This window comes from Hemitrygon akajei, unplaced genomic scaffold (genome assembly GCF_048418815.1).
Source record: "Hemitrygon akajei unplaced genomic scaffold, sHemAka1.3 Scf000071, whole genome shotgun sequence".
Taxonomy (NCBI): domain Eukaryota; kingdom Metazoa; phylum Chordata; class Chondrichthyes; order Myliobatiformes; family Dasyatidae; genus Hemitrygon; species Hemitrygon akajei.
This window is the reverse complement of record NW_027331957.1, coordinates 2,836,561-2,908,649: the sequence shown is the minus strand read 5'-3', so window position 1 is coordinate 2,908,649 and position 72,089 is coordinate 2,836,561. Positions and strand designations below refer to the sequence as shown.

Sequence of the window (72,089 nt, the reverse complement as noted above, 5' to 3'; positions counted from 1 at the left end):
TTAGTGTGTGTGTGTGTGTGTGTGTGTGTGTGTGTGTGTGTGTGTGTGTGTGTGTGTGTGTGTGTGTTTGAGTGAGTGTATGTGTGTGTGTGTGTGTGTGTGTGTGAGTCTGTGTGTATGTGTGTGTGTGTGTGTGACTGTATGTGTGTGTGAGTGTGTGTGTCTGTATGTGTGTGTGTGTGAGTCTGTGTGTGTGTATGTGTCTGTGTGTGTGTGAGAGTGTATGTGTGTGTGTGTGTGTGTGTGTGTGTGAGAGAGAGAGAATGTGTGTGTGTGTGTGTGTGACTGAGAGAGAATGTGTGTGTGTGTGTGTGACTGAGAGAGAGAGAGAGATAGAGATGAGAGGGAGAGGGAGGGAGAGAGAGATCAGAGATCAGAGACGGAACCCAGCCCCGTGGGACATTTCGGATATCACTGTCGGTGTGAAACGTTCTACAGTACTGACTCAGTAGAAACCAACAGGACAATGTTTTGATTGAAGGTAATGACATCGCTTCTCCTAATCCGTTTGGTCAGTAATTAATTCGTTAACTTGAACATTTCAGAGCTCCTTCGTGCCATTGAATTCCCTCCCGGTCCGAACCCCGCTGTGAACGCTCCCTGGTTCTGACGAATCGGAGACAACACTTTCTGCGATGTTGAAACCGGACGGAGTTCAGTGCGGTCCCGGGTGAGCGGTGTGCTCACCATGTACAGAGATTTCAGTCTAAGCTGCTACCTCCGAGGCTATTTGTTTATACAGTGTCCGTCGGGCATTACAGATACACTGGTCCGATTGAGCTGGAATAAGCGTACATGGCCGCATTTCTGGTGCGCGCACCCTCTGCGGACCGGGGTTTGTCCGACAGCGGGGGGAGACGGAGCTGGGGGCAAATGGAGGAAACACAGACAGGAATATCAAAGGCAGCGCTAACCGTCTCTCGCGGACGCGGGTAGTTTCTGTCTGAACTTCCGCGTAGGTCAAACAATTTCCCTCCTTGCAGTTCCATCACAACCAATGGGGCGGAGGTTCTGTGTTTAATTCAGCGAATCCCAGTCCGAGGATTTGATCCATCTCGGGTTCTGGGAGGTTCTGAGCTCCACCCTGTGTGAGAACGAGGCTTCCCAGCTCAGGACGAGTTTCAGCTGAAACATCCCTCACCTGTCCCGGTTCAGGGAGTCGCCTTTCTGCTGAACTCAAACAAACACGTTCGGCAGTTTGCCCCCACAGGATTTCTGGAGGGCCGCAGTTATATATTTTCCGAGAGCTTCGCGATTCCGGAGAGTTTTTGACGTTGGTAACATTAAAAAATTATTAATTTCCATTCGCGCAGCTGTCGCAACAAGAAACCTGTGGCCCACGGTTGACATCAATTCACAAGGAACGGTTGTTGATCCACATCCCGTCAGACACGTTCGTGGAGATTCTCCCTGTTAAAAGTCACCTATTGCGTTCGGCACGAAGTTTGCTGAGGGAGCGGGTGATGGACAGATTACAAATGGGCCTGGAGGGACTGACACACGGAGGAGTGCAAACACCCTGGGGACTGGGGTGTACATCACTCATAGAAGATGTTGGTTTTACAGTTCATGTTGGAAAATATCTCCCGGCAGAAGTTTAGATTGACTTCCGGGAGAGAGGAGAGCGAGGTGAAAGTCAGGATGGTAAGGAGGGATGGTTGAGGATGGTGAGGAGGGATGGTTGAGGATGGTAAGGAGCGATGTTTGAGGCTGGTGAGGAGGGATGGTTGAGGATGGTGAGGAGGGATGGTTGAGGATGGTGAGGAGGGATTGTTGAGGATGGTGAGGAGGGATGGTTGAGGATGGTGAGGAGGGATGGTTGAGGATGGTGAGGAGGGATTGTTGAGGATGGTGAGGAGGGATGGTTGAGGATTGTGAGGAGGGATGGTTGAGGATGGTGAGGAGGGATGGTTGAGGATGGTGAGGAGGGATTGTTGAGGATGGTGAGGAGGGATGGTTGAGGATGGTGAGGAGGGATGGTTGAGGATGGTGAGGAGGGATTGTTGAGGATGGTGAGGAGGAATGGTTGAGGATGGTGAGGAGGGATGGTTGAGGATGGTGAGGAGGGATGGTTGAGGATGGTGAGGAGGGATTGTTGAGGATGGTGAGGAGGGATGGTTGAGGATGGTGAGGAGGGATGGTTGAGGATGGTAAGGAGTGATGGTTGAGGATGGTGAGGAGGGATGGTTGAGGATGGTGAGGAGGGATTGTTGAGGATGGTGAGGAGGGATGGTTGAGGATGGTGAGAAGGGATGGTTGAGGATGGTGAGGAGGGATGGTTGAGGATGGTGAGGGGGGATGGTTGAGGATGGTGAGAAGGGATGGTTGAGGATGGTGAGGAGGGATGGTTGAGGATGGTGAGGAGGGATGGTTGAGGATGGTGAGGAGGGATAGTTGAGGATGGTGAGGAGGGATGGTTGAGGATGGTGAGGAGGGATTGTTGAGGATGGTGAGGAGGGATTGTTGAGGATGGTGAGGAGGAATGGTTGAGGATGGTGAGGAGGGATTGTTGAGGATGGTGAGGAGGGATGGTTGAGGATGGTGAGGAGGGATTGTTGAGGATGGTGAGGAGGGATGGTTGAGGTTGGTGAGGAGGGGTGGTTGAGGATGGTGAGGAGGGATTGTTGAGGATGGTAAGGGGGGATTGTTGAGGATGGTGAGGAGGAATGGTTGAAGATGGTAAGGAGGGATGGCTGAGGATGGTGAGGAGGGATGGTTGAGGATGGTGAGGATTGAATGAACTGCGAGTGGAGTGAGCGGATAATGAGCTTTAGGCTCATTTAGGTTGGGAGACTGTAGGTCTGACACGGTGGTCAGCAGCACAGGAGCGCCGCAAGGAACCGTACTCTCTCCGGTCCTGTTCACCCTGTACACATCAGACTTCCAATATAACTCGGAGTCCTGCCATGTGCAGAAGTTCGCTGATGACACGGCCATAGTGGGGTGTGTCAGGAATGGACAGGAGGAGGAGTATAGGAAACTGATACAGGACTTTGTGATATGGTGCAACTCAAACTACCTGCGTCTCAATATCACCAAGGCCAAGGAGATGGTGGTGGACTTTAGGAGATCTAGGCCTCATATGGAGCCAGTGATCATTAATGGAGAATGTGTGGAGCAGGTTAAGACCTACAAGTATCTGGGAGTACAGTTAGACGAGAAGCTGGACTGGACTGCCAACACAGATGCCTTGTGCAGGAAGGCACAGAGTCGACTGTACTTCCTTAGAAGGTTGGCGTCATTCAATGTCTGCAGTGAGATGCTGAAGATGTTCTATAGGTCAGTTGTTGAGAGCGCCCTCTTCTTTGTGGTGGCGTGTTGGGGAGGAAGCATTAAGAAGAAGGACGCCTCACGTCTTAATAAGCTGGTAAGGAAGGCGGGCTCTGTCGTGGGCAAAGTACTGGAGAGTTTAACATCGGTAGCTGAGCGAAGGGCGCTGAGTAGGCTACGGTCAATTATGGAAAACCCTGAACATCCTCTACATAGCACCATCCAGAGACAGAGAAGCAGTTTCAGCGACAGGTTATTATCGATGCAATGCTCCTCAGACAGGATGAAGAGGTCAATACTCCCCAATGCCATTAGGCTTTACAATTCAACTGCCAGGACTTAAGAACTTTTTTTTTAAAGCTATTATTAATGCTTTTTGAGTTAGTGATTTAGATGCATATCATATTATTACTGAGATAAGTATTGTATGTAATTAGTTTTTGCTACAACAAGTGTATGGGACATTGGAAAAAAGGTTGAATTTCCCCATGGGGATTAATAAAGTATCTATCTATCTATCTATCTATCTACGTATTCGACGACGTTGGATGGTCGGGCGGCAAATGTACCGAGCACAAAATGGCCGCCACCCAGGATGAGGTGGACGGCAAAAAGGTCGGAGCGAAGGCAGATGGAGCTGCGGGTATCAGGAGTGACGGGACTGGGAGAGTTGGCCAGTGATTCACTCAATCGTGGTGGAAAGGGGAATGGGGTGGTGAGGTTGTGGGAAATGGCGAAGTTGCCGCCCGCTGAGGATAAGATGTATCACGAATAAGGGAATGGGAGAGAGAGCTCTGAGTGACGGGATAGCGAGGTTGTGTGTGTCTCACGCCATGCTGAATGCAAACTGTGGAACGCGCGTGGAGAAAGTTTGCTCTGAGGAGAAGCTGGCAAACTTATCCCGTCTCCAACCCCCATCCCGAGTTTTTGCGCCCTCTCAGACTGCAGGGTCGGTCAGGTTCAGGCTGTGGTATGGGAACGGTGTTGTCAATGGGCCAGCAAATGCAGGAGTGGGGTCGGAATTGCTGGAGAAATGAAGACGAGGCCTACGGGTGCGAGCTGGTCAGCATCGAGCCTCGTTAACTTTTGTAGGGGAACAAGGTGTGGTGAAAGTGGGGGGGTGAGTTCAGAGATAGGGCAGCAATGCTTGATAAGGTAAGGGGGGGGCAGGTGGAGAAAGGGTAACTAGAACCATCTTTACCCTTTTGCCTTCCCTGTCTCCTTCGCCATACCTCTTCCTGCCCCTCTATCTCTCCCTCAGCGCTCTTGCTCTAAGCTTTCGAAATAATCTTTGCTCAGCACTCCTCTCTCATTTGAACGTCTTTTCACCCCTTCCTGTACTCTCGCCTCTCTACTCCCTTTTCTTCCCCTTCCATGTTATTTCTCCTAAACTTCCATCAGCCCTCTCCTCCCCCCAAAACCCCCACCTGTCCCCACTCCCCATGTTCCGGCCTAACGCCCTAATTTCCCTCCTGTCACTCAGCTCTGTGAACGGCCAGAACTCTGAACCTACCAGTCCTTCCAAGTGAGGTAACACGTCACCTGCGAATCGGCTTGTGGTTATCTCTTGTATCCTGTCGTCCAGATGTGCCCTCCTCTGTATTGCCGAGATTAGTCTTAAATGTCATGCGGGAGACAATAAAAAACAATTTGCAACTTTATTTATTCAGCATGACGACACCGTCTATAAAAGTGAAGCAAAGCGACATCAACTTCATAGACCATATACCGATTATAGAGAAAGAGTTGTTTTCTGCCTGAGGCACATTAGGTTGGATTAATCCGCCGGGCCTGACAAGGTGTTCCCTAATACTCCGTGCGAGGCAAGTGCAGAAATTTCCTGGTCATAAGGGGGGAGGGGGCGTTGAGACTGCACCCAAATGCAGAACGCAGACACTGAAGTACTAGGAACAGGGTGGGACAAAGCTAAAGGACCGGGCAGGTCGGAGTTCTCGGAGTTCGTGGAGTTCCTGGAGATCCTGGGGTTCTTGGAGTTCCTGGGGTTCCTGGAGGCTTGGGAATCTTAGAGGCTTGGGTAACACGAGGCTGGAGTCCTAGGTTTTTTGGGGATTTTGGAAACTTGGGTTTCTGGAGTTCCTGGAGATTTGGAACCTTAGAGACCTGGAGTGCTTGGAATCTATGGTTGCTCGAGGCTAGAGTCTTGGGTTTACTGGAGAATTGGAGTTCTTGGGTTCCTAGATCTAGCCTCCTCGGCGGGCTACAGAACTCCTGGGCAGGACGCGGGACTCCTGGGCAGGAAGCGGGACACAACCCGACGGAGGTAAGGAACAGGAAGGGACAAAATGGGACATTGGAAAAAATGTTGAATTTCCCCATGGGGATGAATACAGTATCTATCTATCTATCTATCTATCTATCTAAACCAACTGCAGGGCAACCAAAACCGGCCTGGCTTATCCGACGGAAGCGAGGGGCAGGAAAGGAGCTTGGTCAGAGGTGGATTCAAGAGTTGAGGCGTCCGGTAACCTCGGCGGGCTACGGAACAGCCAAATCCATAACTCACTGAAAGAACTCGCCTTTCACCGGCGGGTTACTCCAAGTGGAGTCTGACGGTACGACCCCGCATCTACACTCAATCCCAGAGCCACTTACATTCACAGCCAGCAAGATGAGCATCAGGTGAAAATGTTCGAGTCCAACCGAACCAAGATGAGCATGAGGGGCAAATGCTTGAGTCCGAGCCGAAACGAGGGACAGTCGGAGTACCCGGAGTCCGCGGACCGGACCGTGAACCGGAATGCAGACTTCAAACCGGACCATGACATTCCAGGTCCCTATCACGGATATTTACATCATCCTTAAAGACAGGTGAGCTACCAGGGAATTGTAGAATTCTCAATGTTGTTCCCCCGTTCAAGCAAGAATCTAAATATAACCCAGGAAATTTGAGGCCTGAAATCAGTAATGGGAAAGTAATTGGAAGGTATTCTGAGAGACGGGATATATACGTATCTCAACAGCCATGGACTAAATAAGGATACTCAGCATGGACTCTTGAGTAGTAAGCCATGTCCAATCAATCTTATCGGATTTTTCCGAAAGGATGTCTGGAAGGTTGATGAAGGCCAGGCAGTGGATGTTGTTCATAAGGACGTTGCAAGGTATTTGACATGGCAGGTTCGTCACGAAAGTTCATTTGCTCGGCATAGAATACTATTCTGATCTTCAGGAGAGCCAAGTTTGTCCCTTGCAATTATTTTGTCCTTATCATATCTGTAGAATTCCCAAGGGATCCTCCTTCATATTATCTGCTGGGCTAACCTGATTCCAGTTTTTTAGCTCTGTTGATTTTTTTCGTTAGTGTTCTCTTTCATTCCCAACACTTCATAAGTGCCCCATTTCCCCCCTTTCCGAAACCTGCGGTTAAACTCATTTTTTCTTAACCCGTACCTCCATATCTTTTGACACCAAGGTTCTCTGAACGTGTTACAATTCCCTTTTATTCTGACAGGGACGCGCATGCTTTTCACTTTTGAAGGCCTCCCATTTATCAGGCACACCTTCGGCTGAAAAAAGTTCTGTCCAAATCCAAACTTCCCAGATCTTTTGTGATACCATCAAAATCGTACTTTCTAACGTTCAGGATCTCAACCCGCAGACCAGCGTTAATGTTTCCATATTTACATTGAAATTCATTATATTAGGATCACTCGATGTAAAGCGTTAACTTTCAGAAAGTGATTTCACCATCCCTGTCTTACTCCCCAATAGGAGTTCAAGTGTGGCACGTTCTCTCTCCGAGACTTATCTGTACTGTTTAAGAAAACTTTCCTGGACACATTTGACAAACTGTACCTCATCTAGTCATTTTAAAGTATGGGAGTCTCCGTCACTATATAGAAAGTTAAAATCATCTTCCATTAAATCCTCATCTTCTTGTAACATTCTGCGATATCTGCACAATATTTTTCCTCTGAACTTCTAGGACGGCTGGGCTCTGAAATATCGCTCATTAGTGTTTTCATACCACTGTATTTTTCTCAGTTCCGCTCTGCAATCCTCACTACACGGGACCTGACCGAACACTGCTTTGACCTTTTCCCTCACAGTAAGGTCATCCATCCCCCTTTAATCGCGTCTAAAACAAGAGAAGCCCGGAGTACTGGGCTGCCAGTTCTGGCCCACCTGCATCGCTGGTGGAAACAACATCACCATTCCGTGCATTGGCCCTTGCACTGGGCTCATCTGGCTTTGATGAAAGCAGTGGGGAGACCAAGTCAACGGGACTCGGCAGGCTAACAGATCGGCACGGAGACCGGCAACGCTGCAGAGTAAAACACCCGGTGCAGGATACGGAGACGAGAACATGTGTGCCGTGGCGTATGGGTAATCGTGTAAGATAGACCATCGATATAGAGAACCGGAACTGTGCGTGATAAAGCGCCAATTGTGCGATACCGTGACAGGGAAACATAATCTCAGCGTGGATTTGTTCGGTGGCGTGATCAGCCAGGATTAACATCTTTGGGAATTGAATAAGTAGTGTTGATCCATCAATTCTAACCAGACCTCCATGTGTCCGCCCTATTCTATCACCTCACCCTCCTCATCACCTTCATCCATCCCTCCCACTTTGTTACCTCTCTCTGCCACCCGTCTCTCCTGAACGCCACTCTCATTCACCCCTCCTCTTCTCACAACCCCCTCCAAAGCCCAGTTTCATCCCTCCGCCACCCCTTTCTCAATTATCGCTCCCTTGTGCTCACCCCTTCGTCCTTCTCCCACTCCTTCTCTTCTGCCTCACGCCCCGCCCTCTCCTCTACAGCCTTGTCGCCCAAATCTGTCAGCGCCCCCCCCCCACCTTCTCCGAACAATCGGGTCACCCATCACTGCTCTTTATCCATCTCTTTCATCTCTCTCTATCGATTCGCAAAACTCTCACCTTTCATAGCTGACCCTCGCTCACACCCATTCAAACACGCCTGCTCGAGCACACACCTCCTTCCTCATCCCTCTCTCACAGAACCCTCCTCAATATTCTGCATCCCTTCTCCCCCTCTCTCAACTCCTATCCTTCACACACCAACATTCCTATTCCCTCCTTGCTTTCCCCGTCTTTCACCTCTCTTCTCCCTCACTCCCTCTCACTCACCCCTTCGCTCTCTCCCCATTTCCTTCCACCATTCCTTCCCGATCGCTCTCCTCAATCCCTCCCCATCTCTCGCTCCCTTCTTACCCCAACTCTCCTGACCTCTCCCCCGCTCCCCAATTCTTCCGCTCCCCTGTCTCGTCCTATTTCCCCTCTCTCACTCTCCCACACAGTCTACCTTTATTGTCTCTCCTTTTCACGCCCTCTCCCCTCTCCCGCTTGCTCCCACTGCCCCTCAACCTCACTATTCTGTTCTGTCTCACCTAGTTCTGTGCTTCTCTCTCTCACACGCTCCCCTATCCCTCACGCTATCTGTTCACCATAACCCTCTCTCTGCTCACCGCCCAGCCCTCTCTACTTCACACTCCATCTCAAACACTTCCCTTCATCCTGCCCCACTCCTCGTCCATCCCGCTCTCTACCTCTCCCTCTCACTCACTCTCACACTTCCTCCTATACTACATGCCCTCTGCATCCTTCACCCTCATAACTGACTTTCCAAATAATTACCCCTTCTGCATCACGACACCACACTCTCAAGCTGCCGCTTACCGTCCCTTCCACAACTCGTTGCTTACCTTCAGACTCGCCTTACTCCTCAGCCACATGTCACCGCCCACACAATCACTCTCACTTCACTCTTTTCCTTCACTCTCACGGTAAAATTTCGCTGAGAACCGTCCCATCAACTTCTCACGCACTCACCTTCCCCCTCACTCTCACTTGCCTCTCACGGGCGTCCTCACCATCACTCCCCCTCACCTTCCTCCTGGCCCTCTCCCTCACTCTACACAAACTCTAAACCTCACCCTCAAACTCACGCTCACAATTACTCACCGTCTCCCTCAAAGTCACTCTCACACCCATTTTCCCATCCCCCATATTCACCCTCTCCTTCCCTCACCATGAACCTCAGCCTAACCCTGACCCTCAATCTCCCGCTTACTCTGACACCCGCTCCCACCTCCTCATCAGGAGCATTTAACAGGTAAATGGCAATTGTAACTGGGAAAGCTGTGTGTTCCATACGCTAGATAATGTTTTTTTTTAATATTAAGGAACGTTGTTGTTCAGATACAATGGTCTTATTTATCTAAAAGGAAAAGTGAAAAATATTTCAAAGCAACTGCAGACGATTGGAGTTTGATATAAATTAGACCCTCGGTACAAATGATCGCTCCCACAACAGAAATGATTAGTTACAATATTAAAGCGACTTAGTTCACATCTAAATGTAAATGTGTTGTGGAACTGATTAGACATGATTTCAGTTGGAAAGACGCTCCCTGTTCTGGGAAATGTGCCCGGACACGCAGTTGCTCACACACAGACACTGAGCTCCGATTTCACGGAACAACAACCCGTACCTGACTAATCAATCAGTCATCTGTCCTCCTCCCTCCCTTCATTTCCAGTCACCATGAAAGCCATCGGACTCAAACATCGACTTGTTCGCTTCCATGCATGAATGCTGCTCGACCTACTGAATTCTTGCTGGATTTTGTGCATTGACATGGTTAGGAAATTTCCCCGAGAGGGATCTTGAGGGCCAGAGAGCGGGGCGAGTTGAAAGGCACGACTTGAAAACGTCAACAATGTCACAATATTCCCGGGAAATTGAGATCAGAATAACTCGCTGCTGATATCCATTTGATATTTTTATTTCCAAGCAACCCATTTCTGTGCTTTGTCTCAGTGATCAACCAATTATCAACTCTGTTTTCAAACCCTTTCGACGGTAAAGATGTTTCTGTTCCTACAATTTCCTGTTCACACGGTTGATATTCTCCATCTGTTATGCTATGATGAAAAACAGTGTCTGCAGAGAGGGTTAAGCATTTCAAAGCAAAAGCTTCACAGCCAGAGCCTGATCGGTTTTCAAAATGTCTTATTTCAGATGGCTACATCTGGATGCATTCTGAGTGATTGTGTGTGTTTATAATTTCTCACAACTCCAATGCAAGCAAAGTTTTCGATTACACTCAAGGACCAGATGATCGATAAACGTGGGGTGAACAGTTGCATGGAGCTGGGCGTGCTGAATACGGGATAAAAGTGCAAATGTGAGAAGCACAATTTAAATCAGGCTACTGTCAGGAGTAGCGGATTTGCGGGGCCGAGTGGCCAACGGGCCACGGAGATCTTTCACAATTGACTTAAAGTAAAACAATCCAATGTCTGTGCGCGAAGTCACGTGCCATTGTTTTCCTGATTGATCCCAAAATTAATATTGATCCAATCCAGCTTTTTATATCCGAGGTGGTAACGAATCAGCATCTGGGATGGAGAGTGAAAGTCTGACTGAGTGGTGCCACAATAAGCACCGCTCACTCAGCGTCAGCTGGAGCTCATTACTGACTTCAGGAGGAGGAAACCAGAGATCCATGAGCCAGTCCTCCTCGGTGGATCAGAGATGGAGAGGGTCAGCCACGTTAAATTCCTCGGTGTTATTATTTGGAAGATCTGTCCTGGGTCCAGCTTGTAAATGCAGTTACCTAGGAAGTACGCCAAGGCCCCCATTTTCATAGGTGTTTGAGAAGATTTGGCATGAAACCTAAAACTTTGACAAACTTTTATAGATGTGTAGTGGAGATCAATTGGCTGGCTACATCACAACCTGGTATGGAAACCCCATTGCCCTTGAACTGAATATCACATAGAAAGTAATGGATACGGCCCCATCCATCACGAATAAAATCCTCCTCATCACTTAGCACACCTACATGAAACGTTGTCGCAGAAAAGCATCATCTATCATCAGAGAAACGCGCCATACAGCCCATGCTCTCTACTTGCTGTTGCATCAGGAGGAAGGTACAGAAACCTCAGGACTCACACTACCAGATTTATCGATAGGTATAACCCTTCAAACATCATGAACCAAAGGGAGTTAGCAATTAGCAATAAAGAGATCCAGAGCAGGCAGAAGACCAGAGCGAGGTGCCCATGAAGAGGAGTAAACTCCGAGACGTAGCCTGCGAAAGAAGAGTTCAGCGTCATGGCGTACGCGGAATTCGGTGTGGGCGAAGCGAGACAAAGGTGAGGCCCTTACTGAGGACAGAGCGCTCTGCCTCCGAGAGTTGAAGGTCGGAGGGAATGGTAATTACCCGGCACGAGTGAGAGATGGTATCAGAGGGGGGAGGGAGGTGGTGGTGTCGGTGATCGCATGTGTAGGCATTATGTCTCCATCAGACACTCAGTGAGTTTGCTTTAAATTTGCAATTTGCAGGGATGAAAGCAAAGTGTTTGGGGCCCCATTTAACCACTGATTCTGACTCAGTGAGAAGGTTAATTTTGCTGTAAGGAAGCAACATTAATGGAAGCAGACACAGGAACTTCATCAATTACCAGTTGTTTAGCAGATGGGACCAATTTGTATGTTACCTTGTCAGAAACAGATATTCATAGTGGTGACGAATGGGTGCAGTCTGGTTTACTTCAGGTTGGAGAGGGGTGTGGAGTTTTGAAGCCAATGCCTTGCGGTGCCACGATCGTTAATTTAGCATTTCCGGAGTGGTAGATCACACAGTACGGAAACAGACCTTAGTTTGGCCATACATTTTCCACTTACTGTCTACACTGGTCCCATTTATCGGCACTGGGTTCATAGTTCACTGCTCCTCGGCAGTTTCAATGCTCATCCACTTCGTAAATGTTGTGAAGGGACCTGCCTCCATCACCACCTTGTGTAGTGCGTTCCAGAGTGAAAGTTCACTTCCTCAGATCCTTCGAAACCTCATCGTTCTCTGCTGAAATCTGTGATCTTCTTCACACCCGTCCCATGATCGCGGACTATATTTGCATCAGTGAGGCCTTTGATATGGTACAGCATGAAGAGTTGCTTGGGAAGTTAGATCATTTGGGATCCAGGGCAAGTGACTAACTGGATTTTCAATTGGCTTGATGGTACGACGCCGAGAGTCATGGTGGGAGGCTGATTATTGGACTCGAGGCCCGTGCCCAGTGGTGTTCCTCATGGTTACCCCAATTGCTACTTGACATCTAGATCAGCAATTTGGTTGTGTATGTACAGGGCATGGACAGGTAATGTGGAGGAAATAAGTTCAAACAATTACTTTTTTCGGAAGATAATAAATATAAACACTCCCCTCTGTTTCCTTCTTCCTACTTAGCCTCCCACTCCCTCTCCTGGCTTCTTCCTCCTCCCCCATCGTCCAAACGCCTTCCCTCTCCAATCCATCTTCCCCGCCCTCTGCCTCAGAGATCTCAGATTTGGGGTGAATAGTGAATCGTTTAACGGAACCCGAGGGAAGCTTCACTCAGGATGATGAGAGTACGGAAGAGGCTGATTCTGATATTTAACAAACATTTGATTACTACAGGAGGTTTGTGGAGGGGGAAATTGCAGGTTGATCAAACCAGTAAGTAAAAGGTCATCATGGACTAGCTGGGCCGAAAGTCCCACTTCCGAGCTTCTGTGCTCTATGTCTCTAATAATATTCTGACTTGCAGTTGCTACTGTCAATGCGTTGCTGCCAAAGACTGACCCGATAAATTTGCAGAACAGTTGAATAGGCTGCCCATTGATTGTTCCCCTTCTCAAAGTCATTGGGATATCCCAGGACTGAGAAGATATTGTCTCCTCCATTATCTTTCACTCAGTCTGTCACGCAACAAGTTCATTGTTTACAGAAAGTCACCGAGCTCATGGAGCAGGGAATCTCACTAAGAGATTCCACGCACTTCTTCGGGTTTGTGATGGAGTAATTGTCCAATTCCAAGCCGTGATGTGGGGATCCTTTGTGGAAATGAGCAATGGATAAACTAAGATGGACAAAATGCTGAAAGACGTTCTGGAGCTTCGTATGTTGAAACAACACACTGAACTGAAAATTGCATTGAGACATTGTAGACGTAACAATGTTATAGAACATAGAGTTAGAAGATAGATTAGTCTGGCACAGGGACAGGCCAACAATGTTTATACCTCCTTCGAATGCAAGTAAATTAGTAGTCAACAGGCCATCGATGCGAATCCATTGCGCATTCAAAATATCCGTTTACCTCCACTTTCCTAAAATTTTATGTGCCTCTTAAAAATCACTGATGTATCTGCTTTTACCATGACCACAGGCGCTCATTCCCGGCACCCCGAAATCGTGTAAACGAACTTGCATTTCACACAGGTGTAGCCTTTCTCCTTTGAACTTAGTCCTCTCACATTAAATGCATATTCTTTGTTATTACACATTTCAAACACTCAAAAAAAGATGCAGTCTACCTGCTCTATATATGCCTCTCATAATCTTATAAACCTCTATCAAATTTTACCTCACGCTCCCCCGGTGCAGAGAAAACAACCCGTTTGTCCAATCACATGTCCTCTAATCCCGGCAATATCCTGGTAAGTGTCTTCTGCACTCTCTCGAATACCTCAACAGTTTTCCTAGAGTGAGGTAACCAGATTGGTGAGCAATAATCCAGATGTGGGCTAACTGGAGTTTATTTCAGGTGCAACATAACTTCCTGACTTTTAAACTCAATGCATCGAGAACCAAAGTCAAGAATGCCATACACCTTCTTAACCACCTCAAAAACCTGCATAGCCAATTTCAGGGAGCTTTGAGCGTGAATTCCAACATCGTTCTGCTCATTAACAACTGGTAAGCGTCTTGCACTTAACAGTCTACTATCTCACAACACTGACCTACCGAGGTGCCACTCCACACATTTGCCTGGGTTAAACTCCATCTGCCATTTCTCTGCCCATGTGTGCAAATGATTGACAGTACATCCCGCTGTATCCTTTCCCAGTCATCTGTGCTATCCATACCTATGTACATTTTCAGACAGGTCTGTTGTGTACATCACTAACTGCAGAGGTGACAGCTCTGATCCTTGCGGAACAGCACTAATCATGACCTCCAGGTAGAATTGACCCCTTCAACCACCCCCTTCTGTCTCCAATGGGCAAGCCAGTTCTGAATTCAAACAGCCATTTCATCATCGATCCCACGCATTTTATCATCTGGATGAGCCTCCCATGTGGAAACTTGTGAACTGCCTTTCTGAAATATGTTGAAATAGCAATCATAGCACTAACTTCCTGAATTATCCTCGTCACGTTTTCAATAAAATCAATCAAGATAGTAAGACACAGTTGCCCCACAGAAGGCCCTGCTGGCTCTTCCTAAATAAGTAATGGTTTTCCAAATACTCATAAATCCTATCTCTCAGAATTCTCTTCAGTACCTTCCGTGCCGATGATATGCGACTTGACGCTCTATAGTTTCCAGGGTTATCGCTGGTTTCCTTCTTGAATAATGCAGCAACATGAGCTTCTCCCCAATCCTCCAGGACCTCGCCTCTGGCTTTGGAGGTCACAAAGATATTGATCAAGACCCCAGCAGCTCTTCACTTTCCTCTCAATTACCTGGGGTATGTTCCATCCGGCACTAGGGATTTATCCCACTTTCTGCTATTTAAGATACCCTGTACTACCGTCTCCAAAACTTCAAAATTCCTGAGCATATTAATACTTCGGGCACTCGTTGCTCAGAGAAATCTACCGTCTGATCAAGGACAGGGGAAGCATCAAAGCCAGCTGTCTTTGTCCCCTCCCCCCTCCATTTTGTGGACTATGAACTGGTTTTTGCTCTTGGATAATCTAATCAGAGCAGCGGAATGTGGAAACAGGAAGCTTCAGGTAATGATCTTCTAAACCTAAGACCATTCTCAAACAAGTGACTGTTTGTTCTGTACACGGTGTGGACTCTGAACTGATTCTTGACTCTGGGATAATCTAATCAAAGCTGCGAAGGTTTCACAGGTACATTGAATGTCAAAGAGATGTATACAATATACATCCTGAAATGCTTTTTCTTCGCAACCATCCCTGAAAACAGAGGAGTACTCCAAAGAGTGAATGACAGTTAAATGTTAGAACCCCAAAGTCCCCACACATTTCCTCTTCTCCCCACATGCCTCTCACCTCTCAATTGTCCCTATCATCTCCCTCATCCCTCTCTCCTCGTTTCCCTAAACACTCACCTCTGCTTCATTGCAACCGCAAGTACGCATCCATCCAAACTCGCCCCCTCAAACACACGTTGCTTCCTCATTCCTCTCTCACACAATCATCCTCTACCCTCTCTTCTCCATTTCTCCATCTATCTATTGCTACCCCTCGCACCACCTACACTCACCATTCCTATCTCTCTTCCTTCTCCTTTCCCTTTCTTTCACATCTCTTCTCCCGCTCGACCCTCCTTGCCCCATTCAATCCTCCGCTTTCCCTCCTCCTTCTCCCCCCATTTCCTCCCAATCACTCTCCACTGTCCCTCCCAGATTCTCTCCTCCTGTCCATCTCTATCCCTATCCTCTTTCGAAATTTCACCACCATTTTCCCCTCCCTCCCCTCTATCTCTCCCCTCGTTCCACTGACTTCTTGTTTTTCCTCTCTCCACCTCTTACTCCTCTTTTCCACCTCTCCTCTTTTCTGTCCCCGCTCCCGCTCCCCGCACTCTCTCCCACTCTCAACCGCTCGTTACCTCAGCTCCCTCTCTCTCCTCTGTCTCCTTGTCTTCGCCTTTGCCCCTCTCTCTCACACACTCCCCAATTCCTCGTGCGCTTACACCCCTCTCTCTACACTCCATACGTCACACTCAATCTCAACCCTATTCTGCTCCCCCTCATCCTTCCCCAACCCTCCCGCCCCCTCTCTCTACCATTCCAGGTCACCCAATCTCACCTTCCAACTGGTCCACCTCCATCCCACACACTCACCCTCCTCCTCCCTCCGACACTGACCCACCAACTAATTTTCCACCTCTCCATCCCGCTCTACTACCCTCGCACCCTGCCCCTCACCCTCACATTCCCAAACCGTCGGCTGCCCTCTGACTCGCCATACTCTTCCCCACGCTGCACTCAAACTCACCCTCACACGCCCTCTTTCCCAAACTCTCCCTGTCACCATAAACATAACCTTTCCGTCAACGTTCCCCTCATCCCCCATTTTTCCCTCATGCTCGTCCACACATTAACTATTCCTCTGCCCCCTCACGCTCCCTGTACACGCCCTTTCCCTCTCTCACCTTAAAACGCACCCTCAAACCCACGCTCACATTTACTCTCATCTTCTCCCTCACACTCTCTCTCGCAATCACTTCCCCCATCACCCACACTCACCAGCTTTCTCTCTCCACTCACAATAAACCATAGCCTAATCTTCACCTTCACTCCGTCACTCCCCGCACACTATCTCTCACCCATGAATCTAATGCATTTAAAATGTTAGTGGCAATTGTAACTGGGAAATTTGTAGGCTCCATAAACTAGATAATGTTGTTGTGTTCAAATGTTAACGAATGCTGTTTTTGAGATGTAATCGGCTGATTTACTTAAAAGGAATCTTGAAACATGTTTTTGAAGCACGCAGGTATTACCAACCAGCATAGACCGTATGCAATGAATGTTAATCTACGGATGAGTGTGGTAGACAAAGAAATGTGGAAATACACGTCCATGATTGCTAGATGGAGGCGTCAATATTAGATGAAAAAGCTTTTTGCCACACTCACCGTCCCGATTTCTCTACGTCACACTCCATGTCAACCCTCTGTCAATTACTCTCATCATTCCCCATCCCTCCCAGCAACGTTTCTCTACCACTCTAGCTCACCCACTCTCAACCTCCAACTTCCTCCTCCACCCCATGCCCTCTCCCTCCTCCTCCTCCCGTACATCCTCCAACTCACTCCCCACCTTTTCATCCCGATCTTCAACACTCTGAACCTCCCATTCTCAACTAGCCCCTGCCCCCAGAGCGGTCATAGCCCACACCCACTCAGCAGCGTCTCACCCTCACTCGCCCTCTCTCCCCCACTCTCCCTCTCACCATAAACACAACCGTCAAACGCATCATCAACTTCCCACACACCCATCCCGTCAACTCTCCCCTCATCCCTCCTTTCGCCCTCACGTTCGTCCTCACCTTCACTCTTCCACTCACTCTCTCACCCTCCCGTTACACTTCCCGTCGCCCTCTCCCTCTCCCCTAACTATGAACCTCAAATTAATCCTGACCCTCAAACTCACGCTCACAATTGCTCTTTCCCTTTCCCTCACACTCACTCTCACATCACCTCCCCCCCCCCACACACTCACCCTCATCTTCTCTCTCCCCTCACCATAAAACGTAGCCTATTCCTCACCCCACCCTTACATCGACAGTATTTAAAATGTAAGTGGTCATTGTAACTGGGAAGCTTGCAGGCTCCACAATCTAAATGATGCTGTTTGTTTTATATATTAAGGAATGCTATCGTTTAGTAGCAGCAGGCTGATTTACTTGAAAGGGATCGTGAAGAATATTTGATTGAGGAAACTGCAGATGATTGGAGTTAATATAAATTAAATACACGATATTATTTTAAATTACGTTGGGGGATGAATTGATCGTCTGTGTAGCAGAAACGCCTAAAAGCAATATTAAAGTACTTTTGTTCACATCTGGATGTAAATATGTTGTGAACAGATTAGACATGATTTCAGTTGGAAAGCCGCTCCCTGTTCTCGGAAACGTATTCGGACACGCAGCTGCTCACGCACAAACCCTGAGCTCCGAGTCTCACAGAACAACAACCCGCACCTAACAAATCAATGAATCATCGTGCCGCTTCGTCCTTCACCATGAAAGCTATCGGACTCAAACATCGACTGTTCGCTTCCATGGATGGATTCTGCCTGACCTATTGAACTCTTGCAGGATTTTGTGTATTGCCATGGTTACGAAATATCCCCGAGTGGGCTTGTGTGGGGCAATGATAGTGGCGTGTTGAAAGACACGACTTGAAAAAATCAGCAATTCAGAATGTTCTTGGGGAATAGCCAACGCCTGCAAAGTTTAATTCAGTTTAGTGTCAGGAGTAGCGGGTTTCAGGGCCCGAGTGGCCTACGCGCATTAGTATATAGACAAGGAAATCTGTGACCATTGACTTAAAGTAACCCAATCAAATGACTGCGCACGAAGGCACATGCCAACTGTTCGTTGCATAAACAGAGACTTCATATTACACTAATGAAGCTTATTATATCCGAAGTGGTGACGAATCCGCATATGGGAAGGAGATTGACCAAGGAGATGTTGACAAATTCAGGAGCAGGACAATCAGAAGTCCGTGAGCCAATCCTCATCGGAGGATCAGAGGTGGAGTTCCTGAGCGTTATTATTTTGAAGACATCTCCTGGGCCCAGCATGTGAATGCAGTTCCCTAGGAAACACGCCAGTGCCGCTGTTTCCTTAGTAGTTTACGAAGATTTGGCATGACCTCCAACATTTTGACAAACTTTTATAGATGTGTAGTGGAGAGCTCATTGTCTGGCTTCATCACAACCTGGTATGAAAACACCATTGCCCTTGAATTGACTGTCACTTATCGGGTCAATTGAGCAAACAATCTCTGTGGGTGTTCCATGAGGCTTCGAGCAAATTGTGCAGGCATGAGGCCAAAAAGCCTGGAGACAGGGTAAATGCCCATGATCAACTCCATTTCTCACTGACCTCGCCGATTAAAGTGCTGAGGAAGATTGAAATCATCAAGGTGAATGCACCATATACCTGCCTCTCACTCGCTGCTGCCGGTAGAGGGTGTCTGCGTATGATAGTCTCTCTCCCTTTCGATTGCTGCTTAATATAAATTTGTCAACTAGAAACTCCAAAATTCAGGCTCAATATGAAGGTATACCTAGTTTATTAGTCAATTTGTTTCCATGCCTGTGTATGCACACCCACTATTGGACTGGCCCACTCAATATGGTTGGTTTTCACAAGCACACTTTGCTTTTAGCTATTTAGTTCTTTCACAAGTTGGTCATCGTAATGGACCAGTTTTACAACCAGTCTGAAATATCTTTGTCCTGCACCCTGTTTGACTAATGAAACTGCCTATCCCTTTTCATCTGGGTTGTGTTGCCTCAGACAGTCCTTTCCAATTAAAGTTAGCATGTTTTCATAACTTCCTGCAATGATGGTTAGCTGCACCTGCTGCCCGTTGTCTTCCATTCTGTACTTTGCTCTAATGCCTGGAAAATCTCTCAAGAACAGGGGACTTTCCATCAACAAAATCCACCTGAACTTCAGGGCTTGGCTCATTACTGAAAATCTACAACACTGTCAATTTACATGTCAAAGCAATGGTTCTTACTGAAACATTCACTTGAATGTCTGTTGATTGTGGCACATATGATACAATGTCAGATCCTCATTGTCTGGATGAACCTCCAAATTCTGAAATCTTTCAATTTTATTGTCATTTTGAACTTCCACTCTAACTGCTTTGTTGTATGCCTTAGTCTTGAATCTGTAGGCAGCCAAAATGTGCCATTCTTTTAGCAATGGAAGTACCTGTATATTTCAGACTAACAAACTCTTCTGAGAAAGGGCCTTTACAAGGACAGCAGTTGATTAAACTAGTCTCATCAACCTATTTTGGATTTACTGTACTTCCATTATCTTGGACTTTGCTGTTCTTTGTGCACCACGTTTGTATGCATCCCTTGTGATCAAAGTTTCCATGTATTCTTGGCCACTACTTCTATCAATGCAGCAATTTTAATTGTGGATTCAGTTTTCAGGTTTTGTGCCCTCAACAGCATTGACTGAATTTGTTCATCCACCAAATCACATACAATTCTGGCACATAATGGACAATCTAAAGCAACAATATAAAGTTAAGTTCTTTAATGAAACAAATCCACTCTGATTACTCTGATTTCAGATAAATTGGTCCTGATGACGGGTTTCGGCCCGAAACGTCGTCGCTACCTCCTCCCATAGATGCTGTCTGGCCTGCTGAGTTCTGCCAACATTTTGTGTTTTTATTTAAATCCACTCTCTAATTGTCTTACACCAGTTCTGGGTGCTTGTCTCAAATTTACTGCTTTCAGCTGTTGTAATTTAGTTAAAGCAATCTTCCAATTTCTGCGCACTATATTGAAACACGAAGATTTGTCAACACGCCATATGATCTTGGACAATGTTCATCTGGAATTGCTGGTATTACAATTGTATCTTCTCTTTCTACCTGTAGGGTGTTCCATTTAAAGAACAGACTTAACTCGTTCAATCTTTATCTGTCACTTCGGTGCTGAAACCCAGGTAACATTTTAGTAAATTTTCTCTGTACTCTCTCTACTTCGTTGACATCTTTCCCATAATTCGGTGACCGGAACTGTACACAATACTCCAAATTCGGCATCACCAAAACCTTGTACAATTTTAACATCCCAACTCCTATAGTCAATGCTCTGATTTATAAAGGCCAACATACCAAAAGCTTTCTTCACCACCCTATCCACATGAGATTCCACCTTCAGGGAACTATGCGCCATTATTCCTAGATCACTCTGTTCTACTACATTCTTCAATGCCCTACCATTTACCATGTATGTCCCATTTAGATTATTCCAACCAAAATGTTGCACCTCACACTTATAAGCATTGAACTCCATCTGCCATCGCTCAGCCAACTCTTTTAAGTGGCCTAAATAATTCTGCAAACTTTGAAAACCTACTTCATTACCCACCACGTCACCTACCTTAGTATCATATGCATACTTACTAATCCAATTAACCACCCCATCATCCAGATCATTAATGTATGTGACAAACAACATTGGACCCAGTACAGATCCCTGAGGCACACCACTGGTCACCGGCCTCCAACCTGACAAACAGTTATCCCCTACTCTTCTCTGGCATCTCCCATTCAAACACTGTTGAATCCATTTTACTACTTCAATATTAATACCTAACGATTGAACCTTCCTAACTTACCTTCTGTGCAGAACCTTGTCAAAGGCCTTACTGAAGTCCATATAGACAAAATCCACTTTTTTTACCTCCGTCAAATTTCCTCGTATCCTCTTCAAAAAGTTCAATAAGATTTGCCAAACATGACTTTGCACGCACTAATCCTTGTTGACTGTTCCTCATCATACCCTGTCCATCCAGATAATTATATTTACCATCTCTAAGAATACTTTCCATTAATTTACCCACCACTGACGTCAATCTGACAGGCCTATAATTGCTAGGATTACTCTTAGAACCCTTTTTAAACAATGGAACCACATGTGCAATACGACAATCCTCCGGCACCATCCCCGTTTCTAATGACATTTGAAATATTTCTGTCAGAGTCCCTGCTATTTCTGCACTAACTTCCCTCAAGGTCCACTTTTCTATACATTAAAAGCGCCAGTACTTCTTCCTCTTTAATCTTCATAGTTTCCATAACTTCCTTACTTGTTTCCCTTACCTTACACAATAAAATATCCTTCTCCTTTGTGAGTATGGAAGAGAAGAAATAGTACAAAATCTCTCCCATCTCTTTCGGCTCCACACATTGCTGTCCACTCTGATTCTCTAAGAGACCAATGTTATCCCTCACTATCCTTTTGCTATTAATATCTGTAGAAACCCTTCGAATTTATTTTCACCTTACTTGCCAAATCAACCTCGCATCTTCTTTTAGATTTTCTAATTGCTTTCTTAAGATTCTTCTTATATCCTTTATATTCCTCGAGCGCCTTATTTACTCCATGCTGCCTATATTTATTGTAGATCTCTCTCTTTTTCCTAATTGTTTCCAATATCCGTTGAAAACGATGGCTCTCTCAAGCTTATTCACATATTCACATACTTGTAGAATGCATTGGAGTTTTCCTTAATCCTACCGACAAGAGCTTCTCCTGGCCCCATCTGTTTCTCCTAATGTCCTTCTTAAGCTGTCCTGTTATCCCACCGGTTAAGAAGGAGATTAGGAGAGCCAGATAAATCGCTGGAACCTGATGGGATGTACCGTAGGCTACTGTGGGAGGCGAGGGAGGAGATTGCTGAACCTTTGTCGAAGATTCTCCCTTATTCAAGTAAAAGGTGGAGATAGCCCAGGAAACTATTGTTACGTATTCAGGCAACAATAAATATATATGAGTTAGGCAAAGGGTTTTTATAACAAATAACACGTTTATTAAACACTGAAAACAAACCCCCCAAAAGTAAACAAACTCTAACTTAACCGGAAAACAGCTGCTGTGCGGCAGCTTAAACAGTTCTTAAAGCGATGCAGCAAAAACAGTTCTTACAGCGATGTTGAAAAAAAACAGTTCTTTAAAGCGGTATGCCGTAAGTTCAATAGCTCAGAGTCCATTTTAAAAGGAGAGACTTTTTAAGGCGATTTAAATTCTCTTCCACGTCGTTGTCCTTCGATCCCCGGCGTCGAACTCTTCCCACGTAGAATTTTTATGAAACGTAATGGCTTAAAAGCACTGACCTTTTCTTCCACACTATTCTCAAATCCTTTCCGGTCAACCCGGGGATTAACACAAGAATAGTCAACGAAATCCTTCCGAATGAGGATCACACAAGGTCGAAACCATTCCACCGTCGAAAATCGATTCTCCTCGATATTTAACTTCCGAACTTTTATCTTCACTCTCCACAGTAAAGAAACTGCTGGCAATGACCTTTTAAACTTTAGGCATTATATAAAACTTCATTTTTCAACTAAACTGCGTCATCACATTAAATCACGCAGTGGCACGAAGTCAACTTGGCAAATCCAGCCACGAACTGCCCCACCTGACGGGGTGGGTCTTCCTTTTACAACCTGTAAAAAAAACCTGTCACATGACCTCCACTGGCGGGAAAATGACGTTACTCCACCATCACAAGACCATTACCTCACGTCCAGTATAACTTCAACCCCAGTCACGTGACAAGGGTACGTAACACTATAGACCAGTGAGTCTTACTTTACTGGTATGTTGACGGAGAAGATCCTGAGAGGAAGGACTGATGAACATTTGGAGAGGAATAACATGATTAGGAATAGTCAGCAAGGCTTTGTCAACGGCAGGTTGTGCCTTACGAGCCTAATGTATTTTTTGAGGACGTGACTAAACACACTGATGAAGGAAGAACTGTAGATTTTATGCATATGGATTTCAGCAAGGCATTTGATAAGGTAGTCCATGAGAAAATAAGGAGGCAAGGGATCCAAAGAGACATTGCTTTGTGGATCCAGAACTGGGTTGCCCACAGAAGGGGAAGAGTGTTTGTAGACGGGTCATATTCTGCATAATGGTCGGTGACCAGTGGTGTGCCTCAGGGATCTGTTCTTGGACCCTTAATCTACGTGAACTTTAATAATGACCTGGATGAGGAAGTGTAGGGTTGGGTTAGTAAGTTTGCTGATGGCACCAAGGTTGGAGGTGTTGTCGATAGTGAGGGGTGCTGTCAGAGGTTATAGCAGGATATTGATAGGATGCAAAACTGTTTGCAGCGGGGCATTGTCCTATGCCAAATCAAGTACAGTCTCTCCTCTTGTAGACTCACCTACTTATTGTGTCAAGTAATCTTGCTGAACTCACATAACAAACTCCACCCCAGCTAAACCCCTCGCTCTAGGGAGATGACAATCGATATCGACGAAATCTCCCACACGACATCTCTGTTATTATCACACCTTTCCAGGATGTGATTCGCTATCCGCTCCACGATGTCCCTGATACTATTGGCAGCCTGTGAAAAAAACACCCAGTAAATTTATTGACTCCTTTTCTGTTCCTAACCTCCACCCTTAGAGGATCCGTAGACAATCCCTCCATGACATCCCCCTTTTCTACAACCGTGACAGCATCTCTGATCAACAGTGCCACACCCCCACCTCGTCTGCCTCCCTCCCTGTCATTTCGGAAACATCTACAACCTGGCCCTTGAAGTAACCATTTCTGTACCTGAGCCATCCAAGTCTCTCTAAAGGCCACCACATCATATCTCCAAGTACTGATCCACGCTCTAAGCTCATCCGCTTTGTTCACAAGACTTCTTGCATTAAGATAGAAACATATCAAGCCTTCGGCCTGAGAGCGTCCCTTCTCTATCGGCTGCTTATCCTGCCCTTCACACGGACTACAAGCTTTCTCTATTTGTGAGCCAACCTCTTCTTCCCCAGTCTCTTCTGTTCGGTTGCCACCCCCCGACCATTCTGATTTAAACCCAGTAGCCTTAACAAATCTCCCCGCCAGGATATTTATCCCCCTGGGATTCAGGTGCAAACCGTCCTTTTTGTACAGGTCACACCTGCCCCAAAAGAGGTCCCAATGATCCAGAAATCGCACAATGATCCCTGTCCCCTGCTCCAATCCCTCAGCCACGTTTTTAGCATCCACCTCATCCTATTATTTATCCTACGTATGTCATTGGTACCAATGTGTACCACGACCTGTGGCTGTTCACCGTCCCACTGTAGGAATAATTTGATCATTCCTTTCAGAGCACCCCAAACCTTATCCTTAAAAATAGACACGGACATTTTGGCAGCCACTGAGTTCAGGCCGTTTTTTTCGAAAGTCTCCTTCATCCGACTTCCCATTCACATTTGGTGCCCCACGTGTCTTTCCCGGGTTTTAATGCAGTCCATAATTTCCCACGTCAGCCACGATGAGTTATCCGTGCCAAATGAGAACTTCTTATTCCGATGGCGCTTATCTCTCCTGCGCCTTGTGTACTGTTCCCAGAAACCCCTGCCATCTCTGCTCTTCCGTGATCGCCCCCAGTAGCCTCCTCCAACCCACCCGGCCAAACTCCTCTCTCATGCCTCTGGAATTCCCTTCATGCCATTGTGATACTGATAACTGTGACTTGTGTTTCTGCATCTCAGAATAAAGTCTGAATCCAATCCTACCTTTCAGTTCACAGACCCCAGCTGTCCACCCTCACAATTCAGAATGCTGATTCACTGCCAGGGACCGGTCCACCGTGACTTTCCTCTGTTAGCCTCCCACCCCGATAGAATCTAAAGTGAAATAACTGTTGCTTTTCACTGGCTCCTTAACCGCTTACTCCTCCCTGTCTGTCACTCAGTTTCCTCTGTCCTGCACCGTACTGAGCGCAACACGTTGACCCGCTGCATTTTGTGTCTCTCCACAGCAGGTCTGCGGCGGGCACAAACTCTCTCGCTCTCCACTGGGCCTTGGACCGTCTGGACAACAGCAAAACCTACGTCAGGCTACGTCAGGCTGACAACAGCTCAGCAAAATCATTTCCTCAGCTCTAATCAACAAGCTACACATCCGGGGTCGATGTATCTCCCTCTGCAACAGAATGTTTGAATTCCTCATGGTGAAGCCAGTCAGTGCAGTTCGCTGATGACATTTCCAAGCTACAGGTAGTGTTGAGGTAGCAGAGAGGCTACCGAAGGGCTTGGACCGACTGGGGAAATGGGAAAAAGCAGTGTCTGATGGGATACAGTGCCGGGAAGTGTGTGCTCATGCACTATGTTAGAAGAAATAAAAGTGCTTGTTACTTCTTTTTTAAATGGAGAGAAAATTCATCAATATACGAAAGGGATTTGGGAGTCCTGGTGCAGGATTCCCTGAAGGCTAATTTACAGGTGGGTTCTGTGGTGAGGAAGGTAATTACAATGGTAGCATTCCTTTCCAGAGAACTGGAATACGAAGGCAATCATTTATCTCCAAACATTTAGGGCATTTCCGAAGCCTAATCTATCGTATTATGCGCAGTTTCTGCTCCCTTAGGCAGGAAGGGATTTGTCGATATTGTGATGGGTACAATGGGGGCTCATGAAAATGATTCCGGGATTGAAACGCTTACCAGATGAGGGGCATTTGAAGAATCTGGGTTTGTACTCTATGGAATTCAGAAGAATGAGGGTTGACCTCATTGAAACCTATCAAATGTTGAAAGTCTTCGATAGAGTGGATGGGGAGAGAAGGCTTCCGATGGTAGGGAGACTGAGGTCAGCGGGAACATCCCTCCGGGGACATCCCTCCGCATAGAGGGATGACAATTTTGAAAGCAAATTAGGAGGAATTTCCTCTGCAAAAGAGGTGTGAATTTGAGGAATTCCCTCCAGCAGGCAGCGCTGGAGACCAATTCTTCGCGTACATTCAACACATCGGAAGATCGAGGAAAATGCTTCTGCTGAGGGAACTTAGCAGCTACGATCTTAAAAGCAGAATGGAAAAAACAGGTAATCTCCTGGTCACTGCCTGAGCCACGTGAAATCGGCATAAGGTAAAGAAGATCTAAGAGTTAAATGCGTGGCTCAAGGATTGGTATGGGAAAAGTGCGTTTGAATTCACGGGAAATTGACAATAATATTGGGAAGGAGGGAACGGTTCCAGTGAGTCGCATAACGAGAGCTGTGGATTTAAATTAAATAGTAGGGGGTAGGTTCAACAGATTGGCGGAATATGGTGAATTAAAAGAGAAAAGTGTGGATAAAGATCAAATAAAATCAAAATATACAATAGAGAAAAGTAAGAGTGGAGTGAAGTGAAGCGAAGGAAATTCAAGTGTGAAAAGGGAAAGGTGACATGATTCTAAAAGGCAGAATGAGTGTAAAAGCCCTTTATCTGAATGTCTATACTGCCTCAAATAAGATCGATGAACGTGTGGCACAAATCAGTGCAACTGGGTATGATGTAGTGGCCATTATAGAGACGTGGTTGCGGGGTGGAGAGGATTGGGAATTCGATATCCAAGGATATCAGGGAATATCGGCAGATAAGCAGGATGTTCAAGGAGGTGTTAGCGCTCTTAATTAAGGACGGGATCAGGGCGATAGTAAGAGCCGATATAAATTCTACGGAGCAGAATGTTGAATCCATCTGGGTAGAGATAACACATTCATTAAAACACGAAGAGGGTGCCATGTTCCCGACTGAACAGCGGCAGGCATCAAGGTTTCGTCAGTCCCATTCCCCAGAGTGTGGTTAGCTGTCACCTTCCGCTTAGGGCATAAACTGACAATTATTGCCTGTCAACATTCCTTCATGGAATGTCTGTCGGAGAAGGCCTCGCGCCGAGCACTAGGTGCTCAACCGTAGGAGATCCATTTCTAGATTTTTTTTTTTGTAATTTGCCTTCAGCATCACCCCTAACTCTCTCGTTACAGACGTTAGGAGTTTGAGGGGTTGTGGTCTGTCATCGAAGACTCGCAAATTTCTCTTGATGTACTGTGGAGAGCGTTCTGACTTGTCGCATCGCCGCCTGGTGTGGAGGCTGCAACGCAGAGGGTCGCCAGAGGCTGCAGAGGGTTCCAGGCTCAGCCAACCCCATCACGGGCACAAACCTCCCCTCCATCGAGGACATGTTCAAGAAGGAATGGCTCGGGAAGACCACATCCATCAGCGAGGACCCCCTCCCGCCGGGAAATGCCCTGTGCTCATCTGTACCATCGGGGAGGGGGTACAGGCGCCTGAGAACTCAACAATTTACAAACAGTTGCTTCCTCTCCGCCATCAGATTGAGAACACTCCGTGAACACCTAAACACTCTCTCGGCATTCACATTTTTTGCAGTATTTATTAGTTTTTCCAATTTGCGTTAATTGTACATCTTTGTTCCGTGCAGAGGTCGTGATCGAGTTGTACACGACCTCAGTGAGGCCGCACTTGGAGGTCGGTGTTATGTTCTGTTCACCCTCCTGTAGGAAAGATGCCACTGAGCTGGAAAGAGTACAGAGGGAGATTTACGAGGATGTTGCCGTGTATCGAGGTCCTGAGATACGGAGAGAAGGCACTTAGTTCCTTGGAGCGTGGGTATGAAGCCATCAGTGGCACTGATAGTGTGAACGAACGCTGTCTTTTTCCCTTGGGTTGGGGAATTGTGAGCCAGACTGCAACAGAATTGAGGTGAGAGTGTGTAAAGAGAACGGAGAGCGGAGAGGCTGATAATGGAGTCGGAGTGAAGGGAAGAGAAATTGGGAGAAGCGGAATGAAATGCCGAGAAGGGGAGGAAGAGAAGAGGAGTAGAAAGCGAGAGTAAAAGGGGGGATCGGGGGAGTTTGGGGCCTGGAATGAAGAAGAGTGGTCGAGGTGTGGAGACGGAGATTATTGGGGGAGAGAATCTAGAAGAGGAGGAATCTAGGGTAGGAGGGAGGGGAAGGGAGGTTGGGAGGGGATGCAAGGATGCGGGTTTGGGAGAGGGGTAGATTGATTGGAGAGAAGTGGGGTGTAATCAGTTTATTGTATTCGGCCCGACAGGCTGTTGACAGAGAGCTTGGATCTCTTCAGGAATATCCGGGTATAAATGTGCAGACTTCTCGCAGATGAATCTGTATTTACTGTTGCAACTGTAACTCCGACTGGAAGAGCCGCACTTACTGCAGCTGGGCGATCCATAGTACATCTTGTACAAAAGATAAGAGACCACATTCCTATCAAAGAGAGTTAGACAATGTCAACAGAGTCAAAACAGATCCAGCAGACAACTGGAGATAGTCGCCAAACTAATCCCACTAATCTGTGTTCTCCCCACAGTCCCTTGACAGCCTCTAAACTAATCCCATGATACCGCGCTCTTCCCACAGCCCCAAACCCTTTGCCGCTCTCCTGTACAATACAGAGTCAGTTCACAAATTAATCCCACTTCCCCACCCTCTCATGACAACCCCGCATCAGTCAACAAACTAATCCCCCCGCCCTCTGTCAGTCACTAAACCTATCCCACTGCCCCATGTCCTCGTGTCAGACTCCGAACTAATCCCACTGCCCGAATCTCTCCTCACGGCCTCGTGTCACTCCGACACCACCGACCTGTAACAGTGCAAACCTCACCCGTCTCTGCATTTTCCAATCCAGTAAGTTCTGTATGCATAGCCGATAGATGTGGAAACAAATTCCTGTGAAATTAAATCCATTCTATTAATATGAATTGAACGCCCTGGGAAATGTTTCACTGCTAATGTAATGGTTTCTCTGTAGCAGCAAAGTGTGTTTGTGTTATGACGAGAGATAACGGGGGCTTTGGAATGTGTGGCGTTCCATGATGGGAGGGGTTTTCTTTCCTCTGAGCCCGAGAGCGAGGGACTCGTGGGCTTTTGTTCGCCAGAAGATGGAGAGAGACGATGCCAAAACGGGGTAATCGTAGACTGCTGGTCTGAGCGGACTTGGAATGGGGTCGGCAGTCGACCACGCCCGGGGGAAATCGATGGAGAACGGACGACAGGAAAACAGTGAGCTCCGAGGAGCGGATTAGACAGGGAGCAACAACGAACTCGTCAGCATGTTCCGTTAAAATGGGACCTTTTTCTATTTCTTTGCTACACTAACTCAATAGTCAAATGAAGAATCATAAAGCCCAATCGTTTCATTGCAAATGATGCATTGTCGTGGGATTGACGTGTACCCGGGCAGCACATCAATACAAACGAGATCCCTCAGATTGTCCGGGTCAGAGGCACTATCGCACTCCACCCCCACTCCAACACCCCCCCCCCCCCCCATCGTGACTCCCAAACAAACGCATGCTGATCGAACCTGATGGTTACATGCAGCCTCTTTCCATCCCTGACTTCGGGGAAAATGTGAAGAGAAGGGACGCAGATGGTATCACCCCATGTGTGATCCCAGGAGAGTGTGATGCGCCGGTGTGGAGGGAGATTTTCTCTGTGTCTGACCCCAGGAGTGTGTGATGGGACAGTGTGGAGGGAGGTTTACTTGTGACTGACCCCGGGAGTGTGTGATGGGACGGTGTGGAGGGGGTTTTACTCGGTGTCTGTCCCCGGGAGTGTGTGATGGAGCGGTGTGGAGGGAGATTCACTCTGTGTCTGTCCCCGGGTGTGTGTGATGGGACTGTGTGGAGGGAGATTCACTCTGAGTTTGACCCCGGGAGTGTGTGATGGGATGGTGTGGAGGAACTTTTACGCTGTGTCTGACCCCGGGAGTGTGCGATGGGACTGTGTGGAGGGAGATTCACTCTGTGTCTGACACCGTGAGTGTGTGAAGTGACGGTGTGGAGGGAGATTCAATCTGTGTCTGTCCCCGGGAGTGTGTGATGGGACGGTGTGGAGGGAGATTCACTCTGTGTCTGACCCCGGGAGTGTGCGATGGGACGGTGTGGAGGGAGTTTTTCTCTGTGTCTAACCCCGGGAGTGTGTGATGGGACAGTGTGGAGGGAGATTCACTCTGTGTCTGACCCCGGGAGTGTGTGATGGGACGGTGTGGAAAGAGTTTTACTCGGTGTCTATCCCCGGGAGTGTGTGATGGGACGGTGTGGAGGGAGTTATACTCTGTGTCAGTCCCCGGGAGTGTGTGATGGAACGGTGTGGAGGAACTTTTACTCTGTGTCTAACCCCGGGAGTGTGTGATGGGACAGTGTGGAGGGAGATTTACTCTGTGTCTGACCCCGGGAGTGTGTGATGGAGCGGTGTGGAGGGAGATTCACTCTGTGTCTGTCCCCGGGAGTGTGTGATGGGACGGTGTGGAGGGAGATTCACTCTGTGTCTGACCCCGGGAGTGTGCGATGGGACGGTGTGGAGGGAGTTTTTCTCTGTGTCTAACCCCGGGAATGTGTGATGGGACAGTGTGGAGGGAGATGCACACTGCGTCTGTCCCTGGGAGTGTGTGATGGAACAGTGTGGAGGGAATTTCACTCTGTGTCTGTCCCCGGGAGTGTGTGATGGAACGGTGTGGAGGGAGTTTTACCAGTGTCTATCCCCGGGAGTGTGTGATGGGACGGTGTGGAGGGAGTTATACTCTGTGTCAGTCCCCGGGAGTGTGTGATGGAACGGTGTGGAGGAACTTTTACTCTGTGTCTAACCCCGGGAGTGTGTGATGGGACAGTGTGGAGGGAGATTTACTCTGTGTCTGACCCCGGGAGTGTGTGATGGGACAGTGTGGAGGGAGATTTACTCTGTGTCTGACCCCGGGAGTGTGTGATGGGACGGTGTGGAAAGAGTTTTACTCGGTGTCTGACCTCAGGAGTGTGTGATGGGACGGTGTGGAGGGAGATGCACACTGCGTCTGTCCCTGGGAGTGTGTGATGGAACAGTGTGGAGGGAATTTCACTCTGTGTCTGTCCCCGGGAGTGTGTGATGGAACGGTGTGGAGGGAGTTTTACCAGTGTCTATCCCCGGGAGTGTGTGATGGGACGGTGTGGAGGGAGTTTTACTCGGTGTCTATCCCCGGGAGTGTGTGATGGGACGGTGTGGAGGGAGATTCACTCCGTGTCTGACACCGTGAGTGTGTGATGGAACGGTGTGGAATGATTGAATCTATATTAGAGCCCGGGAGTTTCTTGTTCTTCTCCTCACCTTTTCCTGGTTTGAATTTATTTCGAGGAGCCTTGCATCAATGTTTGAACAATGATGCCTCGCCCCATCATAAGATTTCTCCAAGGTGGATATAAAATAGCACCGAACGTCATTTTCGATCCAGTTCTGAGGACATTTTTGCTCTGTAAATCAGGAACAAAGGAACAGTGAATCTACCTCCAGACCTCCCATTGCACTAGCTGGGATCAGGAAAAAAATCAATCTCCGTCCAGAGCCTGTCATCCCGGTTTCGGAGGGCAGATGGCGCTGCTTTCACAACATCCTGACACACATTCCAGCAGTCAGACAGAGTGTAAAGCTCCTCCCACACCGTCCCATCACAGACTCCCGGGATCAGACACAGAGTGAAGCTCCTTCCACACCGTCCCATCACACACCCCTAGGGTCAGACACAGAGTGAATCTCCCTCCATACCGTCCCATCACACTCTCCCGGGATCAGACACAGAGTGAATCTCCCTCCATACCGTCCCATCACACTCTCCCGGGGTCAGACACAGATTGAAGCTCCCTCCACACCGTCCCATCACACACTCCCGGGGTCAGATGCAGTGTGAAGCACAGTCCACACTGTCCCATCACGCACTCTTTGAGACAGAGATAGAATGAATCCCTATCCGCACCATCCCATCACATACTCCCGGAGTCACACACAGAATGAAGCTCCCTTCACACCTTCCATTCACACGTACTGTAAATGCTAATAAGTGTGAGGTGCTAAATCTTGGAATGTATAATGAAAATAGGACATAAATTGTAAATGGTAGGGCATTGAGGAATGCAGTCGAAAGGAGAGATCTAGGTAAATGGTGCATGGTTCCCTGAAGGTGGAATCTCATGTGGATGGAGTGGTGAAGAAAGCTTTTGGTATGCTGGCCTTTATAAATCAGATCAATGAGTATAGGTGTTAGGATGAAATGTCAAAATTGTAGAAGGCATTGGTGTGGTCAAATTGGAGGTAATGTGTACAGTCCTGGTCACATAATTATAGGAAAGATGTCGACAAAATAGAGAGAGTGCAGTGAAGGTTTACTAGAATGTTACCTGGGTTTCAGCACCTAAGTTACAGGGAAAGTCTGAACAAGTTAGTACTTTATTCTTTGGAGCGCAGAATGTTGAGGGGGGACATGATAGATGTATTTAAAATTATGAGGTGGATAGATAGAGTTGACGTGGATAGGGTTTTTCCACTGAGAGTATGGGAGATTCAAACAAAAGAACATGAGTTGACTGTCAAGGGGCAAAAGTTTAGGGACATCACGAGAGGGAATTTCTTTACTTCGAGGGTGGTGGTTGTGTGGAACGACCTTCCAATAGAAGTGGTAGAGGCAGGTTAGATTTTATCAGTTAAAAAAAATCGGTATGTATATAGGCAGGAAAGACTGGGGGGTTATGTGCGGACTGCAGGAAGGCGGGACTAGGTGAGAGTAAGCTTTCGGCACCGACTAGATGGGCCAAGATGGCCAGTTTCCCTGCTGTAATTGTTGTATGTTATATATATTGCACTAAGATCAGGCACGGAGGTAACCTCCCTCTAAACCGTCCCATCACTAACCTCCATGGCCGGACAAAACTGACACCGTCCCATTACACTTTCCTGGGGTCGGAAAAAATGTGAATCTCCCTCCACACCATCCCATCATACACTTCCGGGGTCAGACACAGAGTGAAGCTCCCTCCACACCATCCCATCACACAATTCCGGCGTCAGACACAGAGTGAATCTCCCTCCACACCATCCCATCACACACTCCCGGGGTCAGACACAGAGTGAAGCTCCCTCCACACCGTCCCATCACACACTCCCGGGGTCAGACACAGAGTGAAATTCCCTACACACCGTCCCATCACACACTCCCCGGGACAGACACAGAGTGAATCTAACTCCACACCGTCCCATCACGAACTCACGGGGATAGATTCAGGATGTTACTCCTTCCTCACCGTGTTATCACACAATCCCTGGGTCGGAGAACAGTATTTATTTCGCTTAGCAACGTCCAATCACACACACACCCTTGGTCAGACCCAGTGTGAATCTCTCTCTCCAAGGCACCATGACACACTCCAGCGGTCAGACACGGAAGGAAACTCCCTCAGGCCGAACTCCAAATGCCAGAGTGATTCGCCCTCTACAGCTTCTCAACACACCACAGAGCGAAGTGTCAGACACAGAGGGAAACTGGTTCCACACGATCGCATCACACACTCCCGAGTCTAACACCGTGTGAATATCCCTCGTTACGTCCCATCACACACATCCTGAGTGAAGCTCTCCACACCATCCCATCACACCCCTCTCTGTTCTCACACAAAGCAAATTTCCGCCCATAGCCTCACACTCCCGGGGTCAGAGACAGAGTGAATCTCCCTCCACACCGTCACATCACACACTCCCGGAGTCAGACACAGAGTGAATCTCCCTCCACACCGTCACATCACACACTCCCGGGGTCAGACACAGAGTGAATCTCCATCCACACCGTCACATCACACACTCCCGGGGTCAGACACAGAGTGAATCTCCATCCACACCGTCCCATCACATACCCCCGGGGTCAGACACAGTGTGAATCTCCCTCCACAGCGTCCCATCACACACTCCTGGATTCAGTGATCGGGTGAAACTTCCTACTCGCAGCCCCATCACACACCCGCCGGGTCAAACACAGAGTGAATCACCCTCCATACTATCTCTTCACACACTCCCGATGTCAAGCACAGAGTGACGCTTCCTCTCTCCATGCCTGTCCTGTGATGAGGAGCGTGTGAAAGAGGGGAATGATGTCTCACCTCTTCTGCTGGTCAACAATTCACAAATTTGAACCTTGGCTTGATTGACAGATCTGTACTTCGTTTCCATCTCAGTGAACTGGTGACGGAGATCGCTGTGCATTCGGTTAAGATCGGACAGATTAGAGTTGAGAGCAGAAAGCTTGGATTGAAGGTCTGAGTTTAACTCATTGTAACTTCGGTCGGAGATGATCTTAGACTGACGAATCTGTGACACTGAGAGAGATGGTGAGGGAAGTTTAGTGTTTGCAGTGACACGTTAGTCAGCGTCACGCAGCCGGACGTGTCACAGAGAGTTTTGTGTCAGTGCCACGGTGAAGGGTGTCACAGTGAAGGATGTGCCGCATGCACAGTGAGAGGCTTCGGCGCCACAGTGAGGGGTGTGTTTGCGTCACGCTAAGGGGTATATCAATGTCCTGGTGAATGTTTTGTTTTTACCATGGGGGTCTGAGGCAGTATCGTGCGGTGCATGCTCGAGTTACTGAGGAGCTTGTCTGTGCCACATTGTGGCAGTTTACGTGTCCTGGCCAGAGGTGTCGGCGATCACAATAAAGTGTATCTCGATGTCAAGGCGAGGAAAATGTCAGTGTGATGGGCGCTGTGGTGTCACGGTATGAGGAGAATCTGTGTCATGGTGTGGGGTGTGCTGAACTCATGGAGCGGGACATGTCTCTGTCACGGTCAGAGAAATGTCATGGCCACGGTGTGTGTGAGAGTTCACGATGAGGTTTGCGTCGGTGTCACGGAGAGGACTATGTTGGTGTCATCGATAATTTAGGTGTCTGTATCACGTTAAGGGGTTTGCCTGTGTCAGGGTGAGGTGAGGGTAATTGCCTCAGTGAGCGGTGCATCGGTGTTATGTTGAGGGGCAATACTGTCTCGGTAAGTAGTGTTACAGTGACTTCTGGGTCTTTGTTACGATGTGGTGTGGAGCGGATCACGTTGAGGAGCGTGAAGGTGTCACGGTGTACGGTACCTCAGTGTCACGGTGAAGAGAGTGTCGGTGTCACTGTGAGGTGTGTTTCGGTGTCGCCTTGAGGAGATTATCAGTGACACGGTCAGGGGCATGTCGATTTCACAGTGAGTAGTGCTTTGCGGTCAGTGTGACTGCCACGTGTGTGTCACGGCGATAGTTGTGTCAGTGTCGCGGTTAGGAGTGTATCTGTGTCTCGTTGAAGGTCGTGACCGTGACAGCGTTGTTGATGTTATGGTGAATGTCGTGACTGTGTCAGGATGAGTCCTGATTGTGTTACGGGAAAGGCCGGGTATTTATCATGGTTCGGGGTGTGTCCGTGTTGTGGTGATGTGTTTTAGTCGGTGTTACGGTAAGCGGCGTGTCGGCGTCACTGTGGTGTTTTACAATAACAATACATTCCACTCTCTTTATTTATGGTCTGACTCCACCCGGAGCCCGTTCCACTCACCATGGATCGAGAATCCGGCCACTATCACGATCAGGGCGGACGTAACTAGGCAGAGTAGGCAGATCAGACGGTGCGGTCTATTTCCGATCTTCACATTCGACTCCTGTTCATGCGCAGCTGTGGCGAGACCACAGGACCATGAGACCATAAGATAAAGTGGCAGAAGTAGGCCATTCGGGCCATCGGGTCTACTCACTCGTGCAATCATGGGCTGATCCAATTCTGCCAGTCATCCCCACTCCCATGCCTTCGTCCCATACCCTTTGATTCCCTGGCTAATCAAGAACCCATCTCTCTGTGCATTAAATGCCTCAAATGACTTGGCCTCCACAGCCGCACGTGGCAACAATTTCCACAGATTTACCACCGTCTGACTCAAGTAATTTCTCTGCATCTCCGTTCTAAATGGACATCCTTAAATCCTGAATTTGTGTCCTCTTGCCTTAGACTATCCTACCATTGGAAATAACTTCCAATATTTAATCTCTTCAGGCTTTTTAACGTTTCTATAAATTCCGCCCACCCCCCAAACTCCTGAACGTCAGGGAATAAGCCCGAGAGCTGCCAGACTGTCCTGATACGGTAACCCTTTCATTCCCGGAATCATTCCCGTGAATCTCTCTGGACCTTCTGTAATGTCAGCATATTCTATTAAAAATAAGGAGAACACAAGATCACCTTTCGGGTATCTTGCACAAAGATTCATTTGCGACATTCCTACTGTATATTTTCCTGCAATCAGCTGTTACCAATTAACCATATAAACATACACCTATTACACCACGGAACAATTTCGTCTCGGCCCTTCTAGTCCGTGCTGAAAGCTTACACTCAGTCCCACCGACCTGCACACATCCAGTCACCACCATTCATTTCCTGTCCATATGCCGATCCATTTTTTTAATGACAATATCGAACCTGCCTCTATCACTTCTACTGGAAGCTCGTTCCACACAGCCGCAACTCTCTGGGTAAAGAAGTTCCCTCTCGTGTTACCCCCAAAATTTTGCCTCTTAACTCTCAACATGTTCTCTTCTTTGAATCTCCCCTACCCTCAATGGAAATAAAAGCCTATCCGCGTCAACTCTATCTATCCCCCACATAATTTTAAATACCTCTATCAAGTCCCCCCTCAACCTTCTACGCTCCAAAGAATAAAGACCTAACTTGCTCAACCTTTCCCTGTAACTTAGGTGCTGAAACCCCGGTAACATTCTAGTAAATCTCCTCTGTACTCTCTACATTTTGTTGACAATTTCCCCATAATTCGGTGACCATAAATGCACACAATACTCCAAATTTGGCCTTTACCAAAGCCTTTTACAATTTTATCATTACATCCCACTCCTATATCTGATTCAATGATCTAATTTATAAAGTTCAGCTTCTTGGCTGTGCCGAACCATTTCTCCGCCTAGTCCCACTGACCTGCACCTGGCCCATATCCCTCCATACCCCTCTCATCCATGTAGCCGTCCAAGTTTTTCTTAAATGTTAAAAGTGAGCCCGCATTCACCACTTCATCTGGCAGCTGATTCCACACTCCCACCACTCTCTGCGTGAAGAAGCCCCCCCCCCCCCCCGATGTTCCCTTTAAACTTTTCCCCCTTCACCCTTAACCCATGTCCTCTGGTTTTTTCTCTCCCCTGACCTCAGTGGAAAAAGCCTGCTTGCATTCCCTCTATCTATACCCATCATAATTTTATACACCTCTATCAAAACTCCCCTCAGTTTCTCAAGTCCTAGCAACATCCTTGTAAACCTTCTCCGCACTCTTTCAACCTTATCAATATAACGATATAACAATCACAGCACGGAAACAGGCCATCTCGGCCCTTCTAGTCCGTGCCGAACGCTTACTCTCACCGAGTCCCACCGACTTGCACTCAGTCCATAACCCTCCGGTCCTTTCCTGTACATATACCTATCCAATTTTGCTTTAAATGACAATACCGAACCTGCCTCTAACACTTCTACTGGAAGCTCGTTCCACACAGCTACCACTCTCTGAGTAAAGAAAGTCCCCCTCGTGTTACCAGTAAACTTTTCCCTCCTAACTCTCAACTCATGTCCTCTTGTTTGAATCTCCCCTACTCTCAATGGAAAAAGCCAATCCACGTCAACTCCATCTATCCCCCTCGTAATTTTAAATACCTCTATCAAGTCCCACCTCATCCTTCTACGCTACGTATAATAAAGAGCAAACTTGTTCAAACTTTCCCTGTAACTTAGGTGCTGAAACCTAGGTAACATTCTAGTAAATCTCCTCTGCACTCTCTCTATTTTGTTGACATCTTTCCTATAATTCAGTGATCAGAACTGTACACAATACTCCAAATTCGGCCTCGCCAATGCCTTGTACAATTTTAACATTACATCCCAACTCCTATACTCAGTGCTCTGATTTATAAAGGCCAGCATACCAAAAGCTTTTTTCACCACTCTATCCACATGAGATTCCACCTTCAGGGAACTATGCATCATTATTACTAGATCACTCTGTTCTACTACATTCTTCAATGCCCTACCATTTACCATGTATGCCCTGTTTTGATTAGTCCTACGAAAATGTACCACTTCACACTTATCAGCATTAAACTCCATCTGTCATCTTTTAGCCCAATCTTCTAACTGGCCTAAATCTCTCAGCAAGCTTTGAAAACGTACTTCGTTATGCACATCGCCACCTATCTTAGTATCCTCTCCAATTTACCACACCATGAAATTACAGATCCCCGAGGCACAGTACAGATCCCTGGGACACACGACTAGTCACCAGCCTCATACCTGACAAACAATTATCCGCCACTACCCTCTAGCATCTCCCATCCAGCCACTGTTGAATCCATTTCACTACTCCCATATTAATACCTAACGATTGAACTTCCCTAACCAGCCTTCCGTGCCGATCCTTGTGATGTCCATATATACAACAACCACTATAAATCCATGTTGTCTGTTCCTAATCAGACACTGTCTACCCAGATAATTATATATACCATCTCTAAGAACACACTTCATTAATTTACCCAACATGACGTCAAACGTACAGGCCTATAATTGTTAGGATTACTCTCAGATCACTTTTTAGACAATGGAACAACATGAGCAATACGCCAATTCTCCGGCATCATCCGCTTTTCTAATGACAGCTGAAATATTTCTGTCAGAGCCCCTGCTATTTCTACACTAATCTCCCTCAAGGTGCTAGGGAACATCTTGTCAGGTTTAGGAGATTTATCCACTTTTATATTTCGTAAAAGCGCAGGTACTTCCTCTTCTTTAATTATCATAGTTTCTATAATTACCCGAATTGTTCCCTTTACATTACACAACCAATATCTTTCCTTAGTGAATACCGAAGAAAAGAAATTGTTCTCTTTTGGCTCCTCACATAGCTGTCCACTCTGATTCTCTAAGGACCATTTTTATCCCTCATTATACTTTTGCTATTAATGTAACTGAAGAACCCTTTGGATTTATTTTCACCTTACTTGCCAAAGCAACTTTGTATCTTCTTTTACCTTTTCTAATTTGTTTTTAAAATTCTATTTACATTCTTTATATTCCTGGAGCACCTTATTGCACCATGCTTCCTGTATTTATTGTTGCCTGTATTTATTGTAGATCTCCCTCTTTTTTCCAAACCACGTTTCCAATATCCCTTGAAAACCACGGTTCTCTCAAATGTTACCCTATCCTTTCAACTAAACAGGAACACAAAGATTCTGTACACTCAAAATTTCATCTTTAAATGACTTCTATTTCTCTATTATATCTTCCCATTAAACAAATTGCCCCAACCCACTCCTTCTAAATCTTTTCGGATCTCCTCAAAGTTAACCTTTCTGCAATCAAAAATCTCAACCCTGGTTCCAGTCCTATCCCTCTACAAAATTGTATTGAAACTAATGGCATTGTGATCACTGGACCCGAAATTCTCCCCAACACCTACCTCCGACACATGACCAAACTCATTCCCTAACAGCAGATCCAGAACTGCCCCTCCTCTGGTTGGTACCTCTATGTATTGCGGCAAGAAATCATCCTGCACACATTTTTCAAACTCCAAACCATCCAGCTGTTTTACAGAATGGGCTTCCCATTTTATGCGTGGAAAATTAAAATCTCCCACAATCACAGCCCTTTCTTACCATCAATATCTGCTATCTCCTTAGAAATTTGCTCCTGCAATTCTAGCTCCTCATTAGTTGTTCTATAATACACCCCTACAAACGTTACTACACCTTTCCCATCCCCAACCCCAACCAAATAGTCTCCGTAGACGAGCCCTCTAATCTATCCTGCCAGAGCACCACTGTAATATTTTCTCTGACCACTTCCCCTTCTTGTCCCTATGATTCTATTACACCTGAAGCAACGAAATGCAGGAATATTTAGTTGCCAATCACAACCCTCCTGCAACCATGTTTGGCTAATAGCGACAACATCATATTTCTAGGTACAATCCATGCTCTAAACTCATCCACCTTACTTACAATGCTCCTAGCATTAAAGTAAATGTATTTACAAAACACTCCACCTCTTACTCTCTCTTTATCACTAACTGTGCAAACAACTTTGCTATCTTCTTTTTCTTCCTTCTCGAATACATCTGTTCCCAAACTCTGGTTCCCCTCCCCACTGGCCTCTAGTTTGAATCCACTGGAGCCTGTCTAGCAAATCTGACTGCAAGAATATTTGTCCCCCTCTAGTTCAGATGTAACCGTCCCGCCAGAACAGGTCCCACGTACCCTGCAAAACTGCCCAATTATCTATGAATCTGAAGCTCTCCCTCCTACACCATGTCTTCAGCCACGTGTTGATCTGCACTATCTTACTATTTCTAAACCCACCTGCACGTGGCACTGGTAACAATCCTGAGATTGCTATCCTGGAGGTCCTGTCCTTTAACTTGGCGCGTCACTCCTTAAACTTATCTTTCAGGACCTCCTCACACTTCTTTCCCATGTCATTGGTCCCTACATGGACCGCGACATCCGGCTGCTCACCCTCCCGCTTGAGAATACTGAGAACTTGATACGAGATATGGCGGTCCCTGGCACCAGGGAGGAAACAGACCATCCGGTATTCTCGATCACTTCCACAGAACCTCTTATCTGTCCCTCTAACTACCGAATCCCATATCACTACTGCTCTCCTCTTTTCCCTCTTTACCTTCTGAGCTGAGCGTCAAGCCTCGGTGCCAGAGACGCAAGCACTGCAACTTGTACCTGGTAGGTTGTCGCTACCAACATTATCCAAAACTGTGTACTTATTATTGATGGGAATGGCCACAGGAGTGCTCTGCTCATTCTGTCTATTCCCTTTCCCTCTCCTGACAGTCACCCAGCTACCTCTCTCCTGACTCCTAGGGGTGACTATCTCCCGTTAACTCCTGTTTATTTCTGCCTCTGCCTCCCGAATGATCCGAAGTTCATCCAGCTCCAGCTCTAGTTCCCTTACTTGGTTTTTCAGGAATTGATTCCGAGTTCCTGCCAGATAGCTTCATATTTCCCCTTACTCCAATTAAACGCTTTCCTAACGTGTCTGTCCCGTCCCTCTACAATGTTAGTTTAAAGGAGATAGAATTGTGGGCACGGACCCCAAGATCCCTCTGATCCTCCGCACTGCCAAGAGAGTTTCAATTAACACTATATTCCGCCTGCATATTAGACCGAGAAAAATGGACTACCTCACGCTTATCCCGCTTATATAAGACCAGGGAAGACACAAGCAATCTCCCAGATGTATGGATGGGCCAAGGACATAGGGTAACAGAGGAAATGAAACAGATTGACATTAGGAAGGAAACGGTGATGAGTAGACTGATGGGACTGAAGGCTGACAAATCCCCAGGTCGAGATGGTCTGCATCCTAGTGTACTGAAGGAGGTGGTTCTGGAAATTGCAGATGCATTGGTAACATTTTCCAATGTTCCTTAGATTCAGGATCAGTTCCTGAGGATTGGAGATTGGCTAATATTATCCCACTTTTTAAGAAAGGCGGGAGGGGGAAAACAGAGAACTATCGTCCTCTCAGCCTAACATCAGTAGTAGGGAAGATGCTAGAGTCCATTATTAAAGATGAAATAGTGGCATATCTAAATAGCAGTGATAGGATTGGGCCGAGCCAGCATGGATTTACCAAGGGCATATCATGCTTGACTAATCTATTGGAGTTTTTCGAGGATGTAACCAGGAAGTTAGACCAGGGAGATCCAGTGGATGTAGTGTACCTCGATTTTCAGAAGGCCTTTGAAAATCTATTGTCTATTATCACGTTTGAACTCCATCTGCCACTTCTCCACCAAGTTTTGCACCCTATCAATGTCCCGTTTCAACCTCTGACAGCCCTGCATATTGTTAACAAAACCCCCAACCTTTGTGTCATCCGCACATTTACTCACCCATCACACCACTTCCTGATCCTTGGCATTTATAAAAGTAACGAAGAGAAGCGTTCCGAAAACAGACGCCTGAGGCACACCACTGGTCACCGGCCTCCATGCAAGGCTTACTGAGTACGTCAGGACGCATGGGATCCAAGGAGACATTGCGTTGTGGATCCAGAACTGGCTTTCCAACAGAAGGCAAAGAGTGGTTTTAGACGAGCTATATTCTGCAGGAAGGTTGGTCACCTGTGGTGTTCCTCAAAGATCTGTTCAGGGACCCCTTCTCTTCGAGTGTTCCACAAATGAACTTGATGAGAAGCTTGAAGGGTGGGCTGGTAAACGACGATGAAACGAAGGATAGGGATGTTGTGGATAGTGTGGAGGGCTGTCAGAGGGTACAGCGAGAGATCCATAGGATGCAATACTGGACGAAGATGTGGCAGATGGAGTTCAGCCCAGATAAGTGTCAGGTGGTTCATCTTGGTAGGTCAAAAAGGATGGCACAATATAGCATTAATGGTAAAACTCTTGGTAGTGTGGAGGGTCAGAGGGATCTTGGAACCCAATTCCATAGGACGCTCAAAGCAGTTGCGAGTTGCGCATGTTGTTTCTGTCATTGAGTAGGCATTAGGTATATTAGCCTTCATCAACCATGCCATTGAATTCAATAACCGAGAGGCGATGTTACAGCTATATATGAACCTGATCAGGAACCACTTGGAGTATTGTGCACAGTTCAGAGACCTGGATGATATCACCTAGTTTTCTAAACCTTCCGTAAGCTTCTCTGTTCTTCATGACGAGATCCTGAAGAGCCTTTCTATACCACGGTTCCTGTACCATACCACACTTTCCCTGTCTCATTGGAACGCAACTCGGCCATGCGAATATTCCCTCAACATTTGCCACATTTCTGCCGTACATTTGAAGAAGTAAGTCTACGAATTTCGAAAAGAAAGTCTCAGAATCAGAACGGGAGTGCTGATGGAGCCACTTTGATTGTTTTTCTACTTATTTGGTTTAAGAGAGGCGGGATTGCGCAGGGCTGTGACGTCGGGCAGTGAAGCGAGGAATATTTAAAAGGAACGCAGCCTTATACAGCGGGCAGCGGAGTGAGCCGGGAGCAGAGTGAAACTTAAGGGCTTTGGCTCAACGGTCTTAGGCAGAAATGGGCGAGGCAAGGTAGGTTTAGTTTTCAATTTTGCGTGTTATTTGAGGAAAGGGGGAATTATGAGTGTGATGGCAGCTTGGTGTTCTAGGTGTCGAATAGGGGAGGTCCTGTAGTCTCCTAGCCTCCCGGACGTGCATATCTGCGCCAGGTGCGCCGAGCTGCAGCTCCTAAGGGGCCGTGTTAGGGAACTGGAGCTGCAGCTCGATGACTTTCGTCTGGCCAGGTGGTCTGGGCAGGTGGTCGCACAAGGCCCTGGGAGGCAGACAAGTGGGTCACGGTTAGGAGAGGGAAGGGGAAGGTTCAGGTACTAGAGAGTACCCGAGTGGCTGTACCTCTTGAAAATAAGTATTCCTGTTTTGAGTACTGTTGGGGGGGGGGGGGTCAGCCAACCTGGGGGAAGAAGATGTGGCCGTGCTTCCGGCAGAGATTCCGACCTAGCAGCTCAGAAATGTAGGGAAAGCAAGAGGAAGGCAGTAGTAATAGGGGACTCGATAGTTAGGGGGTCAGTTGGGCGATTCTGTGGACGCAGTCAGGAGACCCGGATAGTAGTTTGCCTCCCTGGTGCCAGGGTCCGGGATGTTTTTGATCGTGTCCAAGATTTCCTGAAATGGGAGGGTGAGGAGGAACCAGATGTCGTGGTACATGTAGGTACAAATGTCATTGATAGAACAAGGGAAGAGGTCCTGAAAGGAAAACAAAGGGAGTTAAGAAGGGCGTTGACAGGAAGGTCCGCAAAGGTAGTAATCTCGGGATTACTGCCAGTGCCACGCGGAAGTGAGAGATGGAATGGAATGAGGTGGAGGATAAATGCGAGTCTGAAGGATTGGAGCAGGGGGCAGTGTTAGATCTCCCTTTAAGAAATAGCATAGGCCAGGTGACGGAGGAATGTGTTGGGGAGCACTTCGGGTACAGTGATCACAATGCCATTAGATTCAATGTAATTATGGATAAGGATATTTCTGGCCCCAGGGTTTAGATTTTTGATTAGAGAAAGGCTGACTTTCAGGACATGAGAAATGATTTAGAGCGAGTGGATTGCAACAATTTGTTTTATGGGAAAGATGTAATAGAGAAATTGAGGTAATTTAAAATTGAAATTTCGAGGGTACAGTATTTTTATGTTCCTGTTCGGAGTAAAGGACCGGTTAACAGTTTGTGAAAGACGTGGTTTTTAAGGGATATTTGAAAACTGTTTCGGAAAAAGAGAAAGATCTACAATAAATATAGGCAGCATGGAGCAAATGATGTGCTCCAAAAATATAAATAATGTAAAAATAATCCTAAGAAAATAATTAGGAAAGCTATAAGGTTTCATTGGCAAATACTGTGAGAAGGAACCAAAGGTTTTCTGCAGTTATATTAATAGCAAAAAGGATAGTGAGGGATAAAACTGGTCCCTTAGATAATTAGAGTGGACAGCTACGCGTGGAGCCAAGAGATATGGGGGAGGTTTTGAACAATTTATTTTCTTCGGTATTCACTAAGGAGAAGGATATTGAATTGTGTAAGCTGAAGGGAACAAGTAGGGTAGTTATGGAAACTATGATGACTAAAGAAGAGGAAGTACTGGCGCTTTTAAAAAATATAAAAGTGGATAAGACTCCTGTGCCTGGCAGGATTATACCAAGGGCCATGAGGGAATTTAGTGTAGAAATAGCAGGGGAACTGTCAGAAATATTTCAAAGTGTCATTAGAAACGGCGGTGGTGCCGGAGGATTGGCGTATTGCTCATGTGCTTCTATTATGCAAAAACGGTTCTAAGAGTAAATCTTGCAATTATAGGCTTGTAGGTTTGACGTCAGTTGTGGTTAAATTAAAGAAAAGTATTTTAAGAGATTGTATATATAATTACCTGTATAGACAGTGTCTGATAAAGAATAGTCAACATAGATTTGTGTGTGGAAGGTCATGTTTGAAAAATATTATTGAATTTTTTGAAGAGGTTACTGGGAAAGTTGACGAGAGTAAAGCCGTGGATGTTGTCTATATGGACTTCAGTAAGGCCTTTGACAAGGTTCCACACTGAAGGTTAGTTAAGAATGTTCAATCGTTAGGTATTAATATTGAAGTATTAAAATGGGTTTAACAGGGGGTGGATGGGTGATGTCAGAGAGTAGTGGTGGTTAACTATGTCAGGTTGGATGCCGGTGACTAATGGTGTGCCTCAGGGTTCACTACTTGATCCAATGTTGTTTGTCATATACTTTAATGATCTGGATGATGGGGTGGTAAATTGGATTAGTACGTATGCAGGTGATACTAAAGTGGGTTGCGATGTGAATAATGGAGTCTGTTTTCAAAGCTTGCAGAAAGATTTAGGCAAGTTAGAAGAATGGGCTGAAAGATGGCAGATGGAATTTAATGCTGTTAAGTATGAGGTGCTACATTTTGGTTGGAATAGTCCCAATCGGACATACATGGTAAATGGAAGGGCATTGAAGAATGCAGCAGAACAGAGTGAATCTCCCTTCGCATCATCCCATCACATACTCCCGGAGTCAGACACAGACTGAACTTCACTCCACACCTTCCAGTCACAACTACTGTTAATGGTGATAAGTTTTGTTAAGAATAATGAAAATAGAACGTAGACGGTAAATGGTAGAGAATTGTGGAACGCAGTAGAACAGAGTGATCTAGGAATAATTGTCCATAGTTCCCCGAAGGTGGAATCTCATGTGGATAGGGTGGTGAAGAAAGCTTTTGGTATGCCGGCCTTTATAAATCATACCATTGAGTATAGGAGTTTGGATGTAATGTTAAAATTGTTCAAGGAATTGTGAGGATAAATTTGGGGTATTGTGTACAGTCCTCGTTTCCGAATTATAGGAAAGATGTCAACAAATTAGAGAGAGTACAGAGGAGATTTACTACAATGTTACCTGGGTTTCAGCACCTAAGTTACAGAGAGAGTTTGAACAAGTTAGGTCTTTAATCTTCGGAGCGTAGAAGGTTGAGCGGGGTCGATAGGGGTATTTAAATTTATGAAAGGGGTGCATAGAGCTGACGTCGATAGTTTTTTGTTCATTGATAGTAGGGGAGATTCAAACAAGAGGCATGAGTTGAGAGTTCAGGGGCGAAAGTATAGGGGTAACACAAGCGGGAACTTCATTACTCAGAGAGTGGTAGCTGTGTGGAACGGGCTTCCAGTAGAAGTGGTAGACGCAAGTTTGATATTGCCATTTAAAGTAAAATTGAATAGGTATATGGGCAGGAAAGGAATGGAGGCTTATGGGCTGAGTACGGGTGAGTGGGACAAGGTGAGAGTAAGCGTTAGGCACAGACTAGAAGGGCCGCGATGGCCTGTTTCCATGCTGTAGGTGTTACATGGTTATATATAGCTATATGATTTAGGGTTGAATTTCGATTCTCAGACAGAAAGCCCGTCACTAGCGATGTTCGCCAGGGGCTGGGTGATGGGATCAGTCGTCATTGTCAAATATATCGTCCATTCTTAGCAGATGATACAAGACACGGTTGGTACGACATTAACGTTTGTGGCGTGTTAAACAGTGGAGTCAGTTATCTCTTACTGTTGGATCTCGATTAGCAAGGGAAGAGGACCAAGCAGTAGAAGTATGGCCTATCATATTTCAGGAAGGGAAACCAGGGTATAACTTTCACAGTTTTCCGCAGGAACCCTGGGGTGTGCTGTAGAACAGAGGGTCCGGGCGCCCCGGTGAAGTCAGAGATAGGCGACAGCGTAAAGAAGGCACCTGACGCGCTCGCCTTCATCAGTCAGGACACCGAGTACAGGGTTAATGGGGTCACGTTGCAGTTGCACAAGTCGTCGCTGAGGCCGCACTTGGAGTACGGTGTTCAGTTCTGGTCGCCCTGCTGTAGGAAAGATGCCACTGAGCTGGGAAGAGAGCAGAGGGAGACTTTTGAGGATGTTTCCGGGACTCGCAGAACTCCGGTATGGAGATCAGTCAGGCTTTGGAACGGAGGGCTGACCTTTTAGAGGTGTATAAAACTAAGTGGGCACTGACAACGTGAATGCGCACTGTCATTTTTTTTTTCTGGGCCTGGGGAAGCGAGGACCAAAGCGCACATGTCAGAGATTAGCAGAAAGCGATTTAATCTGCGACACGTGACAACGCGCTGCCACAGGAAGCGGTCAATGCAGATGCATTATAACTGATACACTTGTGGGTGTAGCACGTGATACCTTCAGAGTGACGTCAATAATGTGAACTCTGACCTGCTTGTGCAGTCACTGACAGTTCGGCGGGACCCGAGGCGCTGGGAGGATCTTCATAATCATCGATGCGAATTTCGTCGTTCCGAAGGTTCAGCACTGAGTAGGTGGATGTTAGACCGTCTGGGAAAGAAAGAGAATGTGAGAGAGTGAAATACAATGAGGAGAGACCGGTAGAGAATGGGGTTTGAGGTCGAAGAGAGGGCAGAGAGAGGGGTAGAAAGCGAAGGGAGAGAGAGGGATAAGTGAGGGAGAAAGAAAGGGCCAAGAGGCAAAGAGAGTTGAGGGAGAGAGAAAGGGCCGAGAGTCAGGGAGAGTTGAGGAAGAGAAAAAGTGAGGAGAGGCAGGGAGAGTTGAGGGAGAGAGAAAGGGCCGAGAAGCATGGAGAGTTGAGGGAGAGAGGTTTGAGAGGGAAGACCACACAGGAAATACAGCGTGATTGGGACGGATGGCAGGGTGCAACAGGGTGATAGATGAGGCATATACGCGGGAATATCGGAAAGAATGGAGGGGAGAGAGAACAGGGTGAGAAAGTGTAGAGAGACTGATGGAGGGAGAATAGGGTGTGAGGTGATGTGTGAAGTGGGTGCAGTGTTGGATCTCCTGTTAGGGAATGATTGGTCAGGTGACGGAGCACTGATTTGGAACAGACAACATGGATTTGTGCGTGGAAGGTCATGTTTGACAACCCTTCCTGAATTTTTTGAAGAGGTTGCTCCGAAAGTTGACGAGGGTAAAGCAGTTGGGTTGTCTATATGGACAATAGTAAGGCCTTTGACAAGGTTCTGCATGGAGGTTTAGTTCGGGAGTTTTAATCTTTAGGTGTTAATATTGAAGTAGTAAACTGGATTCAACAGTGGCTGGATGGGTGATGTCAGAGAGTAGTGGTGGTGAACTATGTCAGGTTGGAGGCCGGTGACTACTGGTGTGCCTCAGGGTACACTACCTGGTCCAATGTTGTTTGTCATATACATTAATGTTCTGGATGATGGGGTGGTAAATTGGATTAGTAAGTATGCAGATGATACTAAAGTGGGTTGCGTTGTGGATAATGAAGTAGGTTTTCAAAAGCTTGCAGAGAGATTTAGGCAAGTTAGTAGAATGGGCTGAAAGATGGCAGATGGAGTTTAATGCTGTTAAGTATGAGGTGTTACATTTTGGTAGGAAATAGGAAGGGTTTCAACTCCTAAGTTACAGAGAAAGTTTGAACAAATTAGGCCTTTCTTCCTGGAGCGTAGAAGGTGGAGGGGGACTTGATAAAGGAATTCAAAATTATGAGGGGGATAGATAGAGTTGACGTTGATATGCTTTTTCCATTGAGAGTAGGGGAGATTCAAACAAGAGGACATGAAATAAGAGATAGGAGGCAAAAGTTGAGGGGTAACACGGGGGGGGCGAGAAATCTCTTTACTCAGAGAGTGTTAGCTGTGTGGAATGATCTTGCAGTAGATGTTGCAGAGGCTGGTTCCATATTGTCATTTAAAGTAACATTAGATACGTATATGGACAGGAAACGAATGGAGGGTTATGGGCTGAGTGCAGGTCGGTGGGGCTAGTTGCGATTTAGCGTTCGGCACGGTCTAGAAGGGCCTAGATGGCCGGTTAACGTGCTGTAATTGTTATACGCTTATCTGGTTACATGGAGAGGGATGAATGAGACAGCGACAGAGTCGGGGAGAGAAGGGGTGAGTGATGGGAGGGTAAAAGTGGGAGAGAGCGCGATCTTTGGGGGAGAGGAAGTGGGGGTGAACCGGGAGATAGACTGAGATAGGAGGGAGCGGAGGTGGAGGGACGCAATGAGCGGAGTGAGGGAAAGAGTGCACAAGGATAGCGAGAGCAGTAGAGAGGGCGAGTGTGATAGACAGAGAGCAGAGAGTGTGGGAAAGGGGTGAGTGGGGAAAGAGAAGTAGATAGAGGGGAAATGGCAACAGAGAGAGCAGGTGGCGTAGAAGGGGAGAGATGTGGAAAAGACAGAGAGTAGGTTTGGGAAAGGGGAGAGATCGTGAGAGGGAGGGTTATAAAAGGAAATCGTGGGCCAGGGAGGAAGAAAAGTGGATGAGAGAGGATTAGCGTTTGAGATATGTTGGGGGGTGGGGGAGGCAAGCAGGAGAGAGAGAGGCGAGAGAGTGATGAGAGAGTGGGTTAGAAAAGGGAGTGTTGTACACATTTTACAAAGTTCCCGTTCCTCACCGCCTCTTGCCACTCACCTCACTACTTGCCTTTCCTCCAAGGTGTTTCCTGCTCAGCGTCCATGCCACAGCACTCCCTGCTCTCGCACCACCCCCTCCCCACTACACAGCTCTCCCTCCCCAGCGCCCACAGTTTAACCGTCTGCACCGTTCTCCCACCACACAAAACATCTCATGGCATACTCTGCACCGACCCCACCCAGAGAAACTCCTCATCCCTTTCCTCAGGCCTCCCTCAAAACCGGTCCGCCTGTTGCTCTGCCCGCCCCTTCCCAGAGCGCTCCCTCCTCACCGACCCTCCCATAGAGCTCATACCTCATCCAGGCTCTCACGCATTGCCTCTGACTTATTGTCTAACAGGTAATAATTAGGGATAATGTTGTGCTTGCGATGAGATTTTTCGACAGGAAGAGACACATCAGCTGAACAGAGTCAAACCAACAAAGTGAAACTGACCTCCACCTGTCCGGACACGGGGAACAGAGAGGGTCTTGAAATGAATTTCCACGTACGATACATCAGGTTCATCTGGGGGTATAACAGTAAGAGTCAGAACCAGGGTGAGGCTCCCTACACACCGTCCCATCACACACTCCCGGGGTCAGACACAGAGTGAAGCTCCCTCCACACCGTCTCATCACACACTCCCGGGGTCAGACACAAAGTTATGCTTCCTCCGCACGTTCCCATCACACACTCCCGGGGTCAGTCACAAAGTTATGCTTCCTCCGCACGTTCCCATCACACACGCCCGTGCACAGAAACAGAGTGACGATCCCGCCGCTCCATTCCATTACACATCCCGCAGTGAGAAACAGTGTGAAGCTCCATCCAAACCGTCCCAGGAGGATGTGAATTTTTGAGAATGTGACTAAACACTTTGATGAAGGAAGAGCAGTAGATGGAGTTTAACGGATTTCAGCAAGGTATTTGATAAGGTAACCCATGCAAGACCTATTGTGAAAGTAAGGAGGCATGGTGTCAAACGTGACCGTGTTTTGTGTATCCAGAACTGGCTTTCCCAAAGAAGGAAGGAGTGGTTATAGAAGGGTCATCTTCTGCATTTGGGTCGGTCACCAGTGGAGTGCCTCAAGGATCTGCTTTGGGACCCATACTCTTTATGATGTTTAAAACTTACCTGGATGAAGAAGTGGAGGGGCGGGTTTGTAAGTTTGATGCTGACTAAAAGCTTGGAGATGTTGTGGATGGTGTGGAGGGCTGTCGTAGGTAACCGCGGGACATTGATAGGATGCAACACTGGGCAGAAGACTGCCAGATGTAGTTCAGCCCAGGTACGTGTGAGCTGGTTCACTTTGGTAGGTCAAATATGATGGCGGAATTTAACATTAATTGTAAGACTCTTGGGGCTGTGGAGGATCAGATGGATATTCGTGTCTGGATCCATAGGACGCTCAAAGGAGCAGCGAAAGTTGTCTCCGTGGTTTAAAAGCCGTATGGTGTATTGGCCTTCATCAATCGTGGAATTGAATTTCGGAGCCGAGGGGAAATGTTGCAGCTTTATAGGACACAGGTCAGACCCCATTTGGAGTACTGTGTTCATTTCTGCTCGACGTACTACAGGAAGGATGTGGAATCCATAGAAATGGTGCAGCGGACATTTACAAGGATGTTGCCTGGATTGGGGAGCATGCCTTATGAGAATAGGTTGATTGAACTAGGCCTCTTCTACTTGGAGTGTAGGAGGATGAGAGGTGACCCGATAGAGGTCTACAATGTAATGAGAAGAGATGATCGTGTGCACAGTCAGAGGTTTTTTTTTTGTTTTGTTTCCCCCCAGGGCTGAAATGGTTGCCACAAGAGGACACAGGTTTAAGGCGATGGGGAGTGGTTACAGAGTAGATATCTGGGCTAAGTGGTATTACGCAGAGTAGTGAGTGGGTGGAATGGACTGACGGTAACGGTGGTGGAGGCGGATAAGGTAGGGTCTTTTAAACGGTTTTTAGATAGGTACATTCAGCTGAGTGAAATAGTCGGTGAGCCTAGTAATTACTAATGTAAGGACGTATTTGGCACAACGTTGTGGGCCGAAGGACCGGCATTGAGGTGAAGGTTTTCGATGTTTCTATGTTTCTATCTTTCAATGAGACACTCCCGGGGACAGACACAGAGTGAAGGTCCATCTACACCGCCCCATTACACAGTCCTAAGGTCAGACACAGAGTGAATCTCCCTCCACACCGACCCGTCACACATTGCCGGTGTGAGTCACAGAGTGAAGCTCCCTCCACTCCGTCGCAGTACACTTTCCCGCGGTCAGACACAGAGTGAAGCTCCATCAACACCGTCCCATTACCAATTTCCGAGTTAGAAAGAAATTCAAACTCCCTCCATCCGTCTCTGCCCTACTCACCTCCCGATGGAGACGATGAGTCCTGTTTTTCGAGTGTCACATTCATGTAAGCCGCGCTGTCGTCCTTCCCGTCGAGGATCCTCTGCGTTTCTGAGCTCAGCGAGGGGAAGAAACTGTTGTCAGAGGAAGAGCGTTCTGACAAGGGGTTCAGAGCGACAGAAACAAACACCGGATGAGCAGCTGACCAACAGAGGAGCCGAGAGCAGGGGGCGGAAGTGCCGGACAGGATGGAGATTGCGGTTGCGAGAAGGGGTGGTCTGGAGAGATGAGAGCGGCGGGGGGAAGTGCAAGTGGGGAGATACAGAGGGAGGGGAGAGTGAGGGGGAGGTCAGGGTTTGGCGTAAAGAGAGGCGTGGGATACTGGGGTCAGAAAGTGGGAGCAGAATTAAAGAAGGGGAGGGCGAAAAGTGGGTTGAGAATGGGGAGAGAGGGGTAGAAATTGAGAGGGTAGATCCTTGGAGAGAAATTAGGGGAGAGAGTGAGAAAAGAGAGAGCGAGCTAATGGAGGAAAGCAAGAGAAAGAGAGAGAGATAGAAACGTAGAGGGAGGGCTAAGGAAGAGAGGGAGGAGAGAGGGGACGTCTGAGGGAAATGGAATATGGAAGATGGAAGGACATAGGAAGAGAAGATGGGAGAGATAAAGTAATGGAAGAGGGAGAAGAGTGAGTGATGACGAGTGTACAGCGATGGGAAGACGGACGGATATATTGTCACTCATGCAGAGCCTTTATTGTCCGAGAGATTTGCAAACAACCACCTCCCCCATTCCCTTTCCTAAACTCCACTTGATTCAGACCATCTGTGCACTTGAAACCACGGCAATAGGATAGACCCGCAACACCCACCGAAGTAACCGAGCCCCCTCCGATCGAGGAGATTTCAGAGCAACAAGTTGACCTTTTCTACTGCAGCACTTTTCAAAGAAACCTGGCATTTAGATATTGAAGATCATTGGAAACCAACACACGCTGAGCGGTGTTTGAGGTTTGACTCTCTTCACCTATTGGACCATAAGCTGGGAGTTCTTAGTATTTCAGAGAAGTATTGAAAGCGTGCGGCTACACTGACTGGGCCGTCATACAGACAGCAAAAAATAAAAATGGCAGGGACATCAGCCCAGAAGACTGAGTTAAGGAGTTATCTCAAAACCCTCAGAGAGAGAAACTGACAGACAGGTGGAGACCTCACAAGCTCTCTCCACACCGTCTCATCCCAGACTCCCGGGGACAGACACATGTTGAAGCACCCTCCACACTGTTGGTGTTATTTCTGCTCTCTTCCACCGGATATCGAACTCATGGTTCTCAGCTTCTCTGCGTCTCTGTGTGTACAGGCCGGTCGTGTGGTTTCACAGCATTTCCTCCCAGTGACTGCAAACTCACCACCCATCCACAGCACGCATTCTCCTCCTACTACCAAATCTGTTCTATCTCTGGTCTCACACTATTTATTATCTCTGAGACAGACACACTGTTGGAGACTACAGGAAAGTTGAAGTGCTGCTGATTGGTGAGAGGGAGAGAGTGAGTGAAGACGGAGATTCGCTCTCTTTCTGAATCCGTTACTGTGTATTCGGACTATGATGCGGCAGATTCACTCTGTGTCTGACACTGGGAATGTGTGATGGGACAGTGCGGAAGGAGATTAACTCTGTGTATGACCCCGGAGTATGTGATGGAACAGTGCTGACGGAGATTCACTCTGAGTGCGACCCTGTGACTGTGCGTTGGGATGTTTTGGAGAAGATTCACTCTGTGTCTGACCCCAGGAGTGTGTGATTGGACGGTGTGGAGAAGATTCACTCTGTGTCTGACCCCGGGAGTGTGTGATGGGACGGTGTGGAGGGGGCTTCACTCTGTCTCTGATCCCGGCAGTGTGTGATGGGACGGTATGGAAAGATCTACACTTTGAGTCTATCCCCAGGAGTATTTGCTGGACCGATACGGAAACAACTTTATTCTGTCTCTAAAGCAGTTTGTATGTGCTCCGATTGTATCTTCGGATCTTGACTCTTGTCTGATCCCTTGATTGTGTTTTGGGAGAGTGTGTGTGGAAATTCTCTGTATGTCTGATATCAGGATTATTTGATTAGACGGTGCAGAATGGATCTTCACTTTACAACTGACGCCAGGAATGTGTGATGGGCCGGTGTGAACGGATCTGCATTCTGTGTCGGTCTACCGGCGGATGTAATGGACTTTGTGCAGAGAGAGAGAGTCACGGATCCTTTGTCCGATTTTCCAGAGAAGGCAGCATTATCCTAACTCTGATTTAAATTCACGAGGAGGAGCTGTGTGTCAGATGCACAGAAAAAGATATATCAACACCAGAGTCAAGCTCCCTCCATACTGTCCCATCGCACACTCCCTGGGTCAGAAACAGAGAGAATCTCGCACCACACTCTCGCATCCCATATCCCCTGGGTCGGACACAGAGTGAATCTCCCTCAACACCGTCCCATCACACACTCCCGGGGTCAGACACAGAGTGAATCTCCCTCCACACCGACCCATCACACACTACCTGGGTCAGACACAGAGTGAATCTCCCTCCACACCGACCCATCACACACTCCCGGGGTCAGACACAGAGTGCATCGCCCTCCACACCGTCCCATCACACACTCCCGGGGTCAGACACAGAGTGAATCTCACTCCTCACCGATCCATCTCCACCCATGGGGTCAGACACAGAGTAAATCTCCCTCCGCACCAACCCATCACACACTCGCGGGGTCAGACACAGAGTGCCTCTCCCTCCACACCGACCCATCACACACTCGCGGGGTCAGACACAGAGTGAATCTCCCTCCACACCGACCCATCACATACTCCCGGGTCCAGAAACAGTGTGATGTTCCCTCGACACCGTCCCATCACACTCTCCTGGCGTCAGACACAGAGTGAAGCTCCCTCACACCGTCCCATCACACACTCCCGTCGTCAGACACACAGTGAAGCTCCCTCCACACCGTCCCCTCACACACTCCCGGCGTCAGACACAGAGGGATGCTCCCTCGACACCGTCCCATCACACACTCCCCGGATCAGACAGAAAGTTATGCTTCCTCCGCACGGTCCCATCACACACGCCCCTGAACAGAAACAGAGTGACGATCCCTCCACTCCGTTCCATTACACAGTCCCGCGGTGAGACACAGAGTGAAACTCCATGCACACCGTCCCAGGAGGATGTGACTTTTTGTGGATGTGACTGAACACTTTGATGAAGGAAGAGCTGTAGATGGATTTGAACGGATTTAAGCAAGGTATTTGATAAGGTAACCCATGCAAGACTTATTGTGAAAGTAAGGAGGCATGGTGTCCAATGTGACCGTGTTTTGTGGATCCAGAACTGGCTTGCCCAAAGAAGGAAGGAGTGGTTATCGAAGGGTCATCTTCGGCATTTGGGTCGGTCACCAGTGGAGTGCCTCAAGGATCTGCTTTGGGACCCATACTCTTTATGATGTTACCTGGATGAAGAAGTGGAGGGCCGGGTTTGTAATTTTGCTGCTGACAAAGAGCTTGGAGATGTTGTGGATGGTATGGAGGGCTGTCGTGGATAACCGCGGGACATTGATAGCATGCAACACTGGGCAGAAGACTGGCAGATGTAGTTCAGCCCAGTTACGTGTGTGCTGGTTCATTTTGGTAGGTCAAATATGATGGCAGAATGTAATATTAATGTTAAGACTCTTGGCGCTGTGGAGAATCAGAGTAATATTGGGGTCTGAATCCATAGGATGCTCAAAGGAGCTGCGAAAGTTGTCTCTTTGGTTAAAAAGTCGTATGGTGCATTGGCCTTCATCAATCGTGGAATTGCATTAAGGAACCGAGGGGAAATGTTGCAGCTATATAGGACACAGGTCAGACCCCATTTGGAGTACTGTGTTCATTTCAGGTGGACGTACGACAGGAAGGATATGGAATCCATAGAAATGGTGCAGAGGACACTTACAAGGATGTTGCCTGGATTGGGGAGCATTCCTTATGTGAATAGGTTGATTGAACTAGGCCTCTTCTACTTGGGAGTGTAGGAAGATGAGAGGTGACCCGATAGAGGTCTACAAGGTAATGAGAAGATAAGATCTTGTGCACAGTCAGAGGTTTTGTTTCTTGTTTCCCCCCAGGGCTGAAATGGTTGCCACAAGAGGACACAGGTTTAAGGCGATGGGGAGTGGTTACACAGTAGATATCTGGGGTATGTGTTTTTAAGCAGAGAGTGGTGAGTGGGTGGAATGGACTGACGGTAACGGTGGTGGAGGCGGATAAAGTAGTGTCTTTTAAACGGTTTTTAGATAGGTACATGGAGCTGAGTGAAATAGTAGGTGGGCCTAGTAATTACTAATATAACGACGTACTTCGCACAACGTTGTGGACCGAAGGACCGATATTGAGGTGAAGGTTTTCGATGTTTCTATGTTTCTATCTTTCAATGAGAGACTCTCGGAGTCAGACACAGAGCGAATCAATCTCCACACCGTCCCATCACACACTCCCGGGGTCAGACAGAGAGTGAATCTTCCTCCACACCGTCACATCACACACTGCCGGTGTGAGACACAGAGTGAAGCTCCCTCCACTCCGTCGCAGTACACTGTCCCGCGGTCAGACACAGACTGAAGCTCCATCTACACCGCCCCATCACACACCCCTAAGGTCAGACACAGTGTATCTCCCTCCAAACCGTACCATCACACAAGAGCGTGGTCAGACACTGAGTGAAGCTCCCTCAACACCGTCCCTTAACCAATTTCCGAGTTAGAAAGAAATTCAAACTCCCTCCATCGGTCTCTGCCCCACTCACCTCCCGTTGGAGACGATGAGTCCTGTTTTTCGAGTGGCACATTCATGTAAGCCGCGCTGTCGTCCATCCCGTCGAGGATCCTCTGCGTCTCTGAGCTCAGCGAGGGGAAGAAACTGTTGTCAGAGGAAGAGCGTTTTGACAAGGGGCTCAGAGCGACACAAACAAACACCGGATGAGCAGCTGACCAACAGAGGAGCCGAGAGCAGGGGGCGGAAGTGCCGGGCAGGATTGAGATTGCGTGTGTGAGAAGGGGTGGTCTGGAGAGATGAGAGCGGCGGGGGGAAGTGCGAGTGGGGAGACACAGAGGGAGGGGAGAGTGAGGGGGAGGTCAGGGTTTGGCGTAAAGAGAGGCGTGGGATTCTGGGTCATAAAGTGGGACCAGAATGAAAGAAGGGGAGGGCGAGAAGTGGGTTGAGAATGCGGAGAGAGGGGTAGAAATAGAGAGGGTAGATTCTTGGAGAGAAATTAGGGGAGAGAGTGAGAAAAGAGAGAGCGAGCTAATGGAGGAAAGCAGGAGAAAGAGAGAGAGATAGAAACGGAGAGGGAGGGCTAAGGGAGAGAGGGAGGGGAACGCAGGGTGGGGACGTCTGAGGGAAATGGAATATGGAAGTTGGAAGGACATAGGAAGAGAAGATTGGAGAGAGAAAGTAATGGAAGAGGGGGAAGAGTGAGGGATGACGAGTGTACAGGGATGGGAAGACGGACGGATATATTGTCACTCATGCAGAGCCTTTATTGTCCGAGAGATTTGCAACCAACCCCCCTCCCCCATTCCCTATCCCAAACTCCAGTTGATTCAGACCATCTGTGCACTTGAACCCACGGCCATAGGATAGACCCGCAACACCCACCGAAGTAACCGAGCCCCCTCCCATCGAGGAAATGTCAGAGCAACAAGTTGACTTTTTATACTGCAGCACTTTTCAAAGATACCTGATATTTAGATATTGAAGATCACAGGAAATACGCTGAGCGGTGTTTGAGGTTTGACTCTCTTCACCTATTGGACCATAAGCTGGGAGTTGTCAGTAATTCAGAGAAGAATTGAAAGCGTGCGGTTACACTGACTGGGCGGTCATACAGACAGCAAAAAATAAAAATGGCAGTGACATCAGCCCAGCAGACTGAGTTAAGGAGTTATCTCAAAACCCTCAGAGAGAGAAACTGACAGACAGATGGAGACCTCACAAGCTCTCTCCACACCGACCCATCACACACTCCCGGGGTTACACACATGTTGAAGCACCCTCCACACTGTTGGTGTTATTTCTGCTCTCTTCAACCGGATATCGATCTCTTGGTTCTCAGTTTCTCTACGTCTCTGTGTGTACAGGCCGGTCGTGTGGTTTCACACCATTTCCTCCCAGTGACTGCAAACTCACCACCCATCCACAGCACGCATTCTCCTCCTACTCCCAACTCTGTTCTATCTCTGGTCTCACACTATTTATTATCTCTGAGACAGACACACTGTTGGAGACTACAGGAACGTTGAAGTGCTGCTGATTGGTGAGAGGGAGAGAGGGAGTGAAGACCGAGATTCGCTCTCTTTCTGAATCCGTTACTGTGTATTCGGACTGTGATGCGGCAGATTCACTCTGTGTCTGACACTGGGAATGTGTGATGGGACAGTGCGGAAGGAGATTCACTTTGTGTCTGACCCCGGAGTGTGTAATGGGACGGTGTGGAGGGGGCTTCACTCTGTCTCTGATCCCGGCAGTGTGTGATGGGACGGTATGGAAAGATCTACACTTTGAGTCTATCCCCAGGATTATTTGATGGACCGATACGGAAACAACTTTATTCTGTCTCTAAAGCAGTTTGTATGTGCTCCGATTGTATCTTGGGATCTTGACTCTTGTCTGATCCCTGGATTGTGTTTTGGGAGAGTGCGTTCGGAAATTCTCTGTATGTCTGATATTAGGATTATTTGATTAGACGGTGCAGAATGGATCTTCACTTTACAACTGACGCCAGGAATGTGTGATGGGCCGCTGTGAACAGATCTACATTCTGTGTCGGTCTACCGGCGGATGTAATGGACTTTGAGCAGAGAGAGAGAGAGTCACGGATCCTATGTCCGATTTTCCAGAGAAGGCAACATTGTCCTAACTCTGATTTAAATTCACGAGGAGGAGCTGTGTGTCAGATGCACAGAAAAAGATATATCAACACCAGAGTCAAGCTCCCTCCATACTGTCCCATCGCACACTCCCTGGGTCAGAAACAGAGAGAATCTCGCACCACACTCTCGTATACCATACACCCTGGGTCGGACACAGAGTGAATTTCCCTCCACACCATCCCATCACACACTCCCGGGGTCAGACACAGAGTGAATCTCCCTCCATACCGTCCCATCACACACTCCCGGGGTCAGACACAGAGTGAATCTCCCTCCACACCGTCCCATCACACACTCCCGGGGTCAGACACAGAGTGAATCTCCCTACATACCGTCCCATCACTCACTCCCGGTGTCAGACGCAGAGTGAATCTCCCACCACACCGTCCCATCACACACTCCCTGGGCCAGAAACAGGGTGATGTTCCCTGCACACCGCCCCATCACACTCTACTGGCGTCAGACACAGAGTGAATCTCCCTCCACACCGAACCATCACACACTCGCGGGGTCAGACACAGAGTGAATCTCCCTCCACACCGTCCCATCACACACTCCCGGGGTCAGACACAGATTGAATCTCCCTCCGCACCGTCCCCACACACACTCCCGGCGTCAGACACAGAGTGAAGCTCCCTCGACACCGTCCCATCACACACTCCCCGGATCAGACAGAAAGTTATGTTTCCTCCGCACGGTCCCATCACACACGCCCCTGAACAGAAACAGAGTGACGATCCCTCCACTCCGTTCCATTACACAGTCCCGCGGTGAGACACAGAGTGAATCTCCCTCCATACCGTCCCATCACACACTCCCGGGGTCAGACACAGAGTGAATCTCCCTCCACACCGTCCCATCATACCCTCCCGGGGTCAGACACAGAGTGAATATCCCTCCATGCCGTCCCATCACACACTCCCGGGGCCAGAAACAGGGTGATGTTCCCTGCGCACCGACCCATCACACTCTCCTGGCGTCAGACACAGAGTGAATCTCCCTCACACCGTCCCATCACACACTCCCGTCGTCAGACACAGAGTGAAGCTCCCTCACACCGTCCCATCACATACTCCCGTCGTCAGACACACAGTGAAGCTCCCACCACACCGTCCCCTCACACTCTCCCGGCGTCAGACACAGAGTGATGCTCCCTCGACACGGTCCCATCACACACTCGCCGGATCAGACAGAAAGTTATGCTTCCTCCGCACGGTCCCATCACACACGCCCCTGAACAGAAACAGAGTGACGCTCCCTCCACTCTGTTCCATTACACAGTCCCGCGTTGAGACACAGAGTGAAACTCCATGCACACATTCCCAGGAGGATGCGACACTTTGATGAAGGAAGAGCAGTAGATGGATTTTAACGGGTTTAAGCAAGGTATTTGATAAGGTAACCCATGCAAGACTTATTGTGAAAGTAAGGAGGCATGGTGTCCAATGTGACCGTGTTTTGTGGATCCAGAACAGGCTTGCCCAAAGAAGGAAGGAGTGGTTATCGAAGGGTCATCTTCTGCATTTGGGTCGGTCACCAGTGGAGTGCCTCAAGGATCTGCTTTGGGACCCATACTCTTTATGATGTTTATAACTTACCTGGATGAAGAAGTGGAGAGCCGGGTTTGTAATTTTGCTGCTGACAAAAAGCTTGGAGATGTTGTGGATGGTATGGAGAGCTGTCGTAGGTAACCACTGGACATTGATAGGATGCAACACTGGGCAGAAGACTGGCAGATGTAGTTCAGCCCAGGTACGTGTGAGCTGGTTCATTTTGGTAGGTCAAATATGATGGCAGAATGTAATATTAATGTTAAGACTCTTGGCGCTGTGGAGAATCAGAGTAATATTGGGGTCTGAATCCATAGGATGCTCAAAGGAGCTGCGAAAGTTGTCTCTGTGGTTAAAAAGGCGTATGGTGTATTTGCCTTCATCAGTCGTGGAATTGCATTAAGGAACCGAGGGGAAATGTTGCAGCTATATAGGAACCCGGTCAGACCCCATTTGGAGTATTGTGTTCATTTCAGGTGGACGTACGACAGGAAGGATGTGGAATCCATAGAAATGGTGCAGAGGACACTTACAAGGATGTTGCCTGGATTGGGGAGCATGCCTTATGAGAATAGGTTGATTGAACTAGGCCTCTTCTACTTGGGAGTGTAGGAAGATGAGAGGTGACCCGATAGAGGTCTACAAGGTAATGAGAAGATAAGATCGTGTGCGCAGTCAGAGGTTTTGTTTCTTGTTCCCCCCCTCCCCACCCAGGGCTGAAATCGTTGCCACAAGAGGACACAGGTTTAAGGCGATGGGGAATGGTTACACAGTAGATATCTGGGGTAAGTGTTTTTAAGCAGAGAGTGGTGAGTGGGTGGAATGGACTGACGGTAACGGTGGTGGAGGCGGATAAAGTAATGTCTTTTAAACGGTTTTTAGATAGGTACATGGAGCTGAGTGAAATAGTAGGTGGGCCTAGTAATTAGTAATATAAGGACGTACTTCGCACAACGTTGTGGACCGAAGGACCGATATTGAGGTGAAGGTTTTCGATGTTTCTATGTTTCTATCTTTCAATGAGACACTCTCGGAGTCAGACACAGAGTGAATCAATCTCCACACCGTCCCATCACACACTCCCGGTGTCAGACAGAGAGTGAATCTCCCTCCACACCGTCACATCACACACTGCCGGTGTGAGACACAGAGTGAAGCTCCCTCCACTCCGTCGCAGTACACTGTCCCGCGGTCAGACACAGACTGAAGCTCCATCTACACCGCCCCATCACACACTCCTAAGGTCAGACACAGTGTATCTCCCTCCAAACCGTACCATCACACAATAGCGTGGTCAGACACTGAGTGAAGCTCCCACAACACCGTCCCATTAACAATTTCCGAGTTAGAAAGAAATTCAAACTCCCTCCATCCGTCTCTGCCCCACTCACCTCCCGTTGGAGACGATGAGTCCTGTTTTTCGAGTGGCACATTCATGTAAGCCGCGCTGTCGTCCATCCCGTCAAGGATCCTCTGCGTCTCTGAGCTCAGCGAGGGGAAGAAACTGTTGTCAGAGGAAGAGCGTTTTGACAAGGGGCTCAGAGCGACACAAACAAACACCGGATGTGCAGCTGACCAACAGAGGAGCCGAGAGCAGGGGGTGGAAGTGCCGGGCAGGATTGAGATTGCGTGTGCGAGAAGGGGTTGTCTGGAGAGATGAGAGCGGCGGGGGGAAGTGCGAGTGGGGAGACACAGAGGGACGGGAGAGTGAGGGGGAGGTCAGGGTTTGGCGTAAAGAGAGGCGTGGGATTCTGGGTCATAAAGTGGGACCAGAATGAAAGAAGGGGAGGGCGAGATTTGGGTTGAGAATGCGGAGAGAGGGGTAGAAATAGAGAGGGTTTATTCTTGTAGAGAAATTAGGGGAGAGTGTGAGAAAAGAGAGAGCGAGCTATTGGAGGAAAGCAGGAGAAAGAGAGAGAGATAGAAACGGAGAGGGAGGGCTAAGGGAGAGAGAGAGGGGAACGCAGGGTGGGGACGTCTGAGGGAAATGGAATATGGAAGTTGGAAGGACATAGGAAGAGAAGATTGGAGAGAGAAAGTAATGGAAGAGGGGGAAGAGTGAGGGATGACGAGTGTACAGGGATGGGAAGACGGACGGATATATTGTCACTCATGCAGAGCCTTTATTGTCCGAGAGATTTGCAACCAACCCCCCTCCCCCATTCCCTATCCCAAACTCCAGTTGATTCAGACCATCTGTGCACTTGAACCCACGGCCATAGGATAGACCCGCAACACCCACCGAAGTAACCGAGCCCCCTCCCATCGAGAAAATGTCAGAGCAACAAGTTGACTTTTTATACTGCAGCACTTTTCAAAGATACCTGACATTTAGATATTGAAGATCACAGGAAATACGCTGAGCGGTGTTTGAGGTTTGACTCTCTTCACCTATTGGACCATAAGCTGGGGGTTCTTAGTATTTCAGAGAAGTATTGAAAGCGGGCGGTTACAATGACTGGGCTGTCATACAGACAGCAAAAAATAAAAATGGTAGTGACATCAGCCCAGCAGACTGAGTTAAGGAGTTATCTCAAAACCCTCAGAGAGAGAAACTGACAGACAGGTGGAGACCTCACAAGCTCTCTCCACACCGACCCATCACACACTCCCGGGGTTAGACACATGTTGAAGCACCCTCCACACTGTTGGTGTTATTTCTGCTCTCTTCAACCGGATATCGACCTCTTGGTTCTCAGCTTCTCTGCGTCTCTGTGTGTACAGGCCGGTCGTGTGGTTTCACACCATTTCCTCCCAGTGACTGCAAACTCACCACCCATCCACAGCACGCATTCTCCTCCTACTCCCAACTCTGTTCTATCTCTGGTCTCACACCCATTTATTATCTCTGAGACAGACACACTGTTGGAGACTACAGGAACGTTGAAGTGCTGCTGATTGGTGAGAGGGAGAGAGGGAGTGAAGACGGAGATTCGCTCTCTTTCTGAATCCGTTACTGTGTATTCGGACTGTGATGCGGCAGATTCACTCTGTGTCTGACACTGGGAATGTGTGACGGGACAGTGCGGAAGGAGATTCACTTTGTGTCTGACCCCGGAGTGTGTGATGGAACAGTGCTGACGGAGATTCACTCTGAGTGCGACCCTGTGACTGTGTGTTGGGACGGTGTGGAGAAGATTCACTCTGTGTCTGACCCCGGGAGTGTGTGATGGGTCGGTGTGGAGGGGGCTTCACTCTGTCTCTGATCCCGGCAGTGTGTGATGGGACGGTATGGAAAGATCTACACTTTGAGTCTATCCCCAGGATTATTTGATGGACCGATACGGAAACAACTTTATTCTGTCTCTAAAGCAGTTTGTATGTGTTCCGATTGTATCTTCGGATCTTGACTCTTGTCTGATCCCTTGATTGTGTTTTGGGAGAGTGTGTGCGGAAATTCTCTGTATGTCTGATCTCAGGATTATTTGATTAGACGGTGCAGAATGGATCTTCACTTTACAACTGACGCCAGGAATGTGTGATGGGCCGGTGTGAACGGATCTGCATTCTGTGTCGGTCTACCGGCGGATGTAATGGACTTTGTGCAGAGAGAGAGAGTCACGGATCCTTTGTCCGATTTTCCAGAGAAGGCAACATTATCCTAACTCTGATTTAAATTCACGAGGAGGAGCTGTGTGTCAGATGCACAGAAAAAGATATATCAACACCAAGTCAAGCTCCCTCCATACTGTCCCATCGCACACTCCCTGGGTCAGAAACAGAGAGAATCTCGCACCACACTCTCGCATCCCATATCCCCTGGGTCGGACACAGAGTGAATCTCCCTCAACACCGTCCCATCACACACTCCCGGGGTCAGACACAGAGTGAATCTCCCTCCACACCGACCCATCACACACTACCTGGGTCAGACACAGTGTGAATCTCCCTCCACACCGACCCATCACACACTCCCGGGGTCAGACACAGAGTGAATCTCCCTCCACACCGACCCATCACACACTCCCGGGGTCAGACACAGAGTGAATCTCCCTCCACACCGACCCATCACACACTCCCGGGGTCAGACACAGAGTGAATCTCCCTCCACACCGGCCCATCACACACTCCCGGGGTCAGACACAGAGTGCATCCCCCTCCACACCGTCCCATCACACCCACCGGGGGTCAGACACAGAGTGAATCTCACTCCTCACCGATCCATCTCCACCCATGGGGTCAGACACAGAGTGAATCTCCCTCCGCACCGACCCATCACACACTCGCGGGGTCAGACACAGATTGCCTCTCCCTCCACACCGACCCATCACACACTCCCGGGGTCAGACACAGAGTGAATCTCCCTCCACACCGACCCATCACACACTCCCGGGGTCAGACACAGAGTGAATCTCCCTCCACACCGACCCATCACACACTCCCGGGGTCAGACACAGAGTGAATCTCCCTCCACACCGGCCCATCACACACTCCCGGGGTCAGACACAGAGTGCATCCCCCTCCACACCGTCCCATCACACCCACCGGGGGTCAGACACAGAGTGAATCTCACTCCTCACCGATCCATCTCCACCCATGGGGTCAGACACAGAGTGAATCTCCCTCCGCACCGACCCATCACACACTCGCGGGGTCAGACACAGATTGCCTCTCCCTCCACACCGACCCATCACACACTCGCGGGGTCAGACACAGAGTGAATCTCCCTCCACACCGACCCATCACATACTCCCGGGGCCAGAAACAGGGTGATGCTCCCTCGACACCGTCCCATCACACACTCCCCGGATCAGACAGAAAGTTATGCTTCCTCCGCACGGTCCCATCACACACGCCCCTGAACAGAAACAGAGTGACGATCCCTCCACTCCGTTCCATTACACAGTCCCGCGGTGAGACACAGAGTGAAACTCCATGCACACCGTCCCAGGAGGATGTGACTTTTTGAGGATGCGACTAAACACTTTGATGAAGGAAGAGCTGTAGATGGATTTTAACGGATTTAAGCAAGGTATTTGATAAGGTAACCCATGCAAGACTTATTGTGAATGTAAGGAGGCATGGTGTCCAATGTGAACGTGTTTTGTGGATCCAGAACTGGCTTGCCCAAAGAAGGAAGGAGTGGTTATCGAAGGGTCATCTTCTGCATTTGGGTCGGTCACCAGTGGAGTGTCTCAAGGATCTGCTTTGGGACCCATAATCTTTATGATGTTTATAACTTACCTGTATGAAGAAGTGGAGGGGTGGGTTTGTAAGTTTGCTGTTGACAAAGAGCTTGGAGATGTTGTGGATGGTATGAAGGGCTGTCGTGGATAACCGCGGGACATTGATAGGATGCAACACTGGGCAGAAGACTGGCAGATGTAATTCAGCCCAGGTACGTGTGTGCTGGTTCATTTTGGTAGGTCAAATATGATGGCAGAATGTAATATTAATGTTAAGACTCTTGGCGCTGTGGAGAATCAGAGTAATATTGGGGACTGAATCCATAGGATGCTCAAAGGAACTGCGAAAGTTGTCTCTTTGGTTAAAAAGGCGTATGGTGCATTGGCCTTCATCAATCGTGGAATTGCATTAACGAACCGAGGGGAAATGTTGCAGCTATATAGGACACAGGTCAGACCCCATTTGGAGTACTGTGTTCATTTCAGGTGGACGTACGACAGGAAGGATGTGGAATCCATAGAAATGGTGCAGAGGACACTTACAAGGATGTTGCCTGGATTGGGGAGCATGCCTATGAGAATAGGTTGATTGAACTAGGCCTCTTCTACTTGGAGTGTAGGAAGATGAGAGGTGACCCGATAGAGGTCTACAAGGTAATGAGAAGATAAGATCATGTGCACAGTCAGAGGTTTTGTTTTATGTTCTCCCCCCCTCCAGGGCTGAAATGGTTGCCACAAGAGGACACAGGTTTAAGGCGATGGGGAGTGGTTACACAGTAGATATCTGGGGTAAGTGTTTTTAAGCAGAGAGTGGTGAGTGGGTGAAATGGACTGACGGTAACGGTGGTGGAGGCGGATAAAGTAGTGTCTTTTAAACGGTTTTTAGATAGGTACATGGAGCTGAGTGAAATAGTAGGTGGGCCTAGTAATTACTAATATAAGGACGTACTTCGCACAACGTTGTGGACCGAAGGACCGATATTGAGGTGAAGGTTTTCGATGTTTCTATGTTTCTATCTTTCAATGAGACACTCTCGGAGTCAGACACAGAGTGAATCAATCTCCACACCGTCCCATCACACACTCCCGGTGTCAGACAGAGAGTGAATCTCCCTCCACACCGTCACATCACACACTGCCGGTGTGAGACACAGAGTGAAGCTCCCTCAACACCGTCCCATTAACAATTTCCGAGTTAGAAAGAAATTCAAACTCCCTCCATCCGTCTCTGCCCCACTCACCTCCCGTTGGAGACGATGAGTCCTGTTTTTCGAGTGGCACATTCATGTAAGCCGCGCTGTCGTCCATCCCGTCAAGGATCCTCTGCGTCTCTGAGCTCAGCGAGGAGAAGAAACTGTTGTCAGAGGAAGAGCGTTTTGACAAGGGGCTCAGAGCGACACAAACAAACACCGGATGAGCAGCTGACCAACAGAGGAGCCGAGAGCAGGGGGCGGAAGTGCCGGGCAGGATTGAGATTGCGTGTGCGAGAAGGGGTGGTCTGGAGAGATGAGAGCGGCGGGGGGAAGTGCGAGTGGGGAGACACAGAGGGACGGGAGAGAGAGGGGGAGGTCAGGGTTTGGCGTAAAGAGAGTCGTGGGATTCTGGGTCATAAAGTGGGACCAGAATGAAAGAAGGGGAGGGCGAGAAGTGGGTTGAGAATGCGGAGAGAGGGGTAGAAATAGAAAGGGTAGATTCTTGTAGAGAAATTAGGGGAGAGAGTGAGAAAAGAGAAAGCGAGCTAATGGAGGAAAGCAGGAGAAAGAGAGAGAGATAGAAACGGAGAGGGAGGGCTAAGGGAGAGAGAGAGGGGAACGCAGGGTGTGGACGTCTGAGGGAAATGGAATATGGAAGTTGGAAGGACATAGGAAGAGAAGATTGGAGAGAGAAAGTAATGGAAGAGGGGGAAGAGTGAGGGATGACGTGTGTACAGGGATGGGAAGACGGACGGATATATTGTCACTCATGCAGAGCCTTTATTGTCCGAGAGATTTGCAACCAACCCCCCTCCCCCATTCCCTATCCCAAACTCCAGTTGATTCAGACCATCTGTGCACTTGAACCCACGGCCATAGGATAGACCCGCAACACCCACCGAAGTAACCGAGCCCCCTCCCATCGAGAAAATGTCAGAGCAACAAGTTGACTTTTTATACTGCAGCACTTTTCAAAGATACCTGACATTTAGATATTGAAGATCACAGGAAATACGCCGAGCGGTGTTTGAGGTTTGACTTTCTTCACCTATTGGACCATAAGCTGGGGGTTCTTAGTATTTCAGAGAAGTATTGAAAGCGTGCGGTTACAATGACTGGGCCGTCATACAGACAGCAAAAAATAAACATGGCAGTGACATCAGCCCAGCAGACTGAGTTAACGAGTTATCTCAAAACCCTCAGAGAGAGAAAATGACAGACAGGTGGAGACCTCACAAGCTCTCTCCACACCGACCCATCACACACTCCCGGGGTTAGACACATGTTGAAGCACCCTCCACACTGTTGGTGTTATTTCTGCTCTCTTCAACCGGATATCGATCTCTTGGTTCTCAGCTTCTCTGCGTCTCTGTTTGTACAGGCCGGTCGTGTGGTTTCACACCATTTCCTCCCAGTGACTGCAAACTCACCACCCATCCACAGCACGCATTCTCCTCCTACTCCCAACTCTGTTCTATCTCTGGTCTCACACCCATTTATTATCTCTGAGACAGACACACTGTTGGAGACTACAGGAACGTTGAAGTGCTGCTGATTGGTGAGAGGGAGAGAGGGAGTGAAGACGGAGATTCGCTCTCTTTCTGAATCCGTTACTGTGTATTCGGACTGTGATGCGGCAGATTCACTCTGTGTCTGACACTGGGAATGTGTGACGGGACAGTGCGGAAGGAGATTCACTTTGTGTCTGACCCCGGAGTGTGTGCTGGAACAGTGCTGACGGAGATTCACTCTGAGTGCGACCCTGTGACTGTGTGTTGGGACGGTGTGGAGAAGATTCACTCTGTGTCTGACCCCGGGAGTGTGTGATGGGTCGGTGTGGAGGGGGCTTCACTCTGTCTCTGATCCCGGCAGTGTGTGATGGGACGGTATGGAAAGATCTACACTTTGAGTCTATCCCCAGGATTATTTGATGGACCGATACGGAAACAACTTTATTCTGTCTCTAAAGCAGTTTGTATGTGCTCCGATTGTATCTTCGGATCTTGACTCTTGTCTGATCCCTTGATTGTGTTTTGGGAGAGTGCATTCGGAAATTCTCTGTATGTCTGATATCAGGGTTATTTGATTAGACGGTGCAGAATGGATCTTCACTTTACAACTGACGCCAGGAATGTGTGATGGGCCGGTGTGAACGGATCTGCATTCTGTGTCGGTCTACCGGCGGATGTAATGGACTTTGAGCAGAGAGAGAGAGTCACGGATCCTATGTCCGATTTTCCAGAGAAGGTAACATTATCCTAACTCTGATTTAAATTCACGAGGAGAAGCTGTGTGTCAGATGCACAGAAAATGATATATCAACACCAGAGTCAAGCTCCCTCCATACTGTCCCATTGCACACTCACTGGGTCAGAATCAGAGAGAATCTCGCTCCACACTCTCGCATCCCATACCCCCTGGGTCGGAAACAGAGTGAATTTCCCTCCACACCATCCCATCACACACTCCCGGGGTCAGACACAGAGTGAATCTCAATCCATACCGTCCCATCACACACTCCCGTGGTCAGACTCAGAGTGATTCTCCCTCCACACCGTCCCATCACACACTCCCGGGGTCAGACACAGAGTGAATCTCCCTCCATACCGTCCCATCACACACTCCCGGTGTCAGACGCAGAGTGAATCTCCCTCCACACCGTCCCATCACACACTCCCTCGGTCAGACACAGATCGAATCTCCCTCCACACCGTCCCATCACACACTCCCTGGGCCAGAAACAGGGTGATGTTCCCTGCACACCGCCCCATCACACTCTCCTGGCGTCAGACTCAGAGTGAATCTCCCTCCACACCGACCCATCACAAACTCGCGGGGTCAGACAGAGTGAATCTCCCTCCACACCGTCCCATCACACACTCACGGGTTCAGACACAGAGTGAATCTCCCTCCGCACCGTCCCCACACACACTCCCGGCGTCAGACACAGAGTGAAGCTCCCTCGACACCGTCCCATCACACACTCCCCGGATCAGACAGAAAGTTATGTTTCCTCCGCACGGTCCCATCACACACGCCCCTGAACAGAAACAGAGTGACGATCCCTCCACTCCGTTCCATTACACAGACCCGCGGTGAGACACAGAGTGAAACTCCATGCACACCGACCCATCACACACTCCCGGGGTCAGACACAGAGTGAATCTCCCTCCATACCGTCCCATCACACCCTCCCGGGGTCAGACACAGAGTGAATCTCCCTCCATGCCGTTCCATCACACACTCCCGGGGCCAGAAACAGGGTAAGGTTCCCTGCGCACCGACTCATCACAAACTCGAGGGGTCAGACAGAGTGAATCTCCCTCCACACCGTCCCATCACACACTCCCGTCGTCAGACACAGAGTGAAGCTCCCAAACACACCGTCCCCTCACACACTCCCGGCGTCAGACACAGAGTGAAGACCCCTCGACACCGTCCCATCACACGCTCGCCGGATCAGACAGAAAGTTACGCTTCCTCCGCACGGTCCCATCACACACGCCCCTGAACAGAAACAGAGTGACGATCCCTCCACTCTGTTCCATTACACAGTCCCGCGTTGAGACACAGAGTGAAACTCCATGCACACATTCCCAGGAGGATGTGACTTTTTGAGGATGCGACTAAACACTTTGATGAAGGAAGAGCAGTAGATGGATTTTAACGGATTTAAGCAAGGTATTTGATAAGGTAACCCATGCAAGACTTATTGTGAAAGTAAGGAGGCATGGTGTCCAATGTGACCGTGTTTTGTGGATCCAGAACTGCCTTGTCCAAAGAAGGAAGGAGTGGTTATCGAAGGGTCATCTTCTGCATTTGGGTCGGTCACCAGTGGAGTGCCTCAAGGATCTGCTTTGGGACCCATACTCTTTATGATGTTTATAACTTACCTGGATGATGAAGTGGAGGGCCGGGTTTGTAATTTTGCTGTTGACAAAAAGCTTGGAGATGTTGTCGATGGTATGCAGAGCTGTCGTAGGTAACCGCGGGACATTGATAGGATGCAACACTGGGCAGAAGACTGGCAGATGTAGTTCAGCCCAGGTACGTGTGAGCTGGTTCATTTTGGTAGGTCAAATATGATGGCAGAATGTAATATTAATGTTAAGACTCTTGGCGCTGTGGAGAATCAGAGTAATATTGGGGTCTGAATCCATAGGATGCTCAAAAGAGCTGCGAAAGTTGTCTCTGTGGTTAAAAAAGGCGTATGGTGTATTGGCCTTCATCAATCGTGGAATTGCATTAAGGAACCGAGGGGAAATGTTGCAGCTATATAGGAACCCGGTCAAACCCCATTTGGAGTACTGTGTTCATTTCAGGTGGACGTACGACAGGAAGGATGTGGAATCCATAGAAATGGTGCAGAGGACACTTACAAGGATGTTGCCTGGATTGGGGAGCATGCCTTGTGAGAATAGGTTGATTGAACTAGGCCTCTTCTACTTGGGAGTGTAGGAAGATGAGAGGTGACCCGATAGAGGTCTACAAGGTAATGAGAAGATAAGATCGTGTGCACAGTCAGAGGTTTTGTTTCTTGTTCCCCCCCCCCCCCAGGGCTGAAAAGGTTGCCACAAGAGGACACAGGTTTAAGGCGATGGGGAGTGGTTACACAGTAGATATCTGGGGTATGTGTTTTTAAGCAGAGAGTGGTGAGTGGGTGGAATGGACTGACGGTAACGGTGGTGGAGGCGTTCGATGTTTCTATGTTTCTATCTTTCAATGAGACACTCTCGGAGTCAGACACAGAGTGAATCAATCTCCACACCGTCCCATCACACACTCACGTGGTCAGACAGAGAGTGAATGTCCCTCCACACCGTCACATCACACACTGCCGGTGTGAGACACAGAGTGAAGCTCCCTCCACTCCGTCGCAGTACACTGTCCCGCGGTCAGACACAGACTGAAGCTCCATCTACACCGCCCCATCACACACTCCTAAGGTCAGACACAGTGAATCTCCCTCCAAACCGTACCATCACACAATAGCGTGGTCAGACACTGAGTGAACCTCCCTCAACACCGTCCCATTAACAATTTCCGAGTTAGAAAGAAATTCAAACTCCCTCCATCCGTCTCTGCCCCACTCACCTCCCGATGGAGACGATGAGTCCTGTTTTTCGAGTGGCAGATTCATGTAAGCCGCGCTGTCGTCCATCCCGTCGAGGATCCTCTGCGTCTCTGAGCTCAGCGAGGGGAAGAAACTGTTGTCAGAGGAAGAGCGTTTTGACAAGGGGCTCAGAGCGACACAAACAAACAC

At 48.1% G+C, this 72,089-nt stretch overlaps 1 protein-coding gene across 1 annotated transcript; it reads right to left on the bottom strand.

Moving 5' to 3' along the window:
* Positions 1–28,359: 28,359 nt before the first annotated feature.
* LOC140722189 (uncharacterized) lies at positions 28,360–61,991 on the bottom strand. The gene is made up of 10 exons (XM_073036981.1): positions 61,899–61,991; positions 56,833–56,945; positions 52,028–52,140; positions 50,113–50,184; positions 47,471–47,590; positions 35,705–35,821; positions 34,281–34,496; positions 31,468–31,610; positions 28,991–29,055; positions 28,360–28,590 (listed from the first exon to the last, which is right to left on the bottom strand). The coding sequence occupies exons 1-10, from the start codon at positions 61,938–61,940 to the stop codon at positions 28,392–28,394; spliced, it is 1,200 nt and encodes a 399-aa protein (XP_072893082.1). The 5' UTR covers positions 61,941–61,991; the 3' UTR covers positions 28,360–28,391.
* Between the last annotated feature and the right edge of the window lie 10,098 nt (positions 61,992–72,089).

Excerpts from the sequence above, each read along its gene's own strand:
- LOC140722189 (XM_073036981.1), bottom strand. The coding sequence starts at position 61,940 with ATGTGCCACTCGAAAAACAGGACTCATCGTCTCCAACGGGAG. Across the intron at positions 35,822-47,470 it reads GTCAGTGACTGCACAAGCAG|CTGCGCATGAACAGGAGTCG; the intron begins GTCAGAGTTCAC and ends GTCTCGCCACAG. Across the intron at positions 34,497-35,704 it reads GGCCGGATTCTCGATCCATG|TGTCACAGATTCGTCAGTCT; the intron begins GTGAGTGGAACG and ends CATCTCTCTCAG.